The sequence below is a fragment of the Scyliorhinus torazame genome, chromosome 29 (assembly GCF_047496885.1).
Source record: "Scyliorhinus torazame isolate Kashiwa2021f chromosome 29, sScyTor2.1, whole genome shotgun sequence".
Taxonomy (NCBI): domain Eukaryota; kingdom Metazoa; phylum Chordata; class Chondrichthyes; order Carcharhiniformes; family Scyliorhinidae; genus Scyliorhinus; species Scyliorhinus torazame.
Genome location: NC_092735.1, coordinates 25,804,771 through 25,876,859, shown reverse-complemented (window position 1 = coordinate 25,876,859; position 72,089 = coordinate 25,804,771). Strand labels below are relative to the sequence as shown.

The 72,089-nt window shown below is 51.2% G+C and overlaps 1 long non-coding RNA gene across 1 annotated transcript; it reads left to right on the top strand.

Annotated features, from left to right (window-relative positions):
• Nucleotides 1-13,080: 13,080 nt before the first annotated feature.
• On the top strand, nucleotides 13,081-32,808 carry LOC140403758 (uncharacterized). Its single transcript, XR_011938409.1, has 3 exons — nucleotides 13,081-13,195; nucleotides 17,676-17,764; nucleotides 32,643-32,808. It is a non-coding gene; the product is annotated as an uncharacterized lncRNA (long non-coding RNA).
• The last annotated feature ends 39,281 nt before the right edge of the window (nucleotides 32,809-72,089 follow it).

Genomic DNA, 72,089 nt, shown 5'->3' with positions numbered 1-72,089 from the left:
GTATCCAGTCTATCCAGCTCTGTCAGAACTTTATACGTTTCAATCATTCTTCCAAATCCCAGTGAATACAGGCCCAATTGACCAAATCTCTCCTCCTACGAAAATCCTCCCATCCCAGGAATCAACCTGGTGAACCTTCGCTGCATTCCCTCTATGGCAAGGTAAGGAGAGCAAGCTGCAAACAATGCTCCAGGTGTGCTCTCACCAAGGCCCAGTACAGCTACAGTAAGACATCCTTTGCTCCTGCACTAAAGTCCTCTCGCAATGAAGACTAACTTACCATTTGCCTTCCTAACTGATTGCTATATCCGCATGTTTGCTTCCAGTGACTGGTGTACAAAGACACCCGGGACCCTTTGTAAGTCAATGTTTCCCGATCTATCACCATTTAATTAACGCTCTGCCATTCTGTTTCTCTGTCCAAGGGGATAGTTTCGCATTTATCCACGTTATACTGCATCTGCCATGTGTTTGCCCACTCACTCAACTTGGCTAAATCATCATAGATTATCATAGAATTTACAGTGCAGAAGAAGGCCATTCGGCCCATTGAGTCTGCACCGGCTCTTGGAAAGAGCACCCTACTCAAGGTCAACACCTCCACCCTATCCCCATAACCCAGTAACCCCACCCAACACCAAGGGCAATTTTGGACACTAAGGGCAATTTATCCTGGCCAATCCACCCAACCTGCACATCTTTGGACTGTGGGAGGAAACCGGAGCACCCGGAGGAAACCCACGCACACACGGGGAGGATGTGCAGATTCCGCACAGACAGTGAGGTCTCTTAACATCCTCCTCACCACTCACATTCCCACCCAGTTTTGTGTCATCAGCAAACTTGTAAATATTACATTTGGTTCCCTCATCAAAATCAGTGATGTATATTGTGAAAAGCTGGGACCCTGCAGGACCCCACTAGTCACCAACCATCACAATGGAAAAGACCCATTTATTCCTACTCCCTCTTTCCTGTCTGCTAATTAATTCTCAATCCATGCCAATATATTATCCCCAATCCCATGTGTTTAAATTTTGCACACTAACCTCTTTTATGAGACTTTATCAAAAGCTTTCTGAAAATCCAAATACACCACATCCACTGGTTCTCCCTTATCTAGTTACACCCTCAAAAATCTCAAGTAGATTTGGCAAACATGATTTCCTTTCCTATAAATCCATGGTGGCTTTGTCTAATCCCGTTGATATTTTCGGAATGTGCTGTTATCACATCCTTTATAATAGACTCTAGAATTTTTCCTACTCCGGACGTTAAGCTAAACGATCTGTAATTACCTGTTTTCTCCTTCCCTCCTTTTTTAAATAGCGGGGTTACATTTGCCACCCTACAATCTCCCGGTACCGTTCCAGAATTTACACAATTTTGGAAGATGGTGCCAACGCATCCACTATTTCCATGGCCACATCCTTTAGCACCTTGGGCTGTAGATGATCAGATCCTGGGGATTTAGCCGCTTCCAGCCCCATGAATTTCTTCAGCACTAAGGGTGACACGGTGGCGCAGTGGTTAGCACTGCTGCCTCATGGCACCGGGGACCCGGGTTCGATCACGGCCCCGGGCCACTGTCTGTGTGGAGTTTGCACATTCTCCCCATGTCTGTGTGGGTCTCACCCCCCACGACCCAAAGATGTGCAGGGTGGGTGGATTGGCCATGCTAATTTTCTCCTTAATTGTAAAAAAAAAGAATTGGGTACTCTAAATTAAAAATAAATAAATGAAAATTATATTATAGCACTAACGCTATAAGATGCCAATGATGTTTAAGGCAACATACAAAATTTGAATCTACCGCAATAAACAGTTTGTATGTACAAACAAATATTAATTGAGCGTAATCATATTTACAATCCAGCATCATTTCTGATTGCTTTGAAGCATGTTTGTCGAGGGTAATTCTAAAAAGAACTCAAGTTGTCTCCGAAGATGGCTGAGGGAAGTGTCGCCGAGCTCTGGTGTGTTTAAGAGAGAAATTTCAGCTGAAGCCAAAAAGACTTCCATTGTGTTTTGTTTTCGAGAAAAACAAGTTACTCTTATTGAATTTAAGGACCTTGAGGAGTATGTGTTTGTGTCTGGAAAGAGCAGCTGTTTGGCATGCTCCCGGCAGCAAGGTAATTCAAGGACATGTTATGAGTTTCCATGTTTGGCCCCCAGGCAATTATTTGCCTATTACCGCTAATTAACATCTTCGGTTTCCCATCAAATGTGTTAATTCTGTTACAAATTGAATTTTTTGATGAAGTTACGGAGGGGATTGATGAAGGGAATGCAGTTCATGTTGTCAATGGGGTGTTATGATCTGAGGCGGTGAGACTGAGGCGAATTGAACCCCAAAGGGAAATTTGGCAAGCTATCACAACTTTTTTCTTTTTGCATTTTTTACCACGGGGAGATATGGGTACTGAAGCCAAAAGCCACAAATTCCAGTCACACTTTTGGAGACCTTAAATATTGAATTAAAATCTTTACAATCAAAAGAAAATAAATCTTGAATACACAAGGCTATGGGTGGGAGTTCTCCACCTCTTTGTGCGCTAGGAGCATCGCGGGAGAGGCCCAACTCAGGCTTTGTGCCTGGCGCCGAGCTGGGTGCACTGGGAGCATCGTGGGAGAGGCCCAAATCAGGCTTCATGTTGGGCGCAAAACCTTACGCGAGTCACCTGACCCGCAGTGCCCGGCACGATCACGTGATCCAGGTAATTATATTTACATTAGCTATTAGGCTCAATTATACTCAGATATACACACACTGACAACCACACACACACACACAAACAGGCACACACACACACGGACGCTAACACACTCATGCACACAGATACACAGACACACATACACAGGCACTCACACACAAACACAGATACATACACACACAGATGCACACACAAGCACTCACATACAGGCAAAATCACAGAAATACACACACACAGACACAAATATACAGACACAGACACACAAACACACACACAAACTCACTCAGCCCCCCCACAAACCAGTTTCACAGAATATCACAGTCGACCCTAAAATATTAAATATAAAATACCATCATCTTCACAAGGGATTTTAAGAAAGCATTTGACAAGCGGCGCAGTGGTTAGCACTGCTGCCTCACAGCAACCAGGGACCCGGGTTCGATTCCCGGTTTGGGTCACTGTCTGTGCAGAGTCTGCACGTTCTCCCCGTGTGTGCGTGGGTTTCCTCCAGGTGCTCCGGTTTCCTCCCACAGTCCAAAGATGTGCAGGTTAGGTGGATTGGCCATGCTAAATTGCCCTGAGTGTCCAAAGGTTAGGTGGGGTTACAGGGGTAAGGCACGGGAGTGGATCAAGGTAGGGTGCTCTTTCAGAGGGTCAGTGCAGACTCGATGGGCCGAACGGCCCATGATTTTAAGATATTTACATAAAGGCTGATTAACAAAATTATGGAATGGGATTGCCAGTCTGGATTTGGATTTCTTTTTAAATTGGCTTCAGGACAAAGCAGTGAGTTGTGGCAGATGGCTGTTTTTGTATTGGGCGGTTGTAGAAAACGGCATTCCAGAAGATCAGTGCGGGGGCCACTGCTTTTTTTTGTCATATATATAAACAACTTGGATCCTGGAATATGGAGTAAAATTTTAAAATTTGTCGATGACACCAAACTTGGAGGAGTGTCAAACAGTGACGATGATACGAATTGTTTGCAACAAGGCACAGAAATGCTATCATAATGGCCAGAGACACAGCAGATGGAATTTATTGAGGAGAAGTTTGAAATGATGGATTTTGGTGGAAGGGATGGGAAGAGTCTTAATGGCACAGTTCTTTTTAAAATTTAGAATACCCAATTATTTTTTCCAATTAAGGGGCAATTTAGCGAGGCCAATCCACCTATAACCCACACATTTTTGGGTTGTGGGGGTGAAACCCACGCAGACACGGGGAGAATGTGCAAACACCACACGGACAGTGACCCAGGGCCGGGATTCGAACCCGGGTCCTCAGTGCCGTAGGCAGCAATGCTAGCCACTGTGCCACCGTGCTGCCCTATAATGGCACAGTTCTGAAGAATATGCAAGGACGGAGGGACCTGGGGGCTCATAAGCACCGATCTTTGAAGGTGGCAGGCCATGAGAGAGTGGTTAGCAAAGGGTGTGGAATCTTGGGCTTCATAATTGGAGGCTTTGAGCACAAAAGCAGGGACGTTAATCTTGAACCTTTAGAAATCTCTGGGTAGGCCCCAACTAGATTATTGCCTCTGTGATGATATACCAGTCTGCCTGCACTATATTATGAAGATACTCTGCAGAGCAAGGGTTAACGCAGGACAGGCGATTGGTGTTGCCCACGGTACGATGTATACAGTCGCATGGTAAGAGACTCTCTGAGAAGAGTCCAGAAGCAACACCTTGTAAGCAGCTCACCTGGATGGTGGAGCAGTGCCTTGCATGCCTAAAGCAGTATCTTGGCATTGCCCCGGCACGTCCCTGCCAGCATTATGTCGTGGGACCCACCCATATCACTTGCTTCACAGCGCCAGGGAACTGGGTTCGATTCCCATCTTGGGTCGCTGTCTGTGCGGAGTCTGCACGTTCTCCCCGTGTCTGCGTGGGTTTCCCCCGGGTGCTCCGGTTTCCTCCCACAAGTCCCGAAAGACGTGCTGTTGGGTGAATTAGACATTCTGAATTCTCCCTCCGTGCACCCGAACAGGTGCTGGAATGTGGCGACTAGGGGATTTTTCACAGTAACTTCATTGCAGTGTTAATGTAAGCCTACTTGTGACAATAAAGATTATTATCATTATTATTACTTTTATTTTGTCCATCCGTTTAAAAATACGGCAGGAAAACCCACCAATAGAGTCAGCGGGCTCCCCTCCGCTTTTTCTTGACCAAAGTGAAGCTTTGGCAAAAAAAATGGCAAAATTCCGCCCTGTGTTTCACACTCTCTGGGTTTGTTCATCAAACTTTGGGAATGTTGCGCTGGTCCTTGAGAGCAGTACGGAGGAGATTTACCAGAATGTTTCCAGGGATGTGGGATATCCATGACAAGGTTAGATTTCTCCTTGGACCAAAGGAGATTGCGGGGAGACGTGACAGAGGCGTGCAGGATTACAGCAAGTTCAGGTAAGATAGACAATGGAAAGCTCTTCCCAATAACTGATGGTACAGGGGAGGCACGGTGTCACAATGGTTAGCACTGCTGCCTCACAGCTCCAGGGACCCAGGTTCGATTCCGGCCTCGGGCGACTGTCTGTGCGGAGTTTGCACGTTCTCCCTGCCTCTGCGTGGGTTTCCTCCGGGTGATCCGCTTTCCTCCCACAGTCCAAAGATGTATAGGTTAGGTGGATTGGCCGTGCGGGGTTAGGGGGACGGGTCGAATGGCCTTCTTCTGCACTGTCGGGATTCTAAGAATTAGGGGGACACGGATTTAGGGTTTGGGGCAAGAGATGCGATGGGAATGTGAGGGAAAACCTTTGCACGCAGCAAGTAGTAATGACTGGATCGTGCTGGGCACAGAAACTGGACAAGAACTTGAAAGAGGTAACCATCCAGGGACTAAGCGGAGTGGTACATTGCTCTAAGGGGGCTGGCATGGACTTGATGGGCTGAATGGCCTTCTTCTGTGCTGTGAATGATTTTATTTCCTCCCCTGAAGGATATTAGTGACCCAGATGTGGACTTTTACGACAGAAGAATGGTCCCATGGTCCCTGCAAATGAGACTGGCATTGCATTCCAGGTTTATTATTTGAAGTTAAATTCTAGCAGCTGCTGTGGTGGGGTTTGAACCCGTGTCCCAAGGACAGTTGCGCCGGGTTTGGGATTAGTAGTCCAGCCATGTTTCCATTTTGCTCCTGCTCTTCTAATTCCGAGGCGTTCTTTTTCTTGGAGTATAAGGGAGTTTCTACATGATATTGGTCAGTGTCAGCACCTGAATGGAGGCCGGTCACCTGAAGAAATTGTGTAATGTAAAGGGTTAATGTTAAATACAGTCGCATGGTACCACAGAACTTGAGTATTGCTGAAAAAAAGACGTTTCGTGTGGAAGCTTTTCGTCTTGCACTGATCACAACCATTCACAGGACTACCAAATGAAAGGGGAGCGACAATTCATTGGAGTGCTGGTTGGTTGGCAAGTGGATTCTGGTTGGTGGAGGCGTTGCCATGAGAACATACCAGTTGATGGTGACTAACAGTTAACTGCCGAGCATTGTTTGTCCTGATGAGCGCAAGATGAAAAGCTTTGACAAACATCTCTTTTTTCAGCTATACTCAATGTTAAATATGTCAATTATATAGCCTACGACATCAGTGACCTAAGATCACATGATAATAAGAGCATAGAGAGAGATAGTTCTATATAGCGCCTCGTGCTAAGTCTGTATTGTACATGGATGGAGATGTTTGTGATCTTGACTTACAGACACTGCTGGACCCACTGTGTATTTCTTTGTCTCTGGCACTGAGCTATCCTGTATCTGTCAGGCATCATACTCGCACATTAGCCAGTTAGATTACCACATTGGATCAGTAGTGATTTTGTATAAATTGTGTTTCAGACAAGCTTTAAAGCTCGATCAGTTACATGGTGGGGGACAGGGGTCTGCGGAGGAGGGAACAGAGGAGTTTAAAGATTGATACTATGGTGCATAAAACAACACGCTCCCTTTGCAAAGCAGCTGTGCTGTCAGCCTGGTCTCCGAGCAAACTATGCGTTACTTTGCAGAGGATTTAAAACTCTTGCGATTTTAGCAAAGCTCAGAGGAATTTCAACCGACTCCACCCCTCCTGCTCCAGTACAGCCCACGCTTTAACCAACCAGGCCAGCGTGGCTTCGGGGGTTATGGTCAAAGATTCAGCACCTGCAATCACCTGCTACCAATGGAGGAGGAAATGATGATTAGAGGCCTCCGCGATATAACAACAACTTACATTTATATATCACCTTTGACGTGATGCAATATCCCAAGGTGCTGCACTCTAAGACAAAGGATGAAATTGAGCCACATGAGGGGATATATTGAGGTCAGATGACCAAGAAACCTGGCCAAATAAGTTTTAAAAAATGTCTTGCTGTCGGAAAGTGAGATTGAGAGGTTTAGGGCGGGAATTCCAGAACTCGGGGCCGCCAGTGGTGGAGTGATTATGATTGGGAATGCTCAAGCAATGATCTGTCCTGCCCCACCCACGTCGCTGGTACGACCAAGAACGCACAACAGCGCCTATACTTCCTCAGGAAACTAAGGAAATTTGGCATGTCCACATTGATTCTTCCCAACTTTTACAGGTGCACCATAGAAAGCATCCTATCTGGCTGCATCACAGCCTGGTATGGCAACTGCTCGGTCCAGGACCGCAAGAAACTTCAGAGAGACATGGACACAGCCCAGTCCATCACACGAACCTGCCTCCCATCCATTGACTCCATCTACACCTCCCGCTGCCTGGGGAAAGCGGGCAGCATAATCAAAGATCCCTCCCACCCGGCTTACTCACTCTTCCAACTTCTTCCATCGGGCAGGAGATACAAAAATCTGAGAACACGCATGAGAGCATGTGTTTGAGAGTGTGTGCATGTGTTTGTGTGTGAGAGTGTGTGTATAAGAGTGTGTGCAAGAGAGTGTGCATGTGCGAGAGATGTGTGTGTATGTGAGTGTGTGTGTTTGAGAGAGTGTCTGTGTGTGGGAGAGAGAGTGTGCATGAGTGAGAGTACGTGAGAATGTGTGAGAGAGAGTGTGTGTGAGAGTGTGTGTGTGGGGGAGAGTGTGTGTGTGTGACAGTGTGTGTGAGTGTGTGAGTGTCTGTATGTGTGTGAGTGTGTGTATGAGCACATGAGTGCGTGTGAGAGCGTGTGTCTGACAGTGTGAGTGTATGCGTGTGACAGTGTGCGCGAGTGTGTGTGTCTGCATGTGTGAGTGTGTGTGAGAGTGTATGTGTGCATGAGTGTGTGAGTGTCTGTATGTGTGAGTGCGTGAGAGTCTGTGTGTGTGACAGTGTGTGTGTGCGCGAGTGTGCCTGTGTCTGTGTGAATGTGTGTGAGAATGAGTGTGTGCATGTGTGACAGTGTGTGTGTGACAGTGAGTGTGTGCAAGTGTGTGTGTGAGAATGTGTGACAGTGTGTGTGGGTGTCTGTGTGAGTGTGTGGGTGTCAGTGTGTGTGTGTGAGTGTGTGTATGTGGGTGCCTGTGTGACAATGTGTGTGAGTGAGTGTGTGTGTCTGTGAGAGTGTGTGTGCATGATAGTGTGACAGTGTGTGTGAGAGAGTGTGTGTGTAGGTAAGTGTGTGTGAGTGTGTTTCTGTGTGTGTGTGTGAATGTGTGTGAATGTGTATGTGAAAGTGTGTGTGTTACAGTGTGAGTGTGACAGTATGTGAGACGCTGTGTGTGTGTGACAGTGTGTGTATGAGTGTCTGTTACAGTGTGTGTGTGACAGTGGGCAAAATTCTCCCCCAACGGCGGGATGTCCGCCGACTGGCGCCAAAGACGGCGCCAATCAGACGGGCATCGCGCCGCCCCAAACGTGCGGAATGCTCCGCATCTTTGGCGGCCTAGCCCCAACATTGAGGGGCTAGGCCGACGCCGGAGGGATTTCCGCCCCGCCAGCTGGCGGAAATGGCGTTTGTTTCCCCGCCAGCTGGCGCGGAAATGCGGCGCATGCACGGGAGCGTCAGCGGCCGCTGTCAGTTTCCCGCGCATGCGCAGTGGGGAGAGTCTCTTCCGCCTCCGCCATGGTGGAGGCCGTGGCGGAGGCGGAAGGGAAAGAGTGCCCCCACGGCACAGGCCCGCCCGCGGATCGGTGGGCCCCGATCGCGGGCCAGGCCACCGTGGGGGCACCCCCCGGGGTCAGATCGCCCCGCGCCCCCCCCCCGCCAGGACCCCGGAGCCTGCCCACGCCGCCTGGTCCCGCCGGTAAATACCAGGTTTGATTTACGCCGGCGGGACAGGCAATTCCTGGGCGGGACTTCGGCCTATCCGGGCCGGAGAATCCAGCGGGGGGTCCCGCCAACCGGCGCGGCCGATTCCCGCCCCCGCCCAATCTCCGGTACCGGAGACTTCGGCGGGGGCGGGGGCGGGATTCACGGTGGCCAACGGCCATTCTCCGACCCGGCGGGGGGTCGGAGAATGACGCCCAGTATGTGTGATAGCGTGTATGAATGTGTGTGTGTTACAGTGTGTGTGTTTGTGTGAATGTGTATGTGTAAGTGTGTGTGTGTGTTACAGTGTGTGTGTAAGTGTGTGTGTTACAGTGTGTGTGTAAGTGTGTGTGTGTTACAGTGTGTGTGTGACAGTATGTGTGACACTGTGTGTGTGAGTGTGTGTCTGTGTGTGTCAGCTGACTGGAGAAGTGCCAGGCTGTGAGGGCGCAATTCAAAATGCCGGACTCCGTCATCTTTGGCCTCTGACCCAATGTCGCACTCTCGCCTTTACTCCCACTCCAGTCTTAGCCTTGGCCAGACCGTTTGCTGCCCTGGTGTCTTATTCTGCCTGCGGACCCTCTCCCTCTTTAAGGTTTGCCCCTCCCGTATATCTCCTGTGATTTCTCTCCTGTCTGTGTTCTCTTGCCTCCTCACTCCTCACACTGTCCAACCAATCCAGGGCTCGCTGGCTGGAAGGAGGTTTGGATGCCCCGATGTGGAGAAAGGCACGATGTAAATGTAAGTCTGTTTTTACTGTGTGGACCTTGAGGACGTTCCCCGAGGATGTTCACCTTGCACTGCTCATCTCAGGGTGCGGTTATTTGGCATCTGATTTAACCCTCAGATACATCAACTTTTCACTTCCTGTTCTGTTCATAGAATTTACTGTGTCTGCACTAGCCCTTCGAAAGAGCAACCTACTTAAGCCCACATCTCCACCCTATCCCCGTCAACCAGTATCCCCACCTAACCTTTTTTTTGGACACTTGGGGCAATTTAGCATGGCTAATCCACCCAACCTGCACATCTTTGGACGGTGGGAGGAAACCGGAGGAAACCCACGCAGACACGGGGAGAACGTGCAGACTCCACACAGACAGTGACCCAAGCCGGGAATCGAACCCGGGTCCCTGGAGCTGTGCAGCATGTTCATGTTTATGTGAGAGGGCTCTTTGTGACTCGCACTTTACTGATCCCACCTCACAGCCCTCGGTTCTGGTGACTTATTTCATCAGCTATCTCCCTGGGTGCAGCCCTCGAACTGACGGCTTAAACTGCGCTGGGGGCAAGGAGCTGAGACCGTTGCTCCCCGGGGCTCCCAGGTGAAGTGGGGGGGGGGGGGAACAAGGGGGGCATTGGCCCTGGCAAAGTTCACCGTGAGTTGCCTGAGAGGGGGAATGCAGCACCTGAGCAGAGAGATCTTGGTGTCCATGTACATAGATCCCTGAAAGTTGCCACTCAGGTTGAGAGGGTTGTTAAGAAGGTGTACGGTGTGTTAGCTTTTATTGGTAGAGGGATTGAGTTTCGGAGCCATGAGGTCACGTTGCAGCTGTACAAAACTCTGGTGCGGCCGCATTTGGAGTATTGCGTGCAATTCTGGTCGCCGCATTGTAGGAAGGATGTGGAAGCATTGGAAAGGGTGCAGAGGAGATTTACCAGAATGTTGCCTGGTATGGAGGGAAGATCTTATGAGGAAAGGCTGAGGGACATGAGGCTGTTTTCGTTAGAGAGAAGAAGGTTAAGAGGTGACTTAATTGAGGCATACAAGATGATCAGAGGATTGGATAGGGTGGACAGTGAGAGCCTTTTTCCTCGGATGGTGATGTCTAGCATGAGGGGACATAGCTTTAAATTGAGGGGAGATAGATATAAGACAGATGTCAGAGGTAGGTTCTTTACTCAGAGACTAGTAAGGGCGTGGAATGCCCTGCCTGCAACAGTAGTGGACTTGCCAACACGAAGGGCATTCAAATGGTCATTGGATAGACATATGGACGATAAGGGAATAGTGTAGATGGGCTTTAGAGTGGTTTCACAGGTCGGCGCAACATCGAGGGCCGAAGGGCCTGTACTGCGCTGTAATGTTCTATGTTCTATGATAGGGCACAGCGCCATGCTCGTCTGGAGGTACCTGTGCTGATGGCTGCAGCGAGGTGGTGAGGGCGGTGGGTGAGGGTCAGTCAAGGGGAGGTGGGCGACGGGTGTCATTAATGCTCATTCACAATGAAATTAGGGGGTGAGGTCTGGAAGAGGGCAGCCAGTTCCCCCTCGTCACTGCAACTTAGCATTGACATAGCCTCTCGTTGGTTTGCAACCCCACCTTTGGGGCAGAGATCTTGCGAGTTCGAGTCCCGCTCCAGCGACTTGGGACAAGATTTTAGGCTTTGGGTCTGGATCCTGGCATCAGGGGGTCACCGCATGGGGGCAACAGTCACCTGGAAATTATTTTCCTCGAATTGGCCAGTTAGTGGCCAATCGGAATTGGCGTCCAATTAAAGCTGCCTTTTCCAGGTAAGAGAGAGAGTGGAGGAGGGGGGATGCTTCAAGAGGCAGGCGTCCTACCTCCAACATTTTAGATTTTTAAATAGAAATCAGACACAGCAGCCGGGTTAGCATTGCCCCAGGGCAGACCAAATAGGTCACCTCCAGGCCACGGGCCTATCCCCAACGTCTCCGAAAGTTTCAGTCATCCTCTGACAATAGGCCTTGACTGGCCTTCGACAGGCCTTAATTCGCTACCTAGTGATGGTGGGCGGGTATCCCTGCTGCTCCCCCCCTTCCACCGCCCATCCAAGGTCTAGAAAATGGCTGGTGGGGGTGGGGGTCTGGATAGTGCCTGAAATGTTCAATGGTTTAATTGCCCTATGTTTAATCGTATTAATCTGGTAACGGATCTATGCTCACTGTGGTTAATTGGTTAAGTCTGGGTGTTGACTCTGAGCAAAGTAAGCAGCTGCCATAGAAGCTTCTAGAAGCTGTGCTGGGTGGACGATATAGACTTTTGAAAGCATCGTATAAAATCCTGTAAACTGTATAAACTCTGTAGGTTCCTGCCCACAGAGAAACTACTGTCATCTCGGCGAACTCCTGAGGAAAATAAAATGTGTTAAATATTTGGCAAACCAGCAGCGCCGATTCTCTCGCCTGCCCGCAGGCACCTACTCTCGCCTCAGTGCGCGGGGCAGGGGGGGGGGAATCCAGCTCTCGAGCAGAAAATCAGGGCTGACACTCCAGCGCGGTACCGAGGGAGTGCCACCTCTCAGAGGGCCCCACTTTCAGTTGAGACGTTGAAACTGAATCCCTGTCAGGAGGACTTAGAAAATTCCCTGCTGCTCTGTGGAGCCCCAGTCAGTGTCTATCTATCCCCCGACCCACATCGTTATAAATGTACCTTGGTCGGTATCACATTGCTGTTCGTGGGATCTTGCTGTGCACAGAGTGGCGGCCACGTTTCCTGCGCTGCAGCAGTGACCTCACGCTTCAGAGGGTCCTTCGTCGGTCGCTGTGGGGTTCACCCCGCGCCCCTTCGGGAGAGGAAATCTGCCGCCCTGACCCCGGCCTGGCCTACACGTGACTCCAGGCCCAGGCAGCGATACGGTTGACTCTGAAATGCTCCCCCCCCCCCCACCCCCCACCAAAATGGCCGAGCTCGGTTCAACGGCAATTAGGGATGGGCAACAAGTGCTGGGCCCCACCCAGCGGAGCCCACATCCCGTCAACAGTTGAGTAACACCTTTTTCTCTTCAAACGAATGAAGCACATTTCGGTCACGGGATGTGGGTGAATGGGGGGGGGGGCGGGGGGGGGGGGGGGTGTAAAACCCAGCCCCCGTAGCTGCCAGTAGAACATTGCTTGCCATTTTGATGAAATTAGTGAGCCGTGACCCCCGGATGACCCCAGAGGTTTCCTGTTTTTGCGCTCGGAGCAGTTTGTGTGTGTGTGTGTGTGTGTGTGTGTATTTTTCACCCTTCAGAACAAACATCTGCTGGGCTGCTGCTCGACTCCGGGCCTCTGCACCCTCCCTTTCTTGAGGGCGGAAAGCAGGAAGCTCTCGACCCCTATCGCTTCCTGGCATCTCCCTCTCTCTCCCTCGCTGAGTTTTCACCCGGTCGCTTTCAGCGTTCTTTTCAAAATAAAACTCGGTTTGATTCCCCCCCCCCCCCCCCCCCCCCCCCCACCCTTTTCAAACCCTCTCAACCCCCTGGACCCTTGCGGGGGCAAATGGCTGAAACGTTTTTAAGAGATGGGACAGGGAAACCCTGGGGAAAGCGCCAGGCTCAGGTAATAAGGTTTTATTTTATTTAAAGTCATATTTTTTGGCCTGTTAAATTGTACGACCGCCACCATTTAGCGAGCCGGCTGGGCGTAGCAAGGTGAGAATTGCGTCTGCAAAGCTCCGAAGGAACGAGTCATTCTGGTTGAGCCTTGCGGCGTTGGAACGTGGAACTTGCATTAAGTTAATCTCAGATTCGGCTGCGTCCCGCTGTTCATTCCCCCAATGAATTTTAATCGGCAGCGGAGCTCCTTTGCTGTGAAGGGGAAGGATGTGCCAGTGTGAGAGTGAAAAACCTCACGCTTGAAACTCATGAAAAAGCCCGTAAGATGCTACGTTCAAGCCACCTAATTGCGTCCGTACGGATAAAGTTTCAGACACGGGATGTGGGGCTTATCTCACGAAGCAAAGATGAACAGATTGGGCCTGAACCCGTTTAGAACGATGAGGGATGGTCTTATTGGGCGGCACAGCGGTTGGCACTGCTGCCTCGCAGCGCCAGGGACCCGGGTTAGATTCCGACCTCGGGGCACTGTCTGTGTGGAGTTTGCACCGAGTCTCCCAGTGTCCCGGTTTCCTCCGGGCGCTCCGGTTTCCTCCCACAGTCCAAAGGTGTGCAGGTCGGGTGGATTGGCCATGATCAATTGCCCCTTAGTATCCAGGGTTGCTCAGATTGGGTTATGAGGTTACGGGGATAGGGGACATGGGTACTGTGCTCATTCGCAGGGCTGGCATAGACGCGATGGTCTCCTTCTGCACTGTTGGGATTCTATGAAGCCGTCTATGAAACAGATACGAGCCTGGGGGGGATTTGGTTGGGTAGATATTGGGAGAATGTTTCCTCATGTGGGGGTGACTAGAACCAGGGGCGAAATTCTCTGCAATCGGCGCGATGTCCGCCGACGGGCGCCAAAAATGGCGCGAATCAGTCCGGCATCGCGCCGCCCCAAAGGTGCGGAATCCTCCGCATCTTGAGCGGCCGAGCCCTAACCTTGAGGGGCTAGGCCCGCGCCGGACTGATTTCCACCCGCCAGCTGGCGGGAAAGGCCTTTGGTGCCCCGCCAGCTGGCACGGAAATGACATTGCCGGGCGGCGCATACGCGGGAGCGTCAGCGGCCGCTCACGGCATCCCCGCGCATGCGCAGTGGAGACCGTGGCGAAGGTGGAAGGAAAAGAGTGCCCCCACGGCACAGGCCCGCCCGCTGATCGGTGGGCCCCGATCGCGGGCCAGGCCACCATGGGGGCACCCCCCGGGGCCAGATCGCTCCGCGCCCCCCCCCCCAGGATCCCGGAGCCCGCCCGCGCCGCCTTGTCCCGCCTTTAAGAGAGGTGGTTTAATCCAAGGCGGCGGGACAGGCATTCCAGCAGCGGGACTTCGGCCCATCCGGGTCGGAGAATCGCCGGGGGGGGGGGGGCCGCTAACCGGCGCGGCGCGATTCCCACCCCCGCCGAATCTCTGAATTCGGCAACCGGCGGGGGCGGGATTCACGCCAGCCCCCGGCAATTCTCCGACCCGGCGGGGGGTCGGAGAATCCCGCCCAAGGGGCATGATTCTCCGCTCCCGCGCCGGTTGGGAGAATCGCCTGGGTCGCCAGATTTTCCCGCGACGCCGGTCTGACGCCCTCCCGCGATTCTCCCAAGCGGCGAGAACGGCCCGGTCGAGTTCCTCGCGGCGCAGGCGGGAGAATCGCCCGAGACACCCAAAATGGCGATTCTCCGGCACTCCCGCTATTCTCAGGCCCGGATGGGCCGAGCGGCCAGTCCAAAACGACGGGTTCCCCCTGGCTCCGTCCACACCTGGTCGCTGCCGGCGGGAACAGCGCGGGAACGCTTGGGGGGGGGGGGAGGGTGGATCCTGCACCGGGGGGGGGGCCTCAAATGGGGTGCGGCCCGCGATCAGTGCCCACCGTTCGTCGGGCCGGCCTCTCTGAAGGAGGACCTCCTTCCGCAGCCCCGCAAGATCCGCCTGACATCTCCTTGCGGGGCGGACTTGGGGAGGACGGCATTCACGCATGCGCAGGTGACGCCAGTTATGCGGCGCCGCCTTTACGCGGCGCCAAGGCCTGGCGCGCGTAAATGACGCGGCGCCGCTCCTAGCCCATTATCGGGCCCTGAATCGGGCGGGATAGGGGCCGTTTCGCGCCGTCGTGAACCTCGACGGCGTTCACGACGGCGCAAACACTCTGCCTCCATTTCGGAGAATCCCGCCCAAGAAGTCTCTGGTTTAAGACAGAGGTGAAGAGTATTTCTTTCTCTCAAAGGACCGTTAGTCTCCGGCAGTCTCTTCCCGCACAGCAGTGGGGGCTGGGTTACTGAATTTATTCGGGGCGGAGTTAGAGAGATTAAGGGAGTCAAGGGATATCGGGGGACAGACAGAAGAGTGAAGGTGAACGCAACCAGCTCTGCCATGGTCTTATTGAATGGACGGCACGGTAGCATTGTGGTTAGCACAATTGCTTCACAGCTCCAGGGCCCCAGGTTCGATTCCCCACTGAGCCACTGTCTGTGCGGAGTCTGCACGTCCTCCCCGTGTGTGCGTGGGTTTCCTCCGGGTGCTCCGGTTTTCTCCCACAGTCCAAAGATGTGCAGGTTAGGTGGACTGGCCATGCTAAAATTGCCCTTAGTGTCCAAAATTGCCTTTAAGTGTTGGGTGGGGTTGCTGGGTTATGGGGATAGGGTGGAGGTGTTGACCTTGGGTAGGGTGCTCTTTCCAAGAGCCGGTGCAGACTCGATGGGCCGAATGGCCTCCTCCTGCACTGTAAATTCTATGATAAATTCTATGGTGGTGCAGATACGGAGGGGCCGAATGGACTCCAGCTCCTCACTCCGATGTCCCCTAAACCTGGATAATTAGTAAAGACTGGTGGTAGAAATTGAGGCCGCTCAAATGTGGGTTCTCACATGTACGCTATACGCACACGTACAGGGGCGGCATGGTAGCACAGTGGTTAGCACTGTTGCTTCACAGCTCCAGGGTCCCGGGTTCAATTCCCGGCTTGGGTCACTGTCTATGCGGAGTCTGCACGTCCTCCCCGTGTCTGCGTGGGTTTCCTCCGGGTGCTCCGGTTTCCTCCCACAAGCCCCGAAAGACGTGCTGTTAGGTGAATTGGACATTCTGAATTCTCTCTCTGTGTACCCGAACAGGCGCCGGAGTGTGGCGACGAGGGGCTTTTCACAGTAACTTCATTGCGGTGTTATGTAAGCCTACTTGTGACAATAAAGATTATTATTATTATTTCGGAGCAGAATTAGGCAATTCGAGTCTGCTCCACCATTCAATCATGGCTGATATTTTTCTCATCCCCATTCTCCTGCCTTCTCCCCATAACCCCTGATCCCCTTCTTGATCAAGAACCTATCCATCTCTGTCTTAAAGACACTCAGTGATTTGGCCTCCACAGCCTTCTGCGGCCAAGAGTTCCACAGATTCACCACCCTCTGGCTGAAGAAATTCCTGCTTTTCTCTGCTTTAAGGGATTGTCCCTTCAGTTAGAGGCTGTGCCCTCGGGTTCCAGTTCTTCCACTTGTGGAAACATCCTCTCAACGTCCACTCTATCCAGGCCTCTCAGTATTATGAGGGTTTCCATGAGAGCCCCCTCTTATCCTTCTCAACTCCAACGAGTACAGACCCAGAGTCCTCAACCGTTCCTCATACGACAAGCTCTTCGTTCCAGGGATCATTCTTGTGAACCTCCTCTGGACCCAAAATAGTCAGAAACTACATGATCTTAAGGTCCTGCATTGTTATAAAAACCCATCTGGTTGATGAATGACCCTTTGGGGAAGGAAATCTGCCGCCCTTACTCTGGTCTGGCCTACATGTCCCCTTTGATATGGAAGCCACTCAGTTGTATTCAAGAAGGCAGCTCACCTCCCATTATTTTAATTATTCCATCATTGGATGAGGTGACTCTGGCTTGACCAACACCTCTTGCCCATCCCTAATTGCCCTTGAGTGTCTCGCTCGGCCATTTCAGAGAGCAATTAAGAGTCAATCACATTGCTGTGGGTCTGGAGTCACATGTAGGTCAGGCCGGGTAAGGACGGCAGATTTCCTTCCCTAAAGGGACATTAGTGAACCAGATGGGTTTTGTAATCGACAATTACAATTGTCACCATCGACAATTGTCGTAATCGACAATTACGGTCACCATCGCTGATTATTTTCTGTCACGCTACCATTTCTGGCTGACCGTTGCTGTGCCTGTTGGGTCCTGCGTTGCCAACCCTCCAGGATTACCCCGGAGCCTCCAGGAATTAAAGATTCATCTCCAGGGCACTGGAGGGTTGGCAAACCCAGGACCCGACAGGCACAGCAATGGTCACCCAGAGGTCACTCTGGAGTCAAATGGGAAAAGCTCGGCGGGTCACTTGGCCTCTGCGCAGAGGGAACCTGGACGTTGGCGTCATTCCGCTGGGTTATTGGGACAGCTGCGATTTTAACCCTTTAAGAAATTGCTCCCAGTCTTTTCAATCTCTTCCTTACAGGACAGCTGCATTGCGGAGACGAAGCAGAGACCTGGCTTGGTGTCGATTGGATGTCAGAGTAATCCGGAGTGATTGCCGCATTCCTGGACGTGAGTCCCGTCCCCGTTTCCCGTTCCGAACGCTTCCCTCTGTCCCGGACACGACACAGAAATTGGTTGGTTTGTCTGACAGCTGAGCCTCCTCGTAGCTCCGACCTCCATCTGCTCTCTCTCGCTCTCTCTCTCTCTCTCTCTCTCTCGCTATCACAACCTCCCTTCCCTGTATCGAAAGGCCCTGTGATAAAATCAGAGCCAGGCCGTCAGGAGCCAAGTCGGGAGGCCTCTTGTCACACAAAGCGTAGCGCAATTCTAGAATTCTGTCTCCCAAAATAGTCCAATTGGCCATTTTGGAGGGCGGTTAAGAATTAACCACATTGCTGTGGATCTGAGTCAAATGTAGGCCAGACCAGACCAGGTAAGGTCGGCAGATTTCCTTCCCTAAAGGATATTAGTGAAGAACTAGATCAAAAATGTCAGTTTCATGGCCACCATTACTGAGACGAGCTTCCAATTCCAGAGTTTTATTAATTCAATTTAAATTCCACCTGCAGCCCTGGTGGGATTTGAACCTGTGCCCCCCAGAGGAGAGTGTTAACCTGGGCCTTTGGGTTACTAGTTCAGTGATATTTTTCAGTGATATTTCCACTAGACCACCACCTTTACAGAGGCTAAGGAGGACAGGAATGTTGAGAGAACTGACCACACATACAGACACCGTGGCAACGCGAGGGTCAGGAAGAGAGATTGACGATTTGGAAGGAGAGATGATGGATGGCACGGTGGCACAGGGGTTAGCACTGCTGCCTCCCACGTGGGGGACCCAGGTTCAATTCCGGCCTTGGGTGACTGACTGTGTGGAGTCTGCACGTTCTCCCCGTGTCTGCGTGGGTTTCCTCCGGGTGCTCCGGTTTCCTCCCACAGCCCAAAAATGTGCAGGTTAGGTGGATTGGCCATGTTAAATTGCCCCATAGTGTCCAGGGATGCCCAGGTTAGGTTACGGGTGTAGGACGGGATAGACAGGGGCGTGGACCTGGGTGGGGTGCTCTTTCAGGGGGTCGGTGCGGACTCGATGGGTTGAATGGCCTACTTCTGCACTGTAGGGAATTCTACGTTGAGACACGAAGATATGCTTTAACCGGCCTGGGACTACGATGGAGGTTTGTCAGAGAATAACATTCACGTCCAGGAGAAGACAAGGTTTTAGGGACAGTCAGTATTTAACAGCAGCTGTTGGCAACTTTGGCTAAAATGCTTTGTGGCATTTCCAAAGCTGCTTCTCTATCTAGCTCCAAAATATCAGGTGTCATGTGAGAGTACCTTTAAGAAATGGGTGTTTATAAATGGGTGTGTATATAAATATCTGTAGTGAGAGTACCTTTAAGAAATGGGTGTTTACTACTGCAGTGATGTCAGAGAGTGGGTGGGAGCTGGGCTGTCTGTCAGCTTTTACTTTCGTTTTAGGCTGTTTGCTGCAGGGTGGGTTTTAGTTTCGTTTTCAGTGTTGGAGCTGAAGCCAGACAGAGCAGGTGTACTGTTGATCTCTCTGCCATGAAAAGACTATCTCTTGATCATTTGGTGAATTCAGAATTATAAATGTTCTCAGTAGTGAATGTAAACCTGATGTGCTTCTGTTAAAGGTTATGTTTTTTGTAAGTCTTCTGGATATTAAAAGAATAGCGTAAGCACTACTTAGTGTTATACTCTTTGGGGGTTGTACTTGAATTGATGGTTGCTAAGATGGTCACTGTATGTTTTAAAAAGGTTAACTTGAGTTCATAGAATAAACATTGTTTTGCTTTTAAAAATACTTTTCCATTTCTGCTGTACCACACCTGTAGAGTGGGCCGTGTGCTCCCATACCACAATCTATTAAAAGTTGTGGGTCAGGTGAACTCCCTGATACACTTTGGGGTTCTCTGAACCCTGCTCCATAACAGGGGAAAAATGGGCAAGTTTCACCAACCAAATCGCTCTCTCTTTTCTCCTGGTCTTTTCTATCTCTCTTTCTACCCCTTATTTAAAAAATCTCCCTTTCTTTATATTTTCCCGGTTTTGCCAACGTTTCTCTGGCTGTCCTCACACAATCCCCACAGTGCAGAAGGAGGCCGTTCGGCCCATCGATTATGTACTGACCCTCCGAAGGAGCACCCTACCGAAGCCCACACCCCCACTCTGTCTTCATAAGCCCACCTGAACTTTTGGACCCTAAGAGGCAATTTAGCACGGAAAATCCACCTGATCTGCACTTCTTTGGACTGTGAGAGGAAACCGGAGCACCCGGAGGAAACCCACGCAGAGATGGGGAGAACGTGCAGACTCCGCACAGACAGTCACCCGAGGCCGCAATTGAACCCGGGTCCCTGGCGCTGTGAGGCAGCAGTGCTAACCGCTGTGCCACCGTGGCGTCCCAAACTCACTACAGTTGAAGCGAAAGGAAGCACAGGCTATGAAGGAGCGGCTACCCCATCATTCATTGGGATGGTGAAAGCCCTCTATTAAACCCATGGGGCCTGTCGGGTTAGTGGAGGGCACTCCCTGCCTCTGTGCATTCTGGGATAATCCACCCCCCATTGTCCTGTGTTGAGCAAAAACAATCAAGCAGAGAATTTACTGCAAGACCTGTCGGGGAGATGCTAAACTATCTCACAGTTGTAGTGAGTAACTTTAAGTTCACCTGCCTTTTGTATGTCGGCTCTCACCGCAGTTATTCTGTGCACAGCAAGATCCCAGAAACAGCAAGGTGGTGACTGACTGGCTCATCTGATTCCGGGCTATTTAAGATGTAGTCCTGGAAGAATTTAATTCACCCTCCTGGCAAAATAAACTGGATCTTTAGCATCCACTCGGGCCAATGGGATAGGCAGAGGATGCCTTGGTTTAAGATGTGCAGGTTAGGTGGACTGGGGTAATGGGGATAGGGCGGGGGAGTGGCCCTAGGTAGGGTACTCCTTCAGAGCGTCGGTGCAGACTCAATGGGCCGAATGGCCTCCGCCTGCACTGTAGGGATTCTAGGATTCCATGCGATGTCTTAATCCAGAGGACGGAATTGCTGAAGTTACCGGGACCAGTTAATTGACCCGGGAGAGGAATAGGATCATTTTGGGGGATGAAGTTTGGAACGGTTGTCAAAATATTCAGTCTTTGGTGTTGAACTTGCTCAGCTCCACCTGGGGCCACGAAGCTGCAGTACTGGGCCGCGCCACACGAGGTCCTCCGGTGAGCAAAGGTTGATAAAGCTGCAGTACTGCGCGTCTGCCACCAGTGGCCTCCAGAGAGTAATTCGGTAATGCTGGATGTTCGCCACCAGGCGGCGAAGCTGATCAATGAAATCTGCAGAGTTCCTGCACTGTTTATGAAGCAAAGGTTCAGACGAACACAGACAGTGAGGGTGCCAATATTTACTGGGGGTCCCCAGGTAGTGTGATAATATTTATAGGGGGCCCTGGGGGACTGTGTCAGTATTTACTGGGGGCCCCTGGAGAGTGTATTAATATTTATAGGGGGTCTCTGGGAATGTGTCAGTATTTACTGGAGTTCCCGGGGAGTGTGTTAAATATTTATAGGGAATCTCTGGGAATCTGTCTATCTGCAGGAGTTTCTGGGACTGGGTCAGTATTTATAGGGTGTCCTGGGGAGTGTGTTAATATTTATAGAGGTTTCCCGAGGAATGTGCCCGGGCGGCACGGTAGCACAGTGGTTAGCACTGTGGCTTCATAGCACCAGGGTCCCAGGTTCGATTCCCGGCTTGGGTCACTGTCTGTGCGGAGTCTGCACGTTCTCCCCGTGTCTGCGTGGGTTTCCTCCGGGGGCTCCGGTTTCCTCCCACAAGTCCCGAAAGACGTGCTTGTTAGGTGAATTGGACATTCTGAATTCCCCCTCTGTGTACCCGAACAGGCGCCGGAGTGTGGCGACGAGGGGATTTTCACAGTGACTTCGTTGCAGTGTTAATGTAAGCCTACTTGTGACAATAAAGATTATTTTAAAAAAGTATTTACTGGGGCCTCCGGGGAGGGTGTTAATATTTGTAGGGGATCTCTGGGAATGTGTCTACCCGTAGGGATTTCTGGGACTGTGTCAGTATTTACTGGGGGCCTCCGGGGAGGGTGTTGATATTTACAGTGGGGCCCTGATACCAAAGTTTGAAACTTCTATTATAAATGTGCCATGGGTGAAAGGTGAAGCAGTCCTGTGTGAACCAGCTGTCCCTAGCGGACCGCATGTCTTCTGACGCGGAACCCGCCCAATTTGAATTCAAAGTGAATAAACCATTCTCTCATTCTTCTTGTGGTAAACCACTGTGTTCCTATATTAAGGGTTGTACGGTAGAACCTGCACTACAGGTTCACCTGGGCCCCTGCATGCTAGCTCCGCCCAGGAGGCGGGTTATAAATATGCGTGGCCTCCAGCTAGCAGCCATTTCGCCAGCTGCTGTGGGAGGCCACGCATCTGATACCATTAAAGCCTCAGTTTGGATTCAACTTTGTCTCCAGTCAAATTGATCGTGCCTCACTTCTGCTGTCTGCCCTGTGTCGGGGCTCGATTGATAACTGGAAGCCCCCCCCCCCATCCCCCACCCCTCACCCACTCTCATCCTCCCCCCCCCCCCCCCCCCATCCGCCTCCTCCTCACCCACTCGCATCCTCCCATCCATCTCTGCCCTGACGGAAAAAGCCTGGATAAATCCTGACGCAGCCGCTGGAGCGAAGGTCTTGACCCCTGAACCCAGTCCTCTCTCTCCCAACCCTTGTACCAGTGCTAGAATTGTAAATCACTGGGACAAGGGCTGGATGAGAGAGAGCCGGGAACCTAGAGGTCGTGGAGATTCTGGGAATCTGGGAAAGGAGTGCCCGTGATCGGAAAACGGGGGAATCGAATGGTCAACTCATCGTCGAATTCCTGGGCGGGGGGGGGTCAGGTCGACCATGAACCCAGCAGAGGCCGGCTGGGCTGTTGAGGACTTTTCCCTGTGCTGTGTACGTTTGGTACGTTATTTGCACTATTTGAATGTTAATAAAGATTCACGTCTGAAAGGAATTCAGAGGGATATGTTTTTTATGTCGCGGAAACGTCCGGAAGTAAAAATGGAGGCGCGGGTCCTGCACGTGGTGGGGAGGGAGTGGGCTGCACCAATGAAAACCTGGCGATTAATCTTGCTGGAATGTAAGTCAATGTGTTGGCATTTATATAGCAACTTTCCCCTCCCCGGTGCGTCCCAAAGCGCTTTCCAGCCAATCAATTGCTTTCGAAGTGTCGTCACTGCTGTAGAGCAGGAAAGGCGGCAGCCGGTTTTAAGCACAGCAAGATCCCACAACAGCAAGGTGATAATGCCTGGAAGCGGGGCGGAAATCTGGAACTCCGTCCCTCTCTCTCTCTCACTCTCTCTCTCTAACCACCCCCCCCCCCACCCCCACGACCTAACCTCTCCAAATGGTATCCAGACTAAAGGCCAATTGAAAACGTCAAATATTTTTGTAGGGGTAGGGCGGGGATGCTGAGAGGGAGAGAGAGGTCGGGAGGGCTGCGGTGTGGGGAGGGGTTCCGGGGGGAGGCGGGTTGGGGACGGTTGGGAGTGTGTGGTAGAGAGTGCGGGGGGGGGGAGAGGTGCGGTGGGCTGGGGAGGCAGACTGTGTTGGGCATCGGGGTAGGCGTTGTACTGGCGAGGAGATCGATGCAGTGTGTGTGGGGGACAGGGCAGTGGAGGAGAGGGTGCGGTGGGGGGAATGAGTGATCGAGGCAGGGCGGGTGATGGTGAGCTGCCTTCTTGAAACCGTTGCAGTCCGTGTGGTGTAGGTACACCCACAGTGCTGTTAGTGAGGGCAAATCTGGGGTGGGATTCTCCGACCCCCCGCCGGGTCGGAGAATCGGCGGGGGCTGGCATGAATCTCGCCCCCGCCGGTTGCCGAATTCTCCGGCACCGGATATTCGGCGGGGGCGGGAATCGGGCCGCGCCAGTTGGCGGGCCCCCCCCCGCCATTCTCCGGCCCGGATGGGCCGAAGTCCCGCCGCTAAAATGCCTGTCCCGCCGGCGAAGATTAAACCACCTACCTTACCGGCGGGACAAGGCGACGCGGGCGGGCTCCGGGGTCCTGGGGGGGGCGCGGGGCGATCTGGCCCCGGGGGGTGCCAACGGTGGCCTGGCCCGCGATCAGGGCCCACCAATCCGCAGGCGTGCCTGTGCCGTGGGGGCACTCTTTCCCTTCCGCCTCCGCCACGGTCTCCACTATGGCGGAGGCGGAAGAGACTCCCTCCACTGCACATGCGCGGGAATGCCGTCAGCGGCCGCTAACGCTTCCGCGCATGCGCCGCCTGGCAATGTCATTTCCGCGCCAGCTGGCGGGGCACCAAAGGCCTTTTCCACCAGCTGGCGGGGCGGAAATCAGTCCGGCGCCGACCTAGCCCCTTAAGGTTGGGGCTCGGCCCCCAAAGATGCGGAGCATTCCGCACCTTTGGGGCGGCGCGATGCCCGACTGATTTGTGCCATTTTGGGCGCCAGTCGGCGGACATCACGCCGTTTCCGGAGAATTTCGCCCCTGCTCTCTATACCGTTTGAGGCTGGAGGTGACAGACATTCCAATGCCCTCTTCCCTGGCCTCCCATCTTTAACCCGATGTAAACTTCAACCCCCTTCATCTCTGACTAGAAGAATTAACAGGTACGGTTTTTAAATATTCATGCATGGGACTTGGGCCTCGCTGGCTGGGCCGGCATTTATTGCCCGTCCCTAATTGCCCTTGAGTGGAGTGGCTTGCTGGGCCCATTTCAGAGTCAACCACATTTTCGTGGGTCCGGAGTCACGTGTAGGCCGGACCGGGTAAGGACGGCAGATTTCCTTCCCTAAAGGGCATTAGTGAACAAAACTAACGATCAATGCTAGTTGTCATGGTCACCATTCCTGAAATTAGCTTCATGTTCCAGATTTATTAAGTGAATTAAACTGCGGTGGTGGGATTTGAACCTGTGGTCCTGAGAGCATTAGCCAGGGCCTCGGGATTGGGATTGTATTCGCTGGAGTTCAGAGGAATGAGAGGGGGGTGTGGGGATGTGCATCACTGTAAATACATGTAAGCTAGACAGACACTAGAGGGAGCACCAGAAACATCACACACACACACTCAACCAATAGATAAGTTAGATAGGAGGCGACCAATGGACATTCACGATACACAAGGAGGTGACACGACCACAGTGGGGCATTACACCAACCCATACATAAAGGACACCACACACATGATCAGCCCCTTCGGCCAGTGGAAACAGTCAGTGAGGAGAGGCACAGGGTTGATTCATTATCACACCCACCACATGGAAGACAGCAGATGGTTAGTCAGTTAGGTAGCTACAATAGGATTAGCAGTAGTGTCGAACTCAAGTAATAAAAGTGTACATAGTGTAAATAAATGAGTTGAAGTTATTTACACGTCTCAACCTTCCTTGACAAATGCAACACAAGGAAGCTGCTTATGTTACAAAGGAAACATAACAAAATAGGGGGGTCTCTTAGAAACCTATAAAATTCTAACAGGACTGGACAGGGTGGATGCAGGAAGGATGTTCCCGATGGTGGGGGGTGTCCAGAACCAGGGGGCACAGTCTGAGGATACGGGATAGACCATTTAGGACAGAGATGAGGAGAAATTTTGTCACCCAGAGAGCGGTGGGCCTGTAGAATTCGCTACCAGAGGAAGCATTTGAGGCCAAAATAGTTCCCAAGAAGCAGTTAGATATAGCACTTAGGGTGATGGAGAATATGGGGGGGGAAGGCAGGGTGAGGCTACTGAGTTGGATGATCAACCATGATCATAATGAATGGCAGAGCTGGCTTGAGGGGCTGACGAACAAAGAAAAAAGAAGAATACAGCAGAGGAGCAGGCCCTTCGGCCCTCCAAGGCTGTACCGGTCACGATATCAACCTTGGCCAAAACTCTCAGAAAGAACAAAGAGCGAGGCCTCCTCCTTCTCCTGTTTTCTATGTTTCTATTGCGAGCTGAGTGACATTACCACCATCACCCAGGTTTCAGGTGACTTTGGGTAATTCTATCCCTTATCGTCCTTTGTTCCCCAGTGGTTCCCATAGAGACCAACCCCTGCATTGAAGACACATGACTGAGGGATGAATGTCTGCCTGGCCACAGGCGATGCACTGTTTTTACAGATTAACTCCACACTTCTGTGGCTGGTGCTATGAATTCAATTATTTGTCTGAAAGGGGGGATTAGTCGATTCCTCTAACTGGCTGTTGCGAGTGGGCAGGACAGCGGGATTAGACCAGGATTAGACATTGTGGCTTGTGCGGCAAAAATCGCTGCCATCGGCTTGATGGATTAAATGGTCCCTTTCTGTGCTATAAGATTCCTTGACTCCGGTGAGTGATCACATTCCAAGTGTCAACCTTGTGGTTGGGGAGTCAAGACCTTTCTTCGCCAGCACCTTCCAAGCCCATGCCCTCCCCTGCCTGGAAGGTCAGGTTCAGCAGACACGTGGAACCCCACCACCTGGAGGTTCCCCTCCAAGTCACTCACCGGCCTGGCTTGGAAATACATCGGCCGTTCCTTCACTGTCGCTGGGTCAAAACGCTGGAGCTCCCTAACAGCACCGCGGGTGTACCTACACCACATGGACCGCAGCGGTTCAAAAAGGCAGCTCACCACCACCACCTTCTCAAGGGGCAATTAGGGATGGGCAATGAAAGCTGGTGATACCTCACATTCCATGACCAAATTTAAGGGTATGCATTGTGAGGGAAGCTGGGTTAGTGCAAGAGGGGGAAAGGAAAAGACATATGGGGTGAGATAAAGCGAAATCAGATAGGGGAAGGCTCGCCTGGACCTGTTGGGTTGAAAGGCCCATTCCTGTTCTGTAATTCTCTGTCTCTTGCGCCATTTGCCCCAATGTCAACCAAACCAATGGCACAAGATCGGGAACAAGGGGAGCTCGTCGCATCCAATGAAGTCCGCTGCCAATGAAGTGTTGCTGAAAACAGAGGAACGCTGTCAAAAGCTTGCTAGAAGCTACATCTATTCGTACACAGGGGACATACACATGTCCTAGCCTTGTGCCATTTTTGAATTAATCACAAACGCGCGGGACGATATTCCCTGGCGCATTCTCCATAGCAACGCTGTGGGCAGAGTCAACTTGCCAATCAATCAACGCCCTTTTCATAAACTGTTGCTCCCCGAGAAATTTGCCATTCTTGCATTTGTCCTGATGAGTGTGAAACGAAAAGCTTTGACAGCACGTCTCTTTTTTGTCAGCGGCGCTCCAACTCTCCACTGCCAGTCGGGTACTTTATTGCAGCGCAGTCACAGTTGCAATGTGGGAAATGGCAGCCAATCTGCGCACAGCAAGCTCCCACAAACATATCATGTCGGTCGAGGGAGGGCAGCACTCTGCCACGTAGAACATAGAATGTACAGTGCAGAAGGAGGCCATTCAGCCCACGAGTCTGCACTGGCCCTTAGAAAGAGCACCCCACTTAAGCCCCACACCTCCACCCTATCCCCATACCCCAGTAACCCCACCTAACCTTTTTTAACACTAAGGGCAATTTTAGCGTGGCCAATCCACCGAACTTGCACAGGAAACCGGAGCGCCCGGAGGAAACCCACGCAGACACGGGGGAGAACGTGCAGACTCTGCACGGACAGTGACCCAGCCGGGAATCGAACCTGGGACCCTGGAGCTGTGAAGGAACAGTGCTAATCACTGCGCTACCGTGTTGCCCCGTTCTTCGAAGTAGCGGCATGGAATCCCGTCCACCTGGGGGGCGGGGGGGGGGGGGGGGGAGGGGGTCTTTGATTTAATGTCTCAACTGAATCAACTGAAAGACGGACATCGGACATAGCCGGACATAGCCAGGGGGGGCGGACATAGCCGGGACCACCCCACCCCTTCCAACCGAGACAGGGCGAACACGTAGCCCAAACGAAACGTACCTCCCGCAGACCCACCTTCCTCAGAGCCAGCCTGAAAACGTGCAGTTGTTTACTAACTCAGAGCACATGCGATATATTTAGACTGGGAGCTCATGCCAGCAAAATCAAATCGAGCTGTCAGAGATCGGGGAAACGAGTGGATTCCTGTCCAGCAGCTTTGATGTTCCAGGTCGCACAAAGGGATTATTGTTTAGTCAAAGGCTTTTAATAAACATTTAACTCTTTGCTCCCCCCCCCCCACACACTCATGCACTACATAACAGCCCGTGTACCCTCGAGAGTGCATTTTCTCTGCCTTCCGCCATCTTGGAGGGCGCCATCTCCGCCCTTTTTACACTGAAGTACCTTCATCATTCACGATGTGTGTGGGTGTAGCTGGTGAGATTGGCATTTATTGCCCAAGTCTCGATGTCGGGGATGTGATTGAATAAAGCGCTCAGCCCCTACATGGGGGAGTTAAAACCTGACACATTGGTGTGGGATTGGGGCCATGTTTAGGCCCAGAGGGCGGGGGGGGTAAGGATTGATTTGATTCCCTTCTATAGCTGGTAGCACAGTGGTCAGCACTGTGGCTTCCCAGCGCCAGGATCGCAGGTTCGATTCCCGGCTTGGGTCACTGTCTGTGCGGAGTCTGCACGTTCTCCCCGTGACCGCCTGGGTTTCCTCCGGGTGCTCCGGTTTCCTCCCACAAATCCTGAAAGACGTGCTTGTTGGGTGAATTGGACATTCTGAATTCTCCCTCCGTGCACCCGAACAGGCGCCGAAATGTGGCGACGAGGGGATTTTCACAGTAACTTCATTGCAGTGTTAATGTAAGCCTACTTGTGACAATAAAGATTGTTATTATTATGATAAAGTATATTGAACCAGTTAGGCTTGTCCGACATACCGACATCTCCTGTGGTCACTTTTACCGAGACCATCATTTGACTGTCAGGGTTTTTAAACTCTCAAATCGCTGTTTGAAGTCATACTTCCTGGATTATTAGTCCAGGTTCTCTGGAATACTAGTGCAGTAATATAATAACTAGGCAACTGTCCCAGCAAGGGGAAGCCAGGCTTCCTTCCGATTAATGCACAGTGGGATGTTTTACTACATTAAAGGTGCTATGCAAATGCAAGTTGTTGTTTTTTTTTCAAATTTATTTGTCCACGGGATGTTTGATAACGATAATCCTGGCTAGACCCCCCCGCCCATTCCTCATTGCCTTTGAGAAGGTCGGGGGGGGGGGGGGGGGGGGGAAGCCACCTTCTTGAACCATTGCTGTACATGCGTGGCACTGCAATTGACTTCAGTGTCTTTGTGCAAGGGGGGGGGCTGGAAATAATGGACCAAATGTCGTGCTCCTAACTTTCCCCAGTCTCATCCTTTTCCAACCTTTCCCCCCCATTCTTGCGAGAGGGAGCATTGGGGCAGCCGCTAGAGGGGGAGGTGGGGGGAGAGGGGCGGGGGTGGGGGGAGGTGCAGGGTTGAACATGGCCGCCAAACCGTCCCCAAGTTTAACAGCTGCTTCACCCCTGGACCCGGGGACGAAGAGAGGCCGCGGGTGAGAGACGTCGGGGAGCGGTCAGCGTTGGGTTTTGGCGGGACAGCAAGGCCGAAGGGGCAGAGTCAGGCCAAACCAGAAGAGGGGGTGCAGACATTTAATAACGTCAACAGCAAAAAGGCTCTCGCTCCCCTCGTCAATCCAACTCAACCAGAAGAGGGAAAAAAGAAATGCTCTCTTGTTTCGGTGTTCAATACCTATTGTAGTCTTGCTAATATCCTTAGTTATTGAATTCCTGTTGAAGTGACTACGGTTTCCCCCCATGCCGGATGTGTGGAACAATTCCCTGACTCTCCTGCCTTGGATTTCCAGGTATTTTCCATGTTAGCCCATTGACTTCTATTGAGGAAATTTGGGCTCCCCGGAGGCCCCTAATGGCTCCTTCCAAGTTAATATTCCAGCCTGCGTTTCTTTCTCTCTCTCTTATTGGAAGTCCAGGTTTTGTTCCTGAGTCTGTAGTTTGATGTACCCACTCCTGGAGCAGTTTGACAATGATGAATAGAGAAGTAAATCTAGAAAGGTTTCAAAAATCACACGCTGCTCTCCAACAGCTCAAAGTTCTGATCAGGCCAGGATACCATGCCTGCAATAAACTGCTTTGCAGACCATCCTTCTTCAAGATTTAAAGGCAACAATATTTGCCACCATTGCACTCAGATTTTCCCAGAGATATTCCAAATGCAAGTTTCCCCACTTTTCCTTTGCCACTCCAGGAATCTCTACAGCTGAGGCTTCAATACACAGACCCATCCCGGAATATCGCCAGAGCCCTCACTAATGTCTTCCTCAAACACCGCACTGTCGGAGGGTCAGTGCTGTGGGAGTGCTGCACTGTCAGAGGGTCAGTACTGAGGGAGTGCTGCACTGTCAGAGAGTCAGTACTGAGGGAGCGCACACTGTCAGAGGGTCAGTACTGAGGGAGAGCTGCACTGTCAGAGGGTCAGTACTGAGGGAGTGCTGCACTGTCAGAGGATCAGTACTGAGGGAGTGCCGCACTGTCAGAGGATCAGTACTGAGGGAGCGCCGCACTGTCAGAGGGTCAGTACTGAGGGAGTGCAGCACAGTCGGAGGGTCAGTATTGAGGGAGTGCCGCACTGTCAGAGGGTCGGTACTGAGGGAGAGCTGCACTGTCAGAGGGTCAGTCCTGAGGGAGTGCCGCACTGTCAGAGGATCAGTACTGAGGGAGCGCCGCACTGTCAGAGAGTCAGTACTGAGGGAGTGTGGCACTGTCAGAGGATCAGTACTGAGGGAGTGCCGCACTGTCAGAGGGTCAGTACTGAGGGAGTGCTGCACGGTCGGAGGGTCAGTACTGAGGGAGTGCTGCACTGTCAGAGGGTCAATACTGAGGGAGCGCCGCACTGTCAGAGGGCCAGTACTGAGGGAGTGCCGCACTGTCAATACTGAGGGAGTGCTGCACTGTCAGAGGATCAATACTGAGGGAGCGCCGCACTGTCAGAGGGTCAGTACTGAGGGAGTGCCGCACTGTCAGAGGGTCAGTACTGAGGGGGTGCTTCACTGTCAGAGGGTCAGTACTGTGGGAGTGCTGCACTGTCAGAAGGTCAGTACTGAGGGAGTGCTGCACTGTCAGAGGGTCAGTGCTGAGGGAGTGCTGCACGGTCGGAGGGTCAGTACTGAGGGAGTGCCGCACTGTCAGAGGGTCAGTACTGAGGGAGTGCTGCACTGTCAGAGGGTCAGTACTGAGGGAGTGCTGCACTGTCAGAGGGTCAGTACTGAGGGAGTGCCGCACTGTCAGAGGGTCAGTACTGAGGGAGTGCTGCACTGTCAGAGGGTCAGTACTGAGGGAGTGCTGCATGGTCGGAGGGTCAGTGCTGAGGGAGTGCTGCACTGTTGGAGGGTCAGTACTGAGGGAGTGCTGCACGGTCGGAGGGTCAGTACTGAGGGAGTGCTGCACGGTCGGAGGATCAGTACTGAGGGAGTGCTGCACGGTCGGAGGGTCAGTACTGAGGGACTGCTGCACAGTCGGAGGGTCAGTACTGAGGGAGTGCTGCACGGTCGGAGGGTCAGTACTGAGGGAGTGCTGCACTGTTGGAGGGTCAGTACCGAGGGACTGCTGCACAGTCGGAGGGTCAGTACTGAGGGAGTGCTGCACGGTCGGCGGGTCAGTGCTGAGGGAGTGCTGCACGGTCGGAGGATCAGTACTGAGGGAGTGCTGCACGGTAGGAGGGTCAGTACTGAGGGACTGCTGCACTGTCAGAGGGTCAGTACTGAGGGAGTGCTGCACGGTCGGAGGGTCAGTACTGAGGGACTGCTGCACAGTCGGAGGGTCAGTACTGAGGGAGCACTACACGGTCGGAGGGTCAGTACTGAGGGACTGCTGCACAGTCGGAGGGTCAGTACTGAGGGAGTGCTGCACTGTCAGAGGGTCAGTACTGAGGGAGTGCCAGATGGGTTGTCACAATGATTGATGATAGTTTCATGGTCACTGTTACTGAGACTAGCTTTATATTCCAGAGTTTTATTCATTGATCCATAACTTACTGAATTTAGTTCCACCACCAGCTGCAATGGGATTTAATCTCAGGTACCCAGAAGATTAGCCTGGGCCTCTTGATTACTAGTCCAGTGACGGTAAGACTGCTTCCTCTCATTGCTCAGTGTTCCAATGTTGTTCCAACGATCTAACAATGCTGGATGTCGGGGTGACAGACAAAGAAAATTGACCAGCTCCCACCACCATCGCGACTCCGCGTTGGAAAAGCTACTCTGGGAGAACCCCACAGCACACTGATGCACAATCAATAACTCTCGAGACACGGTGAGTCATAACTAATCGGCTTTAATCTGCTAGAACTGTATCCAGCAGCTTCGATACAGAAAGTGAAGGCTGCTGGGACGGCATTGGTTCTTATACCCCGCCTCTCAGGGCGGAGCTATGTACATTAGTCAATGGTTAGCCACCTCTCAGGCACTGCAATACCTGGTATTACCACACACACCAAGTGTCTTTGGCAGTTGTGTGGACAGGCTGGGGGTTGGGGGAAACAGGAAGGCGGGGGGGGGAGGGGGTGTTGCACTTTGGGAGAAAGAAGGATGGAAGGAAGTGGCAGAGGCAGAACGGCGCCAAGGTATATAGTCCCCCTCAGGGTCTCTGTGACAGACGTAGGCAGACAATTAAACTCTGCTGATGTATTGGTGCCTGTGAGTGAAAGTATTGCACTTGGCAACGGCCCTCCCATTGTCAGTTTTGCCAAATACCTTTCATTATGAATTCACCTTGAACAGTTACTATGAAACGTGACAAAGGTTCAGCTCAGTGGAAAGTCCCGGAGCTTCCAGCAACGAACACAGGATTTCTGCTGATTTCCTCAGAGCTATTATCAAATTTCATTTGTTGAGATAACTTATTTGAAACCAGTTAATGCCAAGGGCCACTTGACGACAATGAGGAAATGATTCAACTCATCAATCACCACCTTTTGTCTACAGGTCAAGTGAAACAAGGCCTTACAATTTAGGTTGCCAATTCCCCTGGAGTATCCAGCAATTAACGTTACAAGAAAATGGGCAAAAAAAAAATGGAGTTTTTTTTCCAATTTTTTTTTTGTGTACACTTGTACTCCTGAGTCAAAAGATATTAGATTGAGTAAGCGGTCCGAATTGGGGAAAACGGTCATGTGGTGAGACCTCCACGGTAGCCTCCCACCAGATTTGACAACCCTGCACACGAGACACATCCCAGGAAAGAAAAAAGGTAAATTAGGACTTCCAGTTGTTTTGCTCTGCTCGCTTGGGCAGCCCCTCAGGGTCGAGGGTTGCTTGCACACTGTGGGGGGGGGGGGGGGGTGAGCTCTGTGGTGGTTGAATAGTCTAATCCTGGATCCACAGACTCTGCCACAGGTGTGGCAGGGGTTGTTTGATGAGATGGGTGGGCGGGACGCTCTCCTTCCGCTGTTTATGCTTAGCCTCTGCATGCTGTGCCCAGCGCCGCTCAAGGTGATTGGCACTGTTATAGTTTCTGCCGAGTTAAACTTAACTTTGATGATGAATACGCGAAGTCTTCCAGTGATAACAAATTATTTATTGAGTAACTAATTAATTTACTTGCGAGTTCTTTTCTTCAATACTTTTACTAGTAGTCAAATTAAACAAGATTGAATTAGATTAACAATGAATATAATACTCTACACTCTGAGCTTACTACACTTCTGTTCTCTAGCTACAACGCACACGAAGAGAGCGGGAAACAGATTGAGCTTGGTTTTATACTCCCTGTTAGTGTTGCCCTCTAGTGATCATCTGACTGTACTGACTGCACATTAACCATTCACGTATTTACATATATAGAGATCACTACAGGCACCTTCACCGATACTTCTTCAGTTTGTGCGTTCTAAGGCAGGCGATTCCCACCTGTCGATGGGGATGTTGCATTTATTTCAGGAGTAAATGACTTAAAAAAGGAAGACTTATGTTTATATAGCGCTTTTCACAACCACCAGGCATCTCAAAGTGATTTATAGCCAATGAAATACCTCTTGAAGGGAAATGTAAGGTGCCATCTACCCACCGTGTCACGCCCCCGTTCGGGCAGATGGGGGCGCAACGCGGCCGGTAGACGCTGAGAGAGGCCTCTTCCGGGGTCTACCCCGCTGGAAATGCCTCGTCAGATCCAATCGCATCTCATGAGATGTCCCGATCTGAATCCTGCCCATTGTGGGCGGGATCCGTATTTGGCAAATCTACACATGAGAGTAAGCAGCAAGTCTCACTCTTATAGGCAGCTCACCTGGTCTACCCGAGGTGTTGGGACCTAACCCTACCCCTTGGAGATCTTAGGCGAGCACCATTCAGTTCCGGTCACTACACACAGTGGTTAGCACTGCTGCCTAACAGCACCAGGGTCCCGGGTTGATGTCTGTCTGTGCGGACTCTGTACGTTCTCCCCGTGTCTGCATGGGTTTCCTCCGGGTGCTCCGGTTTCCTCCCACAGTCCAAAGACGTGCAGGTTAGGTAGACTGGCCACACTATCTTGTCCCTTAGTGTCCAAAAGGCTATGTAGGGTTACTGGGTTATGAGGATGGGTTGGAGGTGTGGGCTTAAGTAGGGTGCTCTTTCCAAGGGCCTGTGCAGACTTGATGGGCCGAATGGCCTCCTTCTGCACTGTAAATTCTATAAGAAGAGGGGACTAAGCGGAATGGCACTTAGAGGGATGTTCCCCAGGGAATCGGAGACCTCAAGATGGTCCTCCTCTAGGCAGGGTGGCACACTGGCACCTTGGCACTGCCAGCCTGGAACTCCGGCAGTGCCACTTGAGTGCCAGCCTGGCACTGCCAAGGTGCAAGACTGGCATTCTGCCTGCGCCGGGGATCAGGCCCAGGGGGGTGATCTGCCCTGTGAAGTGGGGTATGGGCGGGGGACCCCTTTATAAATGAGTTGGGGCTTTTGGGGGCCACGTCCGGAGGTGCCATTTAAAAATGGTGTCCCGAACTCCTCCTACACTGGGGAGTACACCAGAGCTCCTCAGGGCAGGAAACGGGACTAAGTGTGGCCTCGGCAGGACGTTCCCCGCTGAGAACCCAGATTGCAACAGAATCCCGTTGGATAGCGTGGTCTTTCTCAGCGCTGGGAGCGCCGGGAAACATCAGGCTAAATGCGCTCGACACAGGACTCTGTTGCAATTCGGTTTGTCATGAGAATGCCGCTTTAAGAAATGGTTAGCTGCTCATGTTACTGCAGTGATGTCCGAGTGTGGGTGGAGCTGAGCTCTGGTTCTGCTTTTTAGTTTCACTTTGAGAAAAAGCTTGGGTGTGTCTGTGTTTTCTAGGGCGCTGCAACTGAAGTTAAACAAAGAGCTGTCCTGTTGATCTCTGCCATCCAAAGACTATCTCTGGATCATTTGGTGAATTCAGAATTATAAATGTCCTCAATAGTGAATGTGAACCTAATGTGCTCCTGTTTAAAGGTTTGTTAAGTCTTTTGGATGTTAAAAGGACAGCTTAAAGGATTACTTAGTGTTGTATTCTTTGGGGGTTATGTTTGAATTAATGGTTGCTAAGATATTCACTGTTTGTTTTAAAAAGGTTAATTTGAGTTCATAGAATAAACATTGTTTTGTTTTAAAAAGTACTTTTCCATTTCTGCTGTACCACACCTGTATAGTGGGCCGTGTGCTCCCCGTACCACAATCTATTAAAAGTTGTGAATCAGGCGAACTCCATGATACACTTTGGGATTCTCTAAACCCTGACCCATGACAGGTTAGCGTATGGAATCAGTGTTGCTATTTACCAAACACAGCAACCAATTTGCACTCAGCAAGCTCACACAGCTAGCGATTTGATAATGACCAGTTTGTAATGATGTCGATTGGCTCAGGCACCAGTGTGAACCTCACATCTGCCCAAGCAGGCCTCGGTTTAACCTTTCACCCAAAAAGCACCACCTCCAACAGTGTCCACGCCCTCAGCATTGGAGCAGCAGCCTGGATTTTTTCACTCAAGCCCTGGGGTGGAACTTGAACCGAGGGACTTAGAGGCACAGGAGCCACCAACAAGACCACAGCTGAATGCTGCGTTATTTGGGGATTTCTGTGGTTGTGAAAAGGACTATACTGTGTGGCCTGGCATTTTGGGGGATTCTCCTGCACCTGCTGTCCTTGGCCTTCCAGGTGGATAGGTGGTCAAGGCACTGCAGCAAGTTAATTTAAGATTGACCAGCCAATGGTGCGATAGCACACTGACAAGAAGGCTTCCCAAACCTCCAGGACTCCCGAAAACAGGACAGAAGGAGCAAATAAAATTGTGTTCAAATTGGATTGACGTGTCTGGATGACACCTGCCACCTGGTGGCACAGTGGTTAGCACTGCTGCCTCACAGCGCCAGGGACCCTGGTTCGATTCCCGGCCCCGGGTCACTGTCCACGTGGAGTCTGCATGTTCTCCCCACGTCTGCGTGGATTTCCTCCGGGTGCTCCGGTTTCCTCCCACAGTCCAAAGATGTGTAGTTAAGTGGATTGGCCATGATCAATTGTCCCAGGGACGGCTTGGTGGCGCAGAGGTTAGCACTGCTGTCTCACAAGGCCGAGGACCCGGGTTCGGCCCCGGCTCTGGGTCACTGCCCGTGTGGAGTTTGCACATTCTCCCCGTGTCTGCGTGGGTTTCACCCCCACAACACAAAAGATGCGCAGGGTAGGTGGATTGGCCACGCTAAATTGCCCCTTCATTGGGAAAAAAAACAAGAATCGGATACTCTAAATTTTAAAAAAAGATAAATTGTCCCTTAGAGGCTGAGAATTCAGAATGTCCAATTCACCTAAAGATGTGAAGGTTAGGTGGGGTTACGGGGATAGGGCGGGGGAGTGGGCATAGGGAGGGTGCTCTTTCGCTGGGTTAGTGCAGACTCCTTCTGCACTGTGGGATTCTATGGCTATGGATACCATGGACTTTGAGAACTAAATCTTTCATCCTGGGGAGAATGAGTGAAGGTGCGTCTGGATGGGGTAGAGGTGGCTATAGGTTTAATATCCTTTCAAAACACCAAGCAAGAACTGATTTCATTTAACACCTCATATTTTTGATATGGCTTTGATTCTCGGTGTTTCCGGCTGTGAGGGAGCCAAAAGCAATCGCAAATTCCACTGAGTGATTACCCTTGCCTTCTCCCATGTGGGGTAATTTGAGCATCAATTGCAAATTGCATGACATCATAGATTTTTCTAATAAACGTGGTAGACAACATGAATTAAAAAGAAAATGAGTTTGACAGTTTGATTTCCTGTGAACTCCCACTTGGCTGAAACAACTGATTAAACTGGGGTGATACATCAAGAACTGTCACTCTCACCCCCTGCCACAAAGCACAGATACTCTCGCTACCCAGGACAGATCACCGCAATCGACCCAGCCGCCATCGGCAGCGACGTGGCCCCACATTATTGGCAACGTGGATTTGGAACATGGGAACAGGAGGCAGCCGTTTGGCCTCACAAACCTGTTTCGTTATTCAGCAAGGTGATGGCAAATCTGTGGCCTCGCTACTAGGCGTGGGGTAGAGGCCAGTATGGGGTGGTGGGGGTAAGAGTTGCGTGTTGGGATGGCTCGATAACTTAGCATGGCCAATCCACCAACCCTGCACATCTTGGGTTGTGGGGGTGAGACCCACGCAGACACAGGGAGAATGTGCAAACTCCACACCGACAGTGACCCGGGGCAAGGATCGAACCCGGGACCTTGGTCCCGTGAGGCATCAGTGCTAACCAATGTGCCACCCGGGTCACCACTTAAAATCTCTGAAGCCCCCGAAGTGACCCCCAACATCCCCCCAAGCCCCAAAGCACTACAGAAGCGCCCCAGCCCTCAACCCCACAAGGAACCCCCAGCCCGATCACACCCACGTGGGAAATGCCAGCTTGGCATCCTGGCAGTGCCCCTCCCAGCTGGCACTGTCACCCAGGTACTACCAGGCTGGTAGTGTCAGGGTGCACAGGTGGGACCAGCAGTACCAGGATGCCACCCTGCCCAAAGGGCATGCACCTGGGGGCCTCCAATCCCCTGGGAGACTCCCATGAGTGTTCATAGAATTTACAGTGCACAAGGAGGCCATTCGGCCCATCAAATTGGCACCAGCTCTTGGAAAGAGCACCCTACCCAAGCCCACACCCCCACCCTCTTAACCCAGTAACCCCACCCAACACTAAGGGCAATTTTGGACACTAAGGGCAATTTATCCTGGCCAATCCACCTAAACTGCACAACTTTAAACTGTGGGAGGAAACCGGAGCACCCGGAGGAAACCCACGCAGACACGGGGAGAACGTGCAGACTCCGCACAGACAGTGACCCAAGCCGGAATCGAACCCGGGACCCTGGAGCTGTGAAGCAACTGTGCTAACCACTATGCTACCGTGTTGTTCTGTCTGGCCCCTGTTTGTGGAGACCAGTACTGAACAGCATTCGCCCGAGGTCTCCAAGGCGAAAGGGATGGATCCCAAAGCCTCGGGTACCTCGGGAATCTGCACATTCGAGTGAGACCAGCTGGCTCGCTTTAATATGCAGATTTGCTAAAAGGTGATGCGTTGTGAGCTGGGTAGATCCCGGGATCCGGGTCTCCCGGTTCCATTGGCGCATTGCGCCGCGGCGAGCTGTTTTTCGGGCGTAGCGTGACCTTTGGATCGTGCCCTATATTTCCAGCTATCGTTTCTCTCATTACACTTTCATCTTGGGCTCCATTAGCTTCTTACCCTGGTAGAGATCTTGCTGGAGGCCAGGTTTGTTTGTGGTTGAGTGTTAAGGAAGACCAGGACATGGCTGGAGCCACTCTCTCAATCGCTTCTCCCAGTGAGCGACATCACTGTGACCTAGGCGTCTGATGCACATGATCAGTAGCTATCATCATCAGAGCTAACCCTTTCCTCCACAACTTCCTTGCATACTCTTAACCCCCCCCCCCCCCCCCCCGCCCCTCCTTATTTTTCACTTTCTAAAATCTGTCAATGTTCTGACTCCAAATTTAGCCTCGACCAGTGGCAGGAATTTTCCCCTGCCTGGATAGTTTAGGGCAGACTGAATCAAATAAAAATCTGGTAAGACTTGTCTGAACTGGTGATGCACACCTTAAAATCTAACTCCAGTATTATGGGTGCCCGTATTACTCATGTGTTCACAACAGACACGCTTAATAAATTGTAGCGCACAAAGACTCCATGAGACGAATAGAGTGAAGTCGTTTATTAAGCGTGTCTGTCCCCCCGCAGCTCGATAGTAAACTGGCCTGCGGGGGAAGACTCCGGCTTCTTATACTCCGCCTTCAGGGCGGAGCTTGAGGTCAACGGCCAACCAGGACCCGGGATCTGTCAGCCAATGACATTAGGGCTTCCAGTCCCACATGACCCCCAATACATACTACCACATCATGTTTACAGGGTTTGGAAAGTTTTGAATTGGCTTTTCCTTCTTTATGTTGTAATTGGGGGCTGGTTTAGCTCAGTTGGCTTGACAGCTGGGTGAGTGAGGCCAGCAGCGCGGGTTCAATTCCCGGCCCAGCTGAGGTTATTTATGAAGGCCCCGCATTCTCAACCCTGCCTCTCAGGTTAAATCACCACCAGTCAGCTGTGAGAGCTGACCCCTCCACCCCGCAATGGGGAAAGCAACCTGTAGTCCATCTCGGGCTGTAGTGACTTTACCTTATTTCAAATAGGCTTAGACACGCACAAGTGTGTACCAATTTACCAGTGCAATAATAGGGGATACTGTTCTGAGATGGAGTTCGAGTCCAACGAGTAAAGTAAAGTGTTGGGCCACCTCCCTGAGACGTTCCTGCCACATGGACGCAGTCAGCCAAATTAAATAATTGTCTCATTTGTTTTTGAAAGGGGGGGTAGTTTTCAGAACCTTCAGCCCATTCTTCCCAACTTTTACAGGTGCACCATAGAAAGCATCCTATCGGGCTGCATCACAGCCTGGTATGGCAACTGCTCGGCCCAGGACCGCAAGAAACTTCAGAGAGTCGTGAACACCGCCCAGTCCATCACACAAACCTGCCTCCCATCCATTGACTCCGTCTACACCTCCCGCTGCCTGGGGAAAGCGGGCAGCATAATCGAAGGCCCCTCCCACCCGGCTGACTCACTCTTCCAACTTCTTCCATCGGGCAGGAGATACAGAAGTCTGAGAACACGCACGAACAGACTCAAAAACAGCTTCTTCCCCACTGTCACCAGACTCCTAAACGACCCTCTTATGGACTGATTTCATTAACACTACACCCTGTATGCTTCATCCGATGTCGGTGTTATCTGGTTACATTATGAACCTTCTGTTGCCCTATTATGTATTTTCTTTTATTCCCTTTTCTTCCCATGTACTTTATGATCTGTTGAGCTGCTCACAGAAAAATACTTTTCACTGTACCTCAGTACACGTGACAATAAACAAATCCAATCCAATCCATACCTCCATCTCCAATCGTTAGTTATTTTCTTTATTATTGCTTTCGATTGCCTCCAATTCAATCACTGAGTGATTTCTAAGTGTTCAGATTACGATGACAAGAAAACATTTTAAACCTCCTGATAGTAAGTATTTTTCTTTTGAGAGGCCAATATTAATATTTCAAGCAAACAGACGTCTTATTTATTCCCTTCTGTCCGAGATGAGTGGACCCTTCATTTGATGTTTTGTCGGAATCTCTTGGCAGATTACAGAGTATTAATTCCATCTGGCCTTGTCAAATCGTACAAACATCCAGGAGACACAAACTGTTCTTGTGAGACAGGCCAGTGGCCATTTGAATGAGTCACATCCCCTGAGACTTATTGAATTCTATTCCAGGCACATTTCCAGTTGCCCTCTACTTCTTCTCTGCTTCCCTGCCACTCGTACCAAGTCCCATTCACCCGTCACCCTTGTATTTTTCTGACCTCCGTCAGCTCCCCGCCTGGCGTACGGCTACGTTTAAACATTTTCAGCTCTATTTTGAGCTCCTCCCAAGATTTCGTCCATCGCTCCCTAGGCCTACAAGCCTCCTAGATGTCAGCCTTCTTCCAATTCTGGCCTGTCGCGCCTCCCTTTCTGATTTCAGTCACTCCACCATTGGCGGTTGTGTGTTCAGCTGGCAGGACCCGAAGCTTTGGGATTCCCTCCCTAAATCTCTCCATGTCTCTCCTCCTCTAAGGCACTTCTTGACCAAGTTTTCGGTCACCCGTGCTAATATCTCCTGATGTGATTGGGCATCAGATTGTTGTTTCACGCCGCTCCTGTGGACGGCCTTGGGATGTTTGACCGTAAGACATAGGAGCAGAATTAGGCCACTCGGCCCATCGAGTCTGCTCCGCCATTCATTCATAACTGATACTTTTTTCATCCCTATTTTCCTGCCTTCTCCCCTTAACCCCTTATTAATCAAGAACCTATCTATCTCTGTCGTAAAGACACTCAGATTTGGCCTCCACAGTCTTCTACGGCAAAGAGTTCCACAGATCCACCACCCTCTGGATGAAGAAATTCTTCCTCATCTCTGTTTTAAAAGGATCGTCCCTTTTAGTCTGAGATTGTGCCCTCTGGTTCTCGTTTTTCCTCCTCGTGGGAACACCCACGCCACGTCCACTCTACCCAGGCCTCTCAGTATCCTTTAAGTTTCAATAAGATCCCCACTCATCCTTCTAAACTCCAACGGGTACAGACCCAGAGTCCTCAACCGTTCCTCATACGACAAGCTCTTCATTCCAGGGATCATTCTTGTGAACCTCCTCTAGACCCTTTCCAAGGCCGGCACATCCTTCCTTGCTCTGGGTGTCCTCAGCCTCCTGCCTTTGAAAGCACTGATTTGTTTAACGGGCACAATTCTATGGGCATTAAACATATGGGGGGCGATTCTCCCAAATGGAGCCCAAGTGTTTGCGCCGTCGTGAACGCCGTCGCGTTTCGCGACGGTCCGAACCGGGCCCGGTTACGACCGATTCTGTCCCCCACAGGGGGCCAGCACGGCGCTGGAGCGGTTCACGCGGCTCCAGCCTCCCTTCCCGGCGCCAAATGGGAACTGCGCCAACCCGCGCATGCGCGGGGGACTTCTTCTGCGCGCCGGCCCCGACTCAACACGGTGTCGGTGTTCAGGGGCCGGCCGCGCCGGAAAGTAGGCCCGGGGGGGGGAGAGGCCGGCCCGCTGATCGGTGGGCCCCGATCGCGGGCCAGACCCCATCGGAGGCCCCCCGTACGGTGCAGGATCGCTTTCCCCCGCCCCAGAAGCCTCCCCCCCCCCCCCGGCCCTTCGCGCAGAGTTCCCGCCGGCAGCGACCAGGGGTGAACGGCGCCGGCGGGACTCTGTCGTATCCGCGCGGCCGCTCGACCCATCCGGGCTGGAGAATCGGCGGCCCCGCTGATTCTAGCGGCCCGCGGCTGGAGCTGGGCCAACCGCGCCGGCGCAAATGGAGCCGATTCTCCGCACCTCGGAGAATCGCGTGCCGGCGTCGGGGCGTGGTTGCGGCGATTCTCCGGCCTGGCGACGGCTCGGAGAATCGCCCCCATGGGGTGAAATAAACCACGGTTATTGGTGGGCTGTTCAACTTCGGAGAGCATCTTATGAAGGGCAATAGGATATTGGGCCACTCAAGCCTATTAGATCATGGCTGATATCTACCCCAACTGCATTTACCCATCTCATGGCTCAATGCGGCAAATGTGTTCCACATAAATGCATGATGCCCTGAGGGAAGTTTAGGTTAGAGATCAAGAGGCAGAGCCCTGGAACCCCCCCCTGGTATCTCTGTCATGGGGCTAGTGGCGCATTTGGATTTCCCAGCCTTAAATCAGCTCAGTGAACGATGGTGTCTTCACCCTCTTATTAATTCATCATTCAACTGCGTCCCTTAACCTCAGTGTCAACAAGACATGATCCACACAGAGACAAAATGTTCAGACACAGGAAAACAGGAGCAAATAATCATGGACGAGCAGAGAGCACTGACCCCGTGAAGCACAGTCTCCAAATGAACCAACAACTAACTACATGATTGATTCATGTAGTTACGTGTCCCGGGAGCCTTCGCAAGAGACAGAGGAAGTGAACCTAACACCAAATCAACAGAAGACTTTTTAAGGAGGAGGATTAAGTGGAGAGGTTTCAGGAGGGAATTCCAGAGTTTACGGAGATAGCTCGCTGAAGGAGCAGCCACCAGTAGGGATGCTGGGAATGTACAAGGGCCCAGAATTGCAGGAATGTGAAACTCAGCCCAACATTACCTGTGTTTCCAGCACCTAATGTTTTCCAATTTAATACCCTGCTTAGTGCAATCTCGCAGCCTTTGGGTAAAGAATGTTTTCTAACTTTTATATCCTCAATCTGAATCTAGTGACTTTACATGGTCTTGACGTAATTCTCCGATTTGCTTTACCGTCCCCGAGACATCCCGTAACCTCTTGATCACGAGGTTGTGGAGCTTGAACTGTAACTGTAAACTGTCACCCCCAAACAAGGACCTTTCCTCAAAGGGATTATGGGCTGCTGAATCCTCCCAATTTTCTCCAAATGAACATTCTACTCAATCACTCTCTCTCAAATCAACTACGTACCCAACCACATTTGTGCAAATCAAATGTTATCCAAATGGAATTCTGCCAATTACAGACCCCCACGTAGCCCTAAATGTAACACAATAAAACAAAAATAAATTCAGAAAAAATACCTTTCAACAAGTTCCCTTTCCTTGCACATATACATATCCAGTACCTCATGGTCCCCCCCTACTTGCTGAGGCCCAAGATTCTGGGTAAAAAAACTCTACAAGCTACCACAGACCTGACCTCGCAATGTATTGCCCTTAGTGTTGCCCTTAGTGTTGGGTGGGGTTACTGGGTTCTGGGGATGGGGTGGAGATGTTGACCTTGGGTAAGGTGCTCTTTCCAAGAGCCGGTGCAGACTCGATGGGCCGAATGGCCTCCTTCTGCACTGTAAATTCTATGAAGTTTAGAGTAACGTATGTAGTGGTATTAATGTCCAATGGGATTAAGGTGACATCATGGGTGGCACGGTGGCCCAGTGGTTGACGCTGCTGCCTCACAGTGAGAATGACCCGGGTTCAATTCCAACCTTGAATGACTGTCTGTGTGGAGCTTGCACTTGCTCCCCATGTCCGTGTGGGTTTCCTCCTGGTGCTCCGGTTTCCTCCCACAGTCCAACGATGCGCAGGTTAGATGGGTTGGCCATGCTAAATTGCCCCTTAATGTCCAAAGGGTTAGATAGGGGTTACTGAGTTATGGGGATAGGATGAGGGGGGGGGGGAGGGCCTAGGTAGGGTGCTCTTTCCAAGGGTTGGAGCAGACTCGATGGGCCGAATGGCCTCCTTCTACACTGTAAGGATTCTATAACATGACCAAGTGTTTGAAATTTGCATCCTATAACCCAGCACATTATACAGAAGCTGAACTGGACTAGCCATATTAATACTGTGGCTATAAGAGCAGGTCAGAGGCTGGGAATTCTGCAGCGAGGAACTCATCTCCTGACCCCCTCCCAAAGCCTGTCCCTCATCTACAATTCACAAGTCAGGCGTGCGATGGAAAACTCTTAACTTGCCTGGATGAGCCTGGCTCAAAATTCTGGAACGTCCTAACAGCACCGTGGGTGTACCTACAATACAGGGACGGCAGCGGTTCAGGAAGGCAGCCCACCACCACCTTCACAAGTGGCAACTAGGGATGGGCAATAAAAATGCTGGCTTAGCCAGTGACATCCACTTCCTGGATGTTTCTGCATGGGGCGCAATATTCCGGACATTCCCACTGGTTGGGTCATCTGGTCCCGCCAATGCCGACCCCCTACCACTGCTGGCCAATGGCGTGCCGGCTCCCACTGCCACCACGGGAAGGAGATCGGAAGATTCCGCCCATGATCTCATCCCTTCTTCAGTCAGTTCACCTTTTAGATTAACAAGGGATGTAATCATATTCAATGCAGTTAAAGAGCAAATGTACAGTTTACAAGCTTTTGTGCAGGTTATCGGGTGCAAAGGAAATACAAAACAGATCTAAAAGTAATCTGGGATATTGGAAAAATGGGAAAATTAAGTTGATCACAAGAGTAATTGAAGAATTGCAAATCAAATATTGGATAAAAGAGATTGTTTGAAGAGCATTAACAGTATAAATCCTTTGGGGATAACTTTGGAGACGACTTTTAATATCCTGTTTAATATTTTAAAATTATGTTTAATATTTTAGCCTTTAAGCAATGCTACTTAAGAATGACTGGCATTGTAAATGTTTAACAAATACATTAAAGAGCTTTCAGTACCTTGAATTCCTGCCAATGAAAGTTACCGATGTTTCGTTGCATCGTTTTTGAGCTTTTAATTGACGATTTCATTGTCAATAACACCGTGTGTCATTTAAATTAATATGAGTAAAAAGAGAATGGGCGAAGGGTTGCAAAGCAGAGAGAGAGAAAGTGAAAGAGAAAGTGGAAGGGAGAAAGAGTGGTCGAGGGAAAGATAAAAGTCAAAGGCTGGGAATTCTGCGGAGTGCAACTGACCTCCTGACTCCCCAAAGCCTGTCCACCATCTACAAGGCACAAGTCAGGGGTGTGATGGAATACTCTCCACTTGCCTGGGTGAGCGCAGCTCCAACAACACTCAAGAAGCTCGACACCATCCAGGACAAAGCAGCCCCGCTTGATTGGCACCCCTTGCACCACCTTTAACATACACTCCCTTCGCCTCCGACGCACGGGTGTGTACCATCGACAAGATGCACTGCAGCAACTCGGCATGGCTCCTTCCTCAGCACCTTCCAAACACATGACCCCCACCACCTAGAGGACAACGGCAGTAGATACCTGGGAACACCACCACTTGCAAGTCCAAAGGTGTTCACATAGCATGTGCTATGCTAAAGTGCCCTTAGTGTCCAAAACAAAAGGTAAGGTGGGGTTGTGGGTGGAAGTCTGGGGATAGGGTGCAGGTGTGGGCTTAGGTAGGGTGCTCTTTCCAAGGGCTGGTGCAGACGCGATGGGCCGAATGGCCTCCTTCTGCACTGTAAATTCTGTGTCTGTGTTATCTGTGTTACCTCTCCAACCCACGCACCATGGGGGAGATTCTCCAGGGCTACTGGCCCCAGGAAGATGGTTCGTTGAATCGGGGGTGAGGGCCAAATTGGGATTGGGCCATTGTGAGTCTGCTGGCCCGTTCCCCTGGCAAAATCAGGTTCCCACCCAGAGAGGGCAAGAACCAAGCAAATTACCATTCATTTGAATGTAATTAGCAGGTTTGAAGCAGAATATTGCGGCCTCTTGGGATGCTACAGCCCCACACCCCCCCAAGCTGGAAGTCCCCTCCGACGCAAATCACTACTGATCCCTAAAAGGAGGGAAAAATCACCATGGACATCAAGGGGAAGCAAGGGGGTGAGTAACCTCCCTAAACTTACCTCCTGGGTGCTTCAGGGGAGGTTGGGTCGGGAAGGCTTGGACTGGGCTGGAGGGGCTCAGGTCGGGAATCTTTCCCAGAATGGGGGTCGTGTGGCAGGTCTTTCCTTTGTAGCTATGCAAATCATTAAACTCTCTTTCAGCATGTGGAGTTGCAGTTAAAAGTCTTTTCTTTGATGTGTTCAAAATCTTTTAAGTTCTTTTTTCCCTAGTCAATTTCATTCCCCTTTAACTTATTGAAGTCCATGGGCTTGCGGAGAATCCTAAAAGCTTTGAACTGCATTGTTTGCATTCAATTTCACAGTCCATTACCTTTTACAAGCCTCTTGAATGATAGGTCCAGGCTATTTCAAAGGAGGGATTAGCTTTGTTTTTTTTATGTAGCTCTTCATGGCCCATTAACTCTGAGGTGTTTCCTCTTTTGAGCAGGTGTTGCTACTAACTGCAGTTTTTTAAATAGTGTCTCTGATCAGAACAAAGAAACTTACTTGGAGGTAAGTGTCGCGAGGGTAGTCACCCCTTTGCTCCCCCTCTGAGTCCAAGGTGCCAGTTTGCCATTGCCCAGGGGTGGAATTTTAAGGGGGACTGAGGGGGGGGGGGGGGGGGGCTAAGGGGGCGGGGCCCTGAAGGGAGGGCCCTGAAGGGATGGGCATTTGGCAAACCAATAATGAGATATCACTCACATGAGCCGGGGGCCTTGATTCGTGGGGGTGGCCTTGCCAGTGATTGGGAGGTCGGTGCGTTGCTAGCGATTGGGGGTGGCTGCAGTGTTATTCTGAGATCGGGACACTCTCCTGATCTCTGAGGAGCGGGCCCTGTAGCATGATTAGGCCCTGGCCCTCTCAAGGTCAGTGCAAAGCCTGCCCCTCTCCAAAAACATCTCCAAGTGCCGTTAAATAGCACCTGATTAGCCCTGCCAACGGGAAACCCCCCAATTTCCTCGCTGGAGGCAGCACTTAGAATTTATTTGGGAAAATTCAGCCTTATCCTGCCATTTCTTCATTGTTCCTGTATCAAAATTCGGGAACTCCCTTCCAGCACTGTGGGGTTAGCGCCCCCACATGGACGGCAGAGGTTAAAGATGCCCTATGCTGCTCTTGCTCATGTATTTGCTTCATTTGGCCCTTTTTCCATACTGTAACCAATCACTGTTTGTCGATGTACTTTGTCGATTATTCTTTTTGTCTACGATGTACGTACTGTGTACGTTCCCCTGGCCGCAGAAAAATTCTATTCACTTCACTTCGGTACATGTGACAATCAATCAATCATCAATCACCACCACCTTCACAAGGGGGCAGTGTGGGTCTCGCAGGCCATGAGAGACCCTGGGGTGGTCGGGAATAGGGGAGGGTAGTACCTGGCACTCCCCCTGGCACCTTGGCACTACTATCCTGGCAGCTCCATCGGGCACCGCGGCAGTGCCAGTGCACCCAGGTGACACTGTCATAATGCTGAGGGCAGTGCCAGGCTGGCAGTGCCAAGGTGCCTGGGTGCTAGATTGGCACTGGCATGGGTCAGGTCTGGTGGGGGGAGGCCTTGCTCATTAGAGGGTGAGTTCCAGAGCCACGAGAAGGTTGGGGGGTGGGTGGGGGGGGGGGGTGAAGGAAAGTTTCAATTGGGCGCCTGAAAGGCAGGGGTGTGGGCGAAAGGGGGTGCAGAGATTGGGACTGCCGGTCAAAATGGCGCCCCGATTTGCGAGGAGCAGATCCTGCAGGAAAGCGACTAAAGTGTGGCCTCGGCACGGAGAAACCCCGAGGTTCATGTTCGCCTAATCGTGCCCCATGTTTCACACATGACTGTATTCCTAACAGTTGTGAAATGTGACGCTCTTCCATGACTCTCCGTCCTGGAAACGTTGCCTTGTGGGGAGGGTGGGGGATCATACAATGGATCAAAATGTAAAGCTAATGTTTATAAAAGTGTGACGACTAGATCCTGGATGGTTTCCAGGCACGTATGTGCTTGTAATAATTTAATAGGGTCGTCAATCCCTCCCACTTCCCAAATACCCTCTAGTTGTCAGCTTCCACAGTATATTGTGTCAGGGGAATTTAGCCAGGATCCCTCTGTAAAGGGGCCAACCCTGCACCACACAGAATAACAAGATACTGCCAAGAGTCTGATCACAGTAGCTGCATTCACATGCTTCATTCCTGTCATCTGGGGCTGTTTAGCACAGGGCTAAATTGCTGGCTTTGAAAGCAGACCAAGGCAAGCCAGCAGCACGGTTCAATCCCTGTAACAGCCTCCCCGAACAGGTGCCGGAATGTGGCGACTAGGGGCTTTTCACAGTAACTTCATTTGAAGCCTACTTGTGACAATAAGCGATTTTCATTTCATCTCCTTGGAGGCCTGACTCAAGCCAGTGCCACAGGGCCCAGGACACTGGACAGGCCTCGGGCACCTTACCAAGTGACCATTCTCACAAGTGACATGAGACCAGCTATTCCGCTGTGCGAGCATCATAGTGAAGACCCAATCCTGCCCTTTATTGGCCACGACGGCCCTGGATAGGGTCTCATTGGGTGGGACCGGGATGGCCAGCTGATTTGCCTTCCCCAACACCCCTCCCCCTTTCCCGGCCTAAAGACACTGAAATCACAAACTCAGCCTTGAGGAAGAATGTGAACGGGGAGTGTTTTAGCCTGTCCTCCGCTGTGGGTGCATGCAGGAAGAAAAGAGATAGAACTGGCATTTATATAGCACCTCTCCCATCCTTGGGACATCCCGAGGCGCTTTGCAGGCAAGGAAGGACTTCTTGATGGGCTGGTCACCATTTTGATACGGGAAACATGGCAGCCAACTTGTACACAGCAAGATCCCACACACAGCAATGTGATAATGACCAGATGGCCTGTGCTTTGTCTTTGACTGGTGCTCTTCATCAACATAGTGTCATGGGACCTTTTTGTCACTACTGCCTGATGAGTCTTCAGTAGACTTTTCATTTGAATGACGGCTCCCTCAGTACTGCACTTGGGAGCGGGGGCGGGGGTGGGCCGGGGGGGGTTTAGCCTGTATTTTATGCTCAAGTGAGACTTGAATCAATTAATTTCTGACTCAGAATTAAGCAAACTGCTACTGAACATCTATAGGCAAAAAGGCATAGATCCCAGAGCTGAGTAGGTAGAGCCAGAGAGGTCCGCAGGGAACCGCTCTTCCCCCTATTAACTCCGCCAGCATGTTATTGTGGTCAGTGGCCCACATGAAAGCTACATTGCGGTACTTTCAGCGAGGAGACTGTTTGCCTTAAGAAACCCATTCTGCTGAGCAGCGCCTCTTCTGAGGCTCATCTGTCTTTGATTCTGACTCGAGATTCGTTCAAAATCACACGTCTCACAGGACGTGCACCGGCAGGTTTGAAGATAAAGTGTGTGATTGCTCAGAAGGGAGCTGGTGTCTTTGGGGCAGCTGACAGTGAGTCACACACAGGCTGTGAGACGCCACTGAGCATTGAGCTAATTCCCTTCCCCCCGCCGTGCTGTGCAGCAGAGATTAGCAACAAGGATGTCAAAACTTCGGAGATGGTGCAGACATTAGTTAGAAAGGAAGATGTGCGTTGATAGTTATCACTTTTCACAGCCGTCAGACAACCAATGAAGTACTGTTGCAATGAAAGAAAGGCAGCAACTAATTCACACACAGCAAGATCCCAGGAACAGTAAATCACCAGATACTGCTATAAATTGAGAGAGAAATAGTGACAGGACAGTGTGGCTAACTCCCCTTCTCTTCATCGAAAAAGTCTGTTTTACAGTGCTCAATTTGTTTTTTGCCAATTTAGCGTGGCCAATCGACCGACCCTGCACATCTTTGGGCTGTGGGGGTGACCCGGGGCTGGGATTGAACCCGGGACCTCGGCGGCGTGAGGCAGCAGTGCTAATCACCGCACCACTATGTCGCCCAAGAAAAGTCTCTTTTACCACCAGTGAGAGGACAGATTCTGTCTAGATTCTGAAAGACAGCACCACTGGCAGTGAGGTGTTCCCTCAGCACTGCACCACCAGTGTCAGCCTCGAGTTTTACGCCCTGCTGTTTCCACACTTTAAACCCCTGCGAACAAAAACGAGGTCACCTCTTCGCTGCCTCACTTCCCGGATGATAATCCCAAAGTCTCTCCCATGCATTCCTCAGAACTCAGACCTTGACACCTGGGCACTGGCTCCTGGTTCTTCTCCACACTTCAGCGCTTGAGTGTTTCCTGCTGCCGTGGAGTACTGGAATTCAGCATAGCAGCCAATTGCATTTCCAGTGGTCTTGAATCCATCAACTTACCTGGCGGCACGGTAGCACAGGTGGGTAGCACTGTGGCTTCACAGCGCCAGGGTCCCAGGTTCGATTCCCCGCTGGGTCACTGTCTGTGCGGAGTCTGCACGTTCTCCCCGTGTGTGCGTGGGTTTCCTCCGGGTTCCTCCCACAATCCAAAGACGGCAGGTTAGGTGGATTGGCCATGATAAATTGCCCTTAGTTACTGGGTTACGGGGATAGGGTGGAAGTGAGGGCTTAAGTGGGTCGATGCAGACTCGATGGGCCGAATGGCCTCCTTCTGCACTGTATGTTCTAAGTAATTATTGTAAATATTCAGCAGGCTTCTAGCATTTCATAGAATTTACAGTGCAGAAGGAGGCCATTCGGCCCATCGAGTCTGCACAGGCTCTTGGAAAGAGCACCCTACCCAATCTCACACCTCCACCCTATCCCAGTAACCCGACCCAACACTAAGGGCAATTTTGGACACTAAGGGCAATTTAGCATGGCCAATCCACCTAACCTGCACATCTTTGGACTGTGGGAGGAAACCGGAGCACCCGGAGAAAACCCACGCACACACGGGGAGAACGTGCAGACTCCGCACAGACAGTGACCCAAGCCCGGAATCGAACCTGGGACCCTGGAGCTGTGAAGCAATTGTGCTAACCTGATTGGAGTATTTCTAACCTTCCACTGATTTGTGACCTTTCGTCTTTGGTATACTTTGGGGGGGATTCTCCGACCCCCCCGCCGGGTCGGAGAATCGCTGGGTGGGGGGGCGGCGTGAATCCCGCCCCGCCGCTCCTATGCCGGCTGCTGAATTCTCCGCCGCCGGTTTTTGGGCGGGGGCGGGGATTGCGCCGAGCCGGTCATGGGCCGCTGCCAGTGGCCCCCCCCCCCTCCCCCGGCGATTCTCTGGGCCCCGATGTGCCGAGCGGCCGCCCGTTTCCGGCCAGTCCCGCTGGCGTGGATTAGACAAGGTCCATATCGGCGGGACCTGGCTTTGAGGGCGGCTTGCGGAGTCCTCGGGGGGGGGGGGCCCACGGTGGCCTGGCCCGCGATCGGGGCCCACCGATCTGCGGGCGGGCCTGTGCCGTGGGGGCTCTCTTTCCCTCCGCGCCGGCCTGTGTAAGGCTCCGCGATGGCCGGCGCGGGGAAGAAACCCCCTGCGCATGCGCAGGAAACACGTCAGCGGGTCTGGGAACACGCTGGCGCTCCTGCGCATGCGCCAACTCGCGCCGGCCGGCAGACACCCTTCGCCGCAGGTCGGCGTGGCGCCAACCACTCCAGCGCTGGCCTAGCCCCCGGAAGTGCGGAGGATTCCGCACCTTCCGGGCGGCCCGACGCCAGAGTGGTTCCGCTGCTCTTTGGCGCCGGTAACGGCCACCCCGCCGATTGCGGGAGAATCCCGCCCTGTGACTCCACGGGCGGGATTCTCCGGTACCCAAGCCGCGTGTTTCCCGGCGGCGCACCGTTCGCTGGCGGCAGGATTCCCGACTCCCGCCGCTTGTCAATGGGATTCCCCATCGAAGCCACCCTACGCCACCGGGAAACTTGTGGGCGGGGGCGAACTGCCAGCGGCAACAGAGAATCCCAACGGCCGGAGAATTCCGGCCAATTTCCTGCAATTATCCTTCACAAATACCTGTTTAGGATCCCGGTAGAGACCGACGGCCTTTTATTCTCTCAGAAGCAATGAAAATAACCGAAGGGCAGATTTCAAGATATTTCAAGCCAAAACCAACATCGATTAAACATTACCTCACAGGCAACTAATACACCAAATTAAAGAAAAGGTACTTTCACATTCAGTAATTAATTTAATGAAGTTCCCTCTTTTTGGTGTGTAATGCACTTTTGGAAGATGGGTAATAATGCAATCTGAAAATGCCCTCTGAAATGACACTTTGTTCAAGGGTAATTAGGGATGGACAATAAATGCTGGCCCAGCCAACAATACCCACATCCCGTGAAGGAATAAAGAAACAAGATTAAGGCTCCAGGTACTCCTAGCTTCCAGCCCAGTCTCTTCTCCCTGCAATGCCAGGTCTATCCTTCCGTCGACTTCGAAAATGTTTCCACTCAGCTAGAAAATACTAACCCCGACTGCCATCGCCAGCCCCACCTCGCTGCCTCCTTCTCCCTTAAGTCTCGAAAAGTCCTATGGTCGTGTTGAGTGCTCTGCTACATAGACGAACCAACACAGTTGCGGATGGTACAACTCAGTTTTATTACTAACAATATTTACAATGGTAAACTGGTTACTGTGGTTCGTTCATTACCCTTTAACCTGTGGACCTATCCCTAACACTATCTTGGAGGGGCACTCAGCACATGGTGGATGTCTGAGTGGCTTGCTGAGAGCTCTGTGCCCTGAGCTGTCTCCTGCTGGAATGAGCGGGAAGTGTCGTGTTCCCCGTTTTATAGTGTGTATGCTCTTGCCTGTGATTGGCTGTGGTGTTGTGTGTGTATTGATTGGTCTGTTGATCTGTCCATCAGTATGTATGTATGTTTGCACCATGATGTTTACCTGAATATCATGACACCCATTAGCCCTGTTCCCTTCCTTTTGTACAGAAAACCAACTTTCACAAGCATTCTGCTTATTTGTCAATGGAGAGCTATTCACCTTGCTCTTCACAGCAATAATGGTCGCTTCTCCACACAGGAGTAATTCTTCTGTCTTGCTTCTCCATTTTGGATACTCTGGATGCAAAAAAAATAGTTGTTATTCTTCTTGTGCCAAGTTATGAAAACTGTCACTTGATTTTCAATAGGTTACACTTTGGATTTGATTCCCCATGACAACCAGATCATGTGGGCCTGTCTCCAGGCAGAAATTGAGCTCGATAATCATCCCCCTATCCAGAACATTTTGTTTCACTATAAATTTATGACACCTTAAAACAACAGGCAGAACGTGCAAGCCTGGTGAGTGATTGCATTGAGGACCCGAGGCCCTGAGTAGGCCAGAAATCTGGAGCATCAGTAGTGAATACTCTCTGTGAATAGTTAGTTTCTTGGAGTTACACTTTCCTTTGAACGTTGATACTGCTTTGATGCCAGTGGAATAACCTTTTCTAACCTTCATGTAGTCTGTGAGTTTAAATTGAATGATACACTAAGGAGGGGATACACTAAGGGGGCTGTTTAGCACAGGGCTAAATCGCTGGCTTTAAAAGCAGACCAAGGAAGGCCAGCAGCACGGTTCAATTCCCGTAACAGCCTCCCCGAACAGGTGCTGGAATGTGGCGACTAGGGGCTTTTTACAGTAACTTCATTGAAGCCTACTTGTGACAATAAGCGATTTTCATTTCATTTCATTTTCATTTTTCATCCAGAGGCTGTTTTAGCTCAGTTGGCTGGACGGCTGGTTCATGATGCTGAGCAAGGCCAACAGCACGGGTTCGATCCCCGTACTGGCTGAGGTTATTCATGAAGACTGTGCCTCCTCAACTTTGCCCTGTAATGATATTAGAACATCATTTCTGTACATAACATAATAACCGAACTGTATATAAAAATTAGTGCCTCCATGCATAGATTACAATTCTAGCATCCGACCACAGGTGGCGTGGCTACAGGAGGACGTCACTGCAAGACACGCCGCATGGTGTGATAAGGGGCGGGATCCTCCATTTTGCCGGTGCTGGGGGGTTTCCCAAGGGCGTGGGGCTGCCCCATAATGGGAAACCCCATTGACCGGCCGGCATAATGGAGAATCCCGCCAGCGGGTCGAGGCAGAAAGGTGTCGGAGAATCCAACCCAGGATGTATTCTAGCATTTGACCACAGGTGGCGTGGCTCTAGGAGGACGTCACTGCAAGACCGTGGGCAGCACGGTAGCATTGTGGATAGCACAATTGCTTCACGGCTCCAGGGTCCCAGGTTCGATTCCGGCTTGGGTCACTGTATGTTCGGAATCTGCACATCCTCCCCGTGTATGCATGGGTTTCCTCCGGGTGCTCCGGTTTCCTCCCACAGTCCAAAGATGTGCAGGTTAAGTGGATTGGCCATGATAAATTGCCCTTAGTGTCCAAAATTGCCCTTAGTGTTGGCTTGGGTTATGGGGATAGGGTGGAGATGTTGACCTTGGGTAGGGTACTTTTTCCAAGAGCCGGTGCAGACTCGATGGGCCGAATGGCCTCCTTCTGCACTGTAAATTCTATGATAATCTGTGAAGACTCGCCACATGGTGAGATAGGATGTATTCTAGCATTCGACCACAGGTGGCATGGCTACAGGAGGACATTACAGGAAGACACGCTACATGGTGAGATAGGATGTATTCTAGCATCCGACCACAGGTGGCGTGGCTACAGGAGGGCGTCACAGGAAGACACGCCACATGATGAGATCGGACATAGTCTAGCGTCCGACCACAGGTGGCGTGGCGACAGGAGGACTGGGAGACACCCACATGTCAGAGACAGAACCTGGACAGAAGCACAGAGCGGCGTCACAGATGGAGCAGCTCCTGAGTTAACAGTATTTAATAATAGTTCATCATATTTGTTTGTATTTAGCCATCGTATCCAACTGTAATCTTAGTAGATATCATAGAAACCCTTTAGTGTTTTAGTTACTTAATAAACAGTTTTGTTCATTTACAAAGCCATATGTTCTCTGATCAATTCAACTACAAAGACCTTGCCATCCGTGCATACAGAGAATATTACATGCCCCTCGCCTGAGATGTGGTGATTTTCAGGTTAAAGCATAGAACATAGAACATTACAGCGCAGTACAGGCCCTTCGGCCCTCGATGTTGCGCCGACCTGTGAAACCACTCTAAAGCCCATCTACACTATTCCCTTCTCGTCCATATGTCTATCCAATGACCATTTGAATGCCCTTCGTGTTGGCGAGTCCACTACTGTTGCAGGCAGGGCATTCCACACCCTTATTACTCTCTGAGTAAAGAACCTGCCTCTGACATCTGTCTTATATCTATCTCCCCTCAATTTAAAGCTATGTCCCCTCATGCTAGACATCACCACCTGAGGAAAAAGGCTCTCACTGTCCACCCTATCTAATCCTCTGATCATCTTGTATGCCTCAATTAAGTCACCTCTTAACCTTCTTCTCTCTAACGAAAACATTCTGGTAAATCTCCTCTGCACCCTTTCCAATGCTTCCACATCCTTCCTATAATGCGGCGACCAGAATTGCACGCAATACTCCAAATGCGGCCGCACCAGTACAGCTACAACATGACATCATGGCTCCGAAACTCAATCCCTCTACCAATAAAAGCTAACACATCGTACGCCTTTTTAACAACCCTCTCAACCTGGGTGGCAACTTTCAGGGATCTATGCAGATGGACACCGAGATCTCTCTGTTCATCCACACTACCAAGAATCTTACCATTAGCCCAGTACTCTGTCTTCCAGTTATTCCTTCCAAGATGAATCACCTCACACTTTTCTGCATTAAACTTCATTTGCCACCTCTCAGCCCAGCTCTGCAGCTCATCTATGTCCCTCTGTAACATCCTTCCTCACTGTCCACAACTCCACCGACTTTAGTGTCATCTGCAAATTTACTCACCCATCCTTCTACGCCCTCCTCCAGGTCATTTATAAAAATGACAAACAGCAGTGGCTCCAAAACAGATCCTTGTGGTACACCACTAGTAACTGGACTCCAGTCTGAACATTTCCCATCAACCACCACCCTTTGTCTTCTTCCAGCTAGCCAATTTCTGATCCAAACTGCTAAATCACCCTGAATCCCATGCCTCCGTATTTTCTGCAATAGCCTACCGTGAGGAACCTTATCAAACGCTTTACTGAAATCCATATACACCACATCAAGTGCTTTACCCTCATCCACCAGTTTGGGCACCTTCTCAAAGAACTCAATAAGGTTTGTGAGGCACGGCCTACCCTTCACAAAACCGTGTTGACTATTTCTAATCAAATTATTCCTTTCCAGATGATTATACATCCTATCTCTTATAAACCTTTCCAAGACTTTGCCCACAACAGAAGTAAGGCTCACTGGTCTATAGTTACCGGGGTTGTCTCTACTCCCCTTCTTTCCCCTCAAAGGGGAAAGCAGCCTATGGTCATCTGGGACTATGACGACTTTACTTACACTAAGGAGGGCAAACATGGATTGGTTGGGCCAAATGGCCTGTTTGTTGGATTGGATTGGATTTGTTTATTGTCACGTGTACCGAGGTACAGTGAAAATTATTTTTCTGCGAGCAGCTCTACAGATCATTAAGTACATGGGAAGAAAAGGGGATAAAAGAAAATACATAATAGGGCAACACAACATGTACAATGTAACTACATAAGCACTGGCATCGGATGAAGCATACAGGGCGTAGTGTTAATGAGGTCAGTCCATAAGAGGGTCATTTAGGAGTCTGGTGACAGTGGGGAAGAAGCTGTTTTTGAGTCTGTTCGTGCGTGTTCTCAGACTTCTGTATCTCCTGCCCGATGGAAGAAGTTGGAAGAGTGAGTAAGCCGGGTGGGAGGGATCTTTGATTACGCTGCCCGCTTTCCCCAGGCAGCGGGAGGTGTAGATGGAGTCAATGGATGGGAGGCGGGTTCGTGTGATGGACTGGGCGGTGTTCACGACTCTCTGAAGTTTCTTGGGGTCCTGGGCCAAGCAGTTGCCATACATCGGGACCTGTGTATGTCGTAACTCCTGTTTCATTACACTAATTTGAGCAGATAATCAAAGCTTACACTGCAGGGGCACACTGAAGGAGTGCTGCATTGTTGGAGGTGCCGTACCTTGGCTGAGGTGCCAAATCGAGGTTATCAGTCTTTGGCCATCACTTCTCGACATTGAAAGTCCGCTATTGTTCCTGGGTCCTCGTGTTCCCCTGTGCTAATCCCATTCCATTAATAGCGTTTTTGTTATCCTCTACAAAACATGCAACATTGCGCATCTGACATTGTCAAATTGCATTTGTCTGGCCAAGTGACGGGTTGTCTGGTTTTGTTGTGTTGTCAGCAGACTTGGTGAGTTACAATCTTCCCCAAATCTGCCTGTGTTGCTTAAAACAGGAATCTGAAGAAACCAAAGGTGAAAGAAACAGAAACATTGCAATTGTGATACTATTAAATCTACATAATTAAAACCTTTGTGTTTAATCCTTCAGCACATAAACCTATTCGCACCACAGGAAAAAAAGCTTTAAGCATCAGATATTCCTGTGACCTTTCCCTACTTCCAGTTTTAAACTTGATGTTAAATGTGTTCCCTGGGTTGTAGAGATTTGTCGGCCTGGCCTTGAGGAGCCTTCTGCTCCGGGTTCTGTCTCTCTGATTGGTCGGGAATTGGAGGAACTGGGTGTGCTTTGGGGCCTGAGGGGTTCTACGAGGATCCTTCCCTCGCAGTTCAGGCCGGAGACCGTTCGATCCCCTGGGAAATCTGCAGCCCCTGTCTGTGCCGCAAACATGTGGAACAGCAGCTTGGCTCTGTTGGATGTACTCTCAACAACTGTGGCCTCGCTGAGAGAATGCTGCATTGCTTCACAGCGCCAGGGTCCCAGGTTCGATTCCCCGCTGGGTCACTGTCTGTGCGGAGTCTGCACGTTCTCCCCGTGTCTGCGCGGGTTTCCTCCGGGTGCTCCGGTTTCCTCAAAAAAATATGCTTGTTAGGTGAGTTGGACATTCTGAATTCTCCCTCCGTGTACCCGAACAGGCGCCGGAGTGTGGCGACGAGGGGATTTTCACAGTAGTTCATTGCAGTGTTAACGTAAACCTACTTGTGACACTAATAAAGATTATTGTTATCAGGTGAGATCTTGGCCGGAATTCTCGGACCGTCGAGATTCTCTTTTCTCGCTGGCGGCGCACCCCTGGCGGAGTGGGGTGGCTTCAATGGGAAATCCTAATGGCAAGCGGCGGGAATAGGGAATACCGCCACCAGCAAACGGGGTGCGGCCAGGAAATACGCGGCCGGGGGACCGGAGAATCCATCTCTCTCTTGTTGGATGGATGCAGAAGATCCCATTGAGCCATTTCGACGAAGAGCTGGCGTGTTCCCCCTTTCTGGACTTGTGGGAGGAAACCGGAGCACCCAGAGGAAACCCACGCAGACACGGGGAGAACGTGCAGACTCTGCACAGACAGTGGCCCAAGCCGGGAATCGAACCCACCGTCTCCTGGCCAATATTTAACCCTCAAATCGCCATCTCCGAAACAGGCTGTCTGACCATTATCGCACTGCTGTGTGTGGGAGCTTGCTGTGCGCAAATTAATTGCCAGGTTTCCTACATTACAACAGTGACCACACTTCAAGCCATTTTAATAGGCTTTAAAGCATTTAGAGACATTCCAAGGTCTCTAACGATGCTGTATAAATGCAAATCTTTCTTCTTTTTTTTTGTAAGGGGCCTTTAAGATAGCAAACCATCCCAAGGTACTTGAAAGGCACGTTATCAACAGAATTTGACACCAAGCCTCATTGGGGCAGATGGCCAAGACCTGAAGATTTTAATGAGCATCTTTAAAGAGCAGAGAGAGGTGGAGCGGTTTAGGAAAGGGATTCCAGAGTTTAAGGCCTAGAATGTTGGACTGAGGCCTTGTCTGCTTATTCACACCTATACTCGTTCTCACACAGAAACTGTCACACTCAGAGACACACTCTCACACTCACACACACTCACTCACACACAGAGACATAAACACCAAAACACTCTCAGACTCACACACATGCACTTTCACACACACTCACTCACACATAATCAGTAGAAGTAAACTGTGGCTTTAATCAACTTAGAACAGTGCCTGCCTGCGACTGATCCAATACTGAGAACCGCCTGCAGGTTGACTGCTCTTTGTACCTTCCTTCAAGGGGAGGAGCCATGGACGGAGCCCATACGGTCCCCAACATGTTCCCCTATGGATAATTCCATACAATGGCCCATAGAAGGAGCACACAAGGGCAACAGCATAGCACAGGTACAAATACAAGGGCAACAGCATAGATACAAATACAATGGTGGATTATTGGCATAATACATTCACCACATTCACCCCCTGTTAAAAAAATGAAGTCTGGCAGGGGTGAAGGGTTCATAAGTTCAGCCGGTCCGGTGCACGGATTGTGCGCTGTAATCGCCGAAGCTCTGGCATTGTTGCTGGCCCGGGTGTCGAGCTCGTCCGTGCTGGCATCGGTAGTGAGGGCGCCGGTGCGGGTGCAGACGTGGACTCCGGGAGCGTCTCTTCTGGTGCTTCATTCCTGTGGATCGGTGAAGGGGGGGATGTCGGGCGGAAGGGAGCGCGGGAGCCATTTAGGGGCGGGGGCGCTGGTCATGGTAGGTTGGGCGGGATATGGTGGGGGGGGGGTGGAACCGGCAGGCGCAAGGTCCCGGAGGGAGACCGTATCCTGTTGGCCATCGGGGTGTTCGATATAAGCGTACTGGGGGTTTGAGTGTAGAAGCTGGACCCTCTCTACCAGAGGATCGGCCTTATGGCTCCTGACGTGTTTTCTGAGTAGGACTGGCCCCGGTGTCTTCAGCCAGGACCGAAGCGAGGCCTCTGAGGTGGATCTCCTAGGGAAAACAAATAGGCGGTCATGAGGGGTCTCGTTTGTGGCCGTGCAAAGTAGGGACCTAATAGAGTGGAGCGCATCGGGGAGGACCTCCTGCCAGTGAGAAACTGGGAGATTCCTGGACCGCAGGGTCAGTAGGACGGTCTTCCAGACCGCCGCGTTCTCCCTCTCCACCTGCCTGTTTCCCCTGGGGTTATAACTGGTAGTCCTGCTCGAGGCGATGCCCTTACTGTGCAGGTACTGACGCAGTTCGTCGCTCATGAACGATGAGCCCCGGTCACTGTGGACATAATTGGGGAAACCAAACAGGGTGAAGACACTATGTAGGGCTTTAATGACGGTGGACGTGGTCATGTCGGGGCAGGGGATTGCAAAGGGGAAGCGGGAGAACTCATCTATGATGTTGAGGAAATATGTATTGTTGTTATTGGCGGGGCCCTTTGAAATCGATACTGAGGCGCTCAAAGGGCCGGGATGCCTTTACCAGATGGGCCTTATCTGGACGATAGAAGTGCGGTTTACACTCCGCACAGATCTGGCAGTCCCTGGTCATAGCTCTGACCTCCTCGGTGGAGTAGGGCAGGTTGCGGGCCTTGATATAGTGGATAGGCCGGGTGACCCCCGGGTGGCAGAGGTCATCGTGGATAGCCCGTAGTCAGTCATCTTGCGCGCTGGCGCATGTGCCGCGGGACAGGGCATCTGGGGGCTCGTTGATGATATACTATATCGTAATTATAGGTGGAGAGTTCGATCCTCCACCTCAAGATCTTATCGTTCTTGACCTTGCCCCGCTGTGTATAATCGAACATGAAGGCTACCGATCGTTGGTCGGTGACGAGGGTAAACCTCCTACCAGCGCGGTAGTGCCTCCAGTGCCGTACGGCCTCCACGATGGCTTGGGCCCCTTTTTCGACTGAGGAGTGCTGCATTTCGGAGGTGGTGAAGGTGCGCGAAAAAGACGCTACCGGTCTGTCTGCTTGATTGAGGGTAGCGGCGAGAGCGACCTCTGATGCATCGCTCCCCACTGGAAGGGGATGGACACGTCCACCGCGCGCATTGCGGCTTTGGTGATGTCTGCCTTGATGCAGCTAAAGGCCTGGCGGGCCTCAGTCGCCAGTGGGAAGATGGTGGCCTTGATTACTGGGTGGGCTTTGTCCGCATTGTTGGGGACCCACTGGGCATAATATGAAAAGAACCCGAGGCACTTCTTCAGGGCCTTGGGGCAGTGGGGGAGGGGGAGTTGCAAGAGGGGGCGCATACGGTCAGGGGCGGGCCCTAGAACCCCGTTTTCCACGACGTAGCCGAGGATGGCTAGTCTGGTTGTGCGGAAAGCGCATTTCTCATTGTTGTACGTGTGGTTTAGGGTTTGGGCGGTTTGGAGAAATCTGTGGAGTTTGGCGTCGTGGTCCTGCTGATCATGGCCGCAGATGGTGACATTGTCCAAGTACGGAAATGAGGCCCGCAGCCCGTACCGGTCCACCATTTGGTCCATTGTTCTTTGGAACCCCGAAACCTCGTTTGTGACGCCAAAGGGGACCCGGAGGAAATGGAAAAGGCGGCCGTCTGCCTCAAAAGCCATGTAGTGGCGGTCCTCCGGGCGGATTAGGAGCTGGTGGTATGCAGACTTCAGATCCACCGTGGAGAACACCCGGTAGTGTGCGATCTGGTTTACCATGTCTGCAATCCGGGGAAGGGGGTACGCATCGAGTTGCGTGTACCGGTTTATGGTTTGGCTGTAATCTACAACCATCCGGTTCTTTTCCCCGGTCTTGGCGACCACCACCTGAGCTCTCCAGGGCTATTGCTGGCCTCGATGACTCCCTCCCGCAAGAATCGCTGGACCTCGGACCTGATAACAGTCCTGTCCTGTAAGCTATACCGCCTGCTTCTGGTGGCGACTTGTTTGCAGTCGGCGGTGAGGTTTGCGAAGAGTGGGGGAGGGTCCACTTTTAGGGTCGCGAGGCTGCATATGGTGAGTGGGAGTAGGGGCCCCCGAACTTCAGGGTTAGGCTCCTGAGGTTGCATTGGAAATCTAGTCCCAATAGGAGAGGAGCCCAGAGGTCTGGGAGCACATATAATTTAAAATTGGCGTACTCGACGCCCTGCATTGCTAGGGTTGCGGTAGTGCACCCTCGGATTTGCACCGAGTGTGACCCAGAGGCGAGGGAGATGGTTTGATGCGCCGGGATAATTCTGAGCGAGCAGCGTCTTTACCATGTCCGGGTGAATGAAGCTCTCGGTGCTCCCGGAGTCGAAAAATGCAAACGACAGGGCGAATCATCATGTTTTTACTCAGGGCTAGGATACAAGAGCAGGGATGTACTTCTGAGGCTGTAAAAGGCTCTGGTCCGACCCCATTTGGAGTATTGTGAGCAGTTTCGGGCCCCCTACCGAAGGAAGGATGTGCTGGCCTTGGAAAGGGTCCAGAGGAGGTTCACAAGAATGATCCCTGGAATGAAGAGCTTGTCGTATGAGGAGCAGTTGAGGACTCTGGGTCTGTACTCTTTGGAGTTTGGAAGGATGAGGGGGGATCTATTTGAACTTACAGGATACTGCCAGGCCTGGATAGAGTGGACGTGGAGAGGATGTTTCCACTTGTAGTAAAAACTAGAACCAGAGGACACAATCTCAGATTAAAGGGACGATCCTTTAAAACTGAGATGAGGAGGAATTTCTTCAGCCAGAGAGGGTGGTGAATCTGTGGAACTCTTACTGCAGAAGGCTGTGGAGGCCAAATCACTGAGTATCTTTAAGACAGAGATAGATAGGGGTAGCACGGTGGCGCAGTGGTTAGCACTGGAACTACAGCGCTGAGGACCCGGGTTTGAATCCCGGCCCTGGGTCACTGTCCGTGTGGCGTTTGCACATTCTCCCCGTGTCTTGTCTGCGTGGATTTCATCCCCACAACCCAAAGGTGCGCTGGTTCGGTGGATTGGCCATGCTAAATTGCCCCTTAGTTTTGAAAAAAAATAATTGGGTACTCTAAATTTATTTTATAAAAGACAGAGATAGATAGGTTCTTTGATTAATAATAGGATCAGGGGTTATGGGATGAAGGCAGTAGACTGGGGATGGGACAAATATCAACCATGATGGAATGGAGGAGCAGACTCGATGGGCCGAGTGGCCTAATTCTGCTCCTACGTCTTATGTTCTTATAGGGTGTTTTAGCCTGGGTTCCAATGACGTCCGTTAATCCTTAATATTTTATTGCCTATGAAATCTGGCCACAGAGTCTCTGACACCTACTCTGAACTGTATCTTGCATTCACGTTGCAGGAATTTGTTTTTTTTCCTGAAATTGTCAACAAAGAGATGTTTAATATTTGACCAACCCATTTGCTCTTGAACATTTTCCTGTTTACCTGAATCTGTTTACATTTTCAAAAGGCACTTTGTCACTCTATAACCCTGTGGCATCCAACGTGTTTTGTCATGATATTCAAACACACACATCATGATGGACACACCAACAGGCAAATCAGAGCACACAACACCACAACCAATCACAGACAAGAACACCAACCACATAAAAAGCACGAGCACGACACCTGGTGGTCAGTAGGTCTGGGGATAAAGAAACAGAGAAGAGCTGTTACAACATCACAAGCAGGGAACCCCCACGTGCAGAGTGCAAAGACAAAACTGTACATAGTAAGTTTGAATAAAATAGCGTTGTACCATATACAACCGTGTTGGCTCATCTGTGTGTCAGAACACCCAACACCACATGGTACAGGAGTGGATCGATACCTGCCTACTAACCTGCCATTCTGGACATGGACCGCACCGACAAACCGCAGCCGTTGCAAGTCGCGGGGAACCTAGGTACCAATTGGAAGCTCTTCAGGCAGCGATTTGACCTGTACATCCGTGCCACCGAAAAATAGAGTGCCTCGGATGACACGAAGATTGCAATGCTCCTCTTCTACGCAGGTCAGCACGCCACCGACGTCTTCAACTCACTGGTGTTCGAAGAAGGCGAAAACCAATCCAAATATGACACGGTCATCCTCAAACTGGACCAGCACTTTCAAGTTGGAGTAAATGAAAGTTTTGAAAGATACCTCTTTCAGCAACGCCTGCAAGGTAAGGAGGAGCTTTTTCAACCCTTCTTGACGCACCTCCGGATTCTAGCGCAGTCCTGCGGTTACGGCACCACCACAGAGTCCATGATCAGGGACCAGATTGTTTTTGGCGTTGCCTCTAGTGGCCTACGCCAGCAGCTTCTTAAAATGAAAAGCCACACCTTAGCGTCTGCTGTGGAAGCCTGTGTCCTCCACGAAAATGCTACCTGCCGTTTTGCCCGATTTCAGGCGTCCGAGTTGGCTCGGAGGGGGTCCCCAGCCGTCGAATCGGCAAGCCAGGCCGCCCACGACGTCGAACGCATCCAGGCCGTCGATTACTTCCCGACCCACGGCCCGGACGACAGCGGCCGCTTCCCGCGCTTTTTGCGGTCTCCCGCGCAGGTGCGCGCCAAAAATAACGGCCACAACGAGGGACGCACTGCGCAGGCGCGCCCACCGCAAGATCGCACTGCGCATGCGCAGTGGCGCAACGAACGCCGTGACGTCATGACGTGCGGCAATTGTGGAGCTCTACATTTAAAAGGGCAATGTCCTGCAAAAAACCGACAGTGCCTCAGATGTGGCAAGATGGGCCACTACGCAGCCCACTGTCGTTCGGCTCAACCCATGGATCCGGCGCATCCTCGACAATCTCGCAGACAAGTCAGGACCGTCCAGCCCACGCATCAAGACTTCCAGTTAAGTGATGCAGATGACCAGGATGCCTTCCGCGTTTCCGTCATCGATGTCAACAAGGTCAATGCCATCAATCCAGCCGATGAGTGGTGTGCCACCCTGACGGTCAACCCGAACTCGTCGCAAGCCCATTAGACTGGACTTATAATACCGTTCATATGTTTAACAAGTTGCACAATTTTACATGATAACCTGTTGTTGTTTATCGTTCCAGATGTCGTCTGACTGGACAACTGTTCAAGTTTTTTTTCTTCTTCTCTCGTTCGCATTTATGTTATGTTATGGTACAACTTGGTTCATGTGACGCACCCGACATCGCCCCATGTACATAGTTCCGTCATATGCACATGCTGCACACGACACACACACACTCTTAGATGCACTCACGACACGATCATATTTATTACCACGTAGGCACATATCTTTGTAAAAAGGGGGGATGTCATGATATTCAAACACACACATCATGATGGACACACCAACAGGCAAATCAGAGCACACAACACCACAACCAATCACAGACAAGAACACCAACCACATAAAAAGCACGAGCACGACACCTGGTGGTCAGTAGGTCTGGGGATAAAGAAACAGAGAAGAGCTGTTACAACATCACAAGCAGGGAACCCCCACGTGCAGAGTGCAAAGACAAAACTGTACATAGTAAGTTTGAATAAAATAGCGTTGTACCATATACAACCGTGTTGGCTCATCTGTGTGTCAGAACACCCAACACCACATGTTTCTTGTGTTAAGTAACAGCATGTCCCTGCATTTCTGGCAGGTGAGTGAGGACAAGGTTTTGGATTCCATTTCAAACTCGGGCAGTCACTGCTATAAGGTCGGAAATTCAACAGCCAATTTGCGCACAGCAAGCTCCCACAAAGAGTGGTGTTGACCTGATCATTTGTCCTTGGGTGTTGGTTTGGGGTATAAATGCTGGCTAAAAGGCGCTGTGAAGAACTCCTTTGCTCTTCTTCAAAGTAGTCTCACCTATGAGGGCAGACTTGTCTTAACCGAATCCACAGTAAGAACTTCTCATTCATTCACACTTATTTCACCAGGACTGACATTGTACCAGTTACAAGTTCCTCTGATCTTTCTCTGCTGCTCCGCTAAGCACGGTAGCACAGTGGGTAGCACTGTTGCTTCACAGCTCCAGGGTCCCAGGTTCCATTCCCGGTTTGCATCACTATCTATGCGGAGTTGGCACGTTCTCCCCGTGTCTGCGTGGGTTTCTTCCGGGTGCTCCGGTTTCCTCCCACAAGTCCCGAAAGATGTGCTTGTTGGGTGAATTGGATATTCTGAATTCTCCCTCTGTGTACCCGAACAGGCGTCGGAATGTGGCGACCAGGAGATTTTCACCGTAACTTCATTGCAGTATTAAAGTAAGCCGATTTGTGACAATAAAGATTATTATTATTAAAGGGACGAATTCTTTTTTTAGAGCACAGCTCTGCAGACGCAGCGTCCAACCCGTTCTCCCGTGTGCGAGTGCCAGCATGCTTTTCATTCAAAGAAGGCATCACAACTTCAGTTCGAGCCCTCTCTCCCCTGGACATCACTGCCTAAGCACTACCGGGGCAGCACGGTAGCTTTGTGGATAGCACAATGGCTTCGCAGTTCCAGGGTCCCAGGTTCGATTCCGGCTTGGGTCACTGTCTGTGCGGAGTCTGCACGTTCTCATCGTGTCTGCGTGGGTTTCCTCCGGGTGCAGAAGGAGGCCATTCGGCCCATCGAGTCTGCACCGGCTCTTGGAAAGAGCACCCCACCCAAGGCCAACAACTCCACCCTACCCCCATAACCCAGTAACCCCACCCAACACTAAGGGCAATTGTGGACACTAAGGGCAATTTTATCATGGCCAATTCACCTAACCTGCACATCTTTGGACTGTGGGAGGAAACCGGAGCACCCGGAGGAAACCCACGCACACACGGGGAGGAAGTGCAGACTCCGCACAGACAGTGACCCAAGCCGGAATCGAACCTGGTACCCTGGAGCTGTGAAGCAATTGTGCTATCCACAATGCTACCATTATGCTGGAGATGTACAGGACTTTGCTTACCCGCAGCTGGAGTACCGCTTGCAGTTCTGGTCACCACACTATAGGAAGGATGTGATTGCACCGGAGAGGGGGCAGAGGAGATTCACCAGGATGTTGCCGGGATGGAATATTTGTGCTATGAAGAGAACGTGGATAGGCTCAGGTTGTTTTCTTTAGAGCAGAGAAGGCTGAGGGGGGACCTGATTGAGGTGTATAAGATTATGAGGGGTGTGGACAGGGCAGATAGAAAAGTCAGGAATGCACTGCCTGGCAGGGTAGATGAGGCAGGAAAACCTCACAACCTTTATAAAGTACTCGGATGAGGAAATGCAATGTAATAACATTCAAGACTATGGGTCAAGTGCTGGAAAGTGGGATTAGTGTAGATTTAGTGCAGTTTTGTCAGTGCAGACTCAATGGGCTGCAAGGCCTTTTCCGTACCGCATGACTCTACGATTCTCTATGACTCTCGGCACAGGCACGGTCCCTGACTCAGAAGGTCAGCTCTGCCACAAGCAGAGGGCCTTTCGATGAGGCAAGGCCTCACCTCCAGCCTGGGATCTCTCCCAGTTGTTATGGGCGAGCTTCTTGTGCATGAAGACAGACAGACAGCCTGTGAGCAGGGCGGGTGGCCAGGCGGGTGATAAGCATGCCTTCCTCCTGTGGGTGCTGAGTGGACCCGTGTAAGGACCAAGGACATGCGATTCGAGAAGGGATGACGATGTCAAAGAGTGTGTGAGAGAGTCGGTGGTGATGCGCCTTGAGCTGGTAATGTGTGAGATCCCTCTGGACTGTAACCCTGTGAATGCCTGATGGGCTTGGGAGAGTGAGAGTGAGGGGACTGTTAACCCTGGTGGTGTGAATGAGATCATTCATCCTTTTCGAACACTGGATTGTGGTCCTCTTCGGACGAGAGTCGCCCCTGCCCACGCAAACCAGCTGCTCTCGAGCCGGCCTGGTGAGATTGGTGGACCTCCATCCTGGGGGTAAACGACGTCCCGGTATGCAGGAATGCCGTCAGGGCATTGCTGCTGATTTTGGGGACATTCAGCATCTTTCCAAGATTCTCCATAACCAATTCCGGGCTGCAGACAATGGGCTGGATTGTCCGGTCCCCAGCCACGTGTTCCTCGCTGGCGTGCCGTTCGCTGGTGGTCTGATTCTCTCTTCCCGTCGCTTGTCAATGGGATTTCCCATTGAAGCCACCCCCACGCTGTTGGGGGGAGGCTACGCTGCCAACGGGAAAAGAGAATCCCAACGGTTGGAGAATTGGTCTCTTTAGTCTGCAGAATCTCCGGGGCAGAGAATTCCGCCCAGTGCCTTGCTGCTTGGCTCACCACTGAAAAACGTATTGAGTGAGGTGAATTTCCTGCATTGGTGGGGCAGATGTGAACTGGGGCAGATGTTGGCTTGGTGGTAATGTCACTGGAATAGTAATCCCGTCCTAAGCCCCCCACGGCAACTGGTGGAATTTAAATCATCAGTGATTGTCGTAAAAACCCGTCTAGTTCAGTAATCACCTTCAGGGAAGGGAAATCGCTCATCCTTACCTGGTCTGACCGACAGTGATTCCAAACCCACAGTAATGTCAAATGCCCTCGGATAAAATCCGGAAAGCCATTTGGTTCAGGGGCAATTAGGGCCTTACCAGAGATGTCTGCGTTCCATGAAGAAGAATAAAAAAATAAACCCACAATAGATATTTCAATTTCTGTAGGAGCACAATTATAATGCAACCACATTGGGTAAAGACTTTGGGGGAGGTGCAGTATAAGGATATTTGGCGTAGAATTATAGAATTCCGACAGTGCAGAAGGAGGACATTCTGCTCAACGAGTCTGCATTGACCCTCTGAAAGAACCCCCTACCTAGGCCCACATCCCCACCCTAACCACCTAACCTGCACATCTTTGGACACTAAGGGGCAATTTAGCGTGGCCAATCCACCTAACTTGCACATTTTTGTCCTGTGGGAGGAAACCGGAGCACCCGGAGGAAACCCACGCAGACACGGGGAGAACGTGGAAACCCCACATGGACAGTCACCCGAGGCCAGAATCGAACCTGGGCTCCTGCCGCTGTGAGGCAGCAGTACTAACCACTGTGCCACCGTGCCGGCATAGCAAGGGTTAATGTGAGGCTGGGAGACAGTACCACCCACAGTGTGAGGTAAAGAGGCGGATGATCTGAGACGAGGTTGGTTGTCGACTGGACAGAAGCAAGCATGGAGTTAGGTCATAGCTTGGAATGCAGAAATGTACATAATTATGTGTTGACAATAAACATCTTCAACCATATAAGATGCAGAACTCTCGTTGTGAGACCTACAGAAGATCCCGCACTTTCTGCAACTGATTTGACCGTGAGATTGCCCCCTTTAATTGGCCTTTCATCTTAGCGTTTCTCTGTGTCCATTTTCCAATCTTTTAACAATCTCCTTAGTTCAGGAGATACCCCATTAGTAGCATCATTCTCTCAGATCTCTGATTTCTGGCTTTCCCTCGCTGTACTGATACCGTGGCCGTTACCACCTAGACGGACAGGGGCAGCAGGGCATGGGAACCCCACCCCCTACAAGTCTCCCCCCCTCCCCTCAAGCCACGCTCGCCATCCTGGCTTGGAAATATATCACTGTTCCTCAAATGTCGCTGGGTCAGAATTCTGGAACTTCCTCCCTCACAGCACCGCGAGGCGTGCCTACACCACACGGACACCAGCGGGTCAAGGCAGCTCACCACCACTTTCTGAAAGGCAACTAGGGATGGGGCAATAATGGCTGACCTAAGCCAGCGACACCCGCATCCTGTGGACGGTGTTATTTAGAGCTGAGTGTCTCCTGAGAAAGTCTAACTAAAGTCATCGTTAATTGCCCTGTCATTGCGGAACCTGTTCCATTCTAAAAATAGCACTTGGAGCAGTGACAGTCATTTTCAAGAGATACTCTGTGGGAATTTGCAAAGCAGGGGGAATTTTACTTCCTTCCAGGAATATAAAGCAGGGAAGTTGAAGCGGGAGAAAGTAATTGAGGGAACTTTGACTTCTGGGATTTGGATCAATGAGGCGACAAATAAAATAAAGATCAGTCATCACATCACTTCCAGCATATTTCATAGAATTTACAGTGCCGAAGGAGGCCATTCAGCCCATCGAGTCTGCACCGGCTCTTGGAAAGAGCACCCTACCCAAGCCCACATCCCCACCCTCTCCCCATAACCCAGTAACCCCATACAACACTAAGGGCAATTTTGGACACAAAGGGCAAGTTATCATGGCCAATCCATCTAACCTGCACATCTTTGGACTGTGGGAGGAAACCGGAGCACCCGGAGGAAACCCACCACACACGGGGAGGACGTGCAGATTCCGCAAAATGCTGCACTTATAAACTTTTTGTTATAAATTTAGAGTACCCAATTCATTTTTTCCACTAAGGGGCAATTTAGCGTGGCCAATCCACCTACCCCTGCACATCTTTTGGGTTGTGGGGGCGAGACCCACGCAGACACGGGGAGAATGTGCAAACTCCACACGGACAGTGACCCGGGGCCGGGATCGAACCCGGGACCTCTGCGCCGTGAAGCTGTAGTGCTAACCACTGCGCCACCGTGCTGCCCTGCACTTAGAAACTTGATTGAAACCAAAACAGGCAGAACACACACTGGTGGCAATTGGTCGATAAGAGAACATTGAGCAGCTTAGGTCGAGTTGATTCTTTGTAATTCCATACGTTGTGGTGCAGAGGGACCTGGGTGTCCTTGTAAACAAATCACTAAACGTTAGCATGCAGGTAATTATAATAATAATAATCTTTGGTGTCACAAGTAGGCTTACATTAACACTGCAATGAAGTTACTGTGAAATGCCCCTAGTCACCACATCCCGGCGCCTGTTTGGGTACACAGAGGGAGAATTCAGAATGCCCGATTCACCTAACAGCGCGTCTTTCGGGACTTGTGGGAGGAATCCGGAGCACCCGGAGGAAACACACGCAGACACGGGGGGAACGTGCAGACAATGTACAGACAGTGACCCAAGCCAGGAATCGAACCTGGGACCCTGGCGCTGCGAAGCAACAGTGCTAACCACAGCAAGAAATCCCGCGGAGCGCAGGAAGTGGCCACTTCGCCCATTGTGTCTGCACCTGCTCGCCGAATGAGCAACTCACTTTGTGCCAGTACCCACCACACCCCCCCCCCCCACCCACACCCACCTCGTCTTCTCAATGTCACATTCTTCCTTTTTCACAACAGTCCAATTCATTTTTGAATGTTTCGATTGAAACTGCCCCCACCAATCTCTCCGTCGACGCGTTCCAGATCCCGACTGTTCGCTGTGCGAAAAAGATTTTCCTCGTTAGAAAGGCAAGTGGAACGTTGGCCTTTATTGCAAGTTGGATGGGGTACAGAAACAAGGATGTCTTGCTAGGACTTGGCTCCCCACTCTGCAACTGGATCCCCAATTTTCTGACCAACAGACCACAATCAGTAAGAATGAACATCAACACCTCCTCCACAATAGTCCTCAACACCGGGGCCCCGCAAGGCTGCGTACTTAGCCCCCTACTCTACTCCCTGTACACACACGACTGCGTGGCAAAATTTGGTTCCAACTCCATCTAAAAGTTTGCTGACGATACGACCATAGTGGGCCGGATCTCAAATAACGATGAGACCGAATACAGGAAGGAGATAGCGAACCTAGTGGAGTGGTGTAGCGACAACAATCTCTCCCTCAATGCCACCAAAACTAAAGAGCTGGTCATTGACTTCAGGAAGCAAAGTACTGTACACACCCCTGTCAGCATCAACGGGGCCGAGGTGGAGATGGTTAGCAGTTTCAAATTCCTCGGGGTGCACATCTCCAAAAATCTGTCCTGGTCCACCCACGTTGACGCTACCACCAAGAAAGCACAACGGCGCCTATACTTCCTCAGGAAACTAAGGAAATTCGGCATGTCCACATTGACTCTTACCAACTTTTACAGATGCACCACAGAAAGCATCCTATCAGGCTGCATCACAGCCTGGTATGGCAACTGCTCGGCCCAGGACCGCAAGAAACTTCAGAGAGTCGTGAACACCGCCCAGTCCATCACACGAACCTGCCTCCCATCCATTGACTCCATCTACACCTCCCGCTGCCTGGGGAAAGCGGGCAGCATAATCAAAGATCCCTCCCACCCGGCTTACTCACTCTTCCAACTTCTTCCATCGGGCAGGAGATACAGAAGTCTGAGAACACGCACGAACAGACTCAAAAACAGCTTCTTCCCCACTGTCACCAGACTCCTAAATGACCCTCTTATGGACTGACCTCATTAACACTACACCCAGTATGCTTCACCCGATGCCAGTGCGTATGTAGTTACATTGTATATGTTGTGTAGCCCTGTTATGTATTTTCTTTTATTTCCTTTTCATATATTTAATGATCTGTT